Source organism: Rhincodon typus, chromosome 37 (assembly GCF_021869965.1).
Source record: "Rhincodon typus isolate 14 chromosome 37, sRhiTyp1.1, whole genome shotgun sequence".
Taxonomy (NCBI): Eukaryota; Metazoa; Chordata; class Chondrichthyes; order Orectolobiformes; family Rhincodontidae; genus Rhincodon; species Rhincodon typus.
In genome coordinates, this window is record NC_063368.1 from 8,014,254 (window position 1) to 8,079,101 (window position 64,848).

The 64,848-nt window shown below is 39.8% G+C and overlaps 1 protein-coding gene and 1 long non-coding RNA gene across 6 annotated transcripts; one reads left to right on the top strand and one right to left on the bottom strand.

The window, feature by feature from the left end:
• Nucleotides 1-9,115: 9,115 nt before the first annotated feature.
• LOC125487192 lies at nucleotides 9,116-19,261 on the bottom strand. Of its 4 annotated transcripts, none has more exons than XR_007265713.1 (4): nucleotides 19,141-19,261; nucleotides 14,669-14,769; nucleotides 10,773-10,921; nucleotides 9,116-9,344 (listed from the first exon to the last, which is right to left on the bottom strand). It is a non-coding gene; the product is annotated as an uncharacterized LOC125487192 (long non-coding RNA). The 4 variants fall into 4 exon arrangements; XR_007265711.1 differs by having other exon boundaries at nucleotides 18,969-19,255; XR_007265710.1 differs by having other exon boundaries at nucleotides 9,116-9,556; nucleotides 18,969-19,255.
• A 257-nt stretch (nucleotides 19,262-19,518) lies between these two features.
• Nucleotides 19,519-52,279, top strand: LOC109916652 (SUMO-conjugating enzyme UBC9). Of its 2 annotated transcripts, XM_048617732.1 has the most exons (9): nucleotides 19,519-19,737; nucleotides 26,813-26,942; nucleotides 28,400-28,455; nucleotides 34,499-34,584; nucleotides 36,380-36,463; nucleotides 41,733-41,805; nucleotides 43,051-43,160; nucleotides 43,264-43,343; nucleotides 46,377-52,279. In XM_048617732.1, the coding sequence occupies exons 4-9, from the start codon at nucleotides 34,519-34,521 to the stop codon at nucleotides 46,438-46,440; spliced, it is 477 nt and encodes a 158-aa protein (XP_048473689.1). In that variant the 5' UTR covers nucleotides 19,519-19,737; nucleotides 26,813-26,942; nucleotides 28,400-28,455; nucleotides 34,499-34,518; the 3' UTR covers nucleotides 46,441-52,279. The 2 variants fall into 2 exon arrangements, with proteins under 2 accessions (XP_048473689.1, XP_048473688.1); XM_048617731.1 differs by lacking the exon at nucleotides 26,813-26,942.
• The last annotated feature ends 12,569 nt before the right edge of the window (nucleotides 52,280-64,848 follow it).

The window sequence follows — 64,848 nt, forward strand, 5'->3', positions numbered from 1 at the left end:
CAACCCCACCCTTGGGGCTCATGATTCACCACACCATTGCTTCCTGGGACCACAACCCCCTAAATCAAGCACCCCACCTCCACCCATAGTATCACCACTCCAGAACACCAGGCATTGCCAACTTTTTCACCTCTTGCACCCAAGCAATATCTTCTGTACTCTCATACTCCCATAGCTCTGAGCCCTGCTTTTACATATTCCCCCTAATGCTGCAGAATTCAACACATGGAACAACTCACCTCAGATTAAAATGCACATGGCCAGCTGTTGTGTGTTACATTCAATGACTATGAACTGAGTGCCACAACATTCACATGAACTGCTGATCTTATCCTGAATCACAGAATTGCTACAGTGCAGAAGGAGGCAATTTGGCCCTTTGTGCCTGTACTGGCTTGTTAAATGAGCATCATTACCTAGCGCTAATTTCCTGCTGTTTCCACATACATTTTTATACAAATAAACATTCAATGCCTTCTCAAATGCCTCAATTTAACATCCCTCCACCTGCTTTCCAGGCAATGCATTCCACACCCTAACTACTCACTGTATGGAAAAGTCTTTTTCTCACTTCAGCCTTGCTTCTTTTGCAGATCACTTTAAACCTATGCCCTGTTGTTCATGTTCCTTTTATGAATGGGAACAGTTTGGCCACATCCACTCTGTCCAGAACTTTATTAAAGGTAGGGCTTTATTAAAATAGTCTTACCCTAATGAGTATTCATTGAATGCAAAAATATAAGTAGAAACCCACTACATGACATCCAGAGGTCCTGATCTTATCTCTGGAAACCATTGTCAAGAAATCAAAATTTTGCATCTCGTCTAATTCAGTCTTGAAGATACATTAAAATACACACATAACTCGAGTCTTTCTAAATCCCACTGGTCCAATATAATATGAACAAGTATTGTGCATTGACTTCCTCTCAGACTGTAGACTTTGCTTAAGTTCTGGTGTTTCATGTCATATACTAGTCAAAAGTGATAAATGCAACAGTGCAGCAGAAGTAATTAAAAGAAAGAGAAATACTAGTGATGGGGTGAGGAAGGGGTTGGTGATGATAAGTGGCCTTGTGGTGTAGTAATAGTATGCCTCCTCTGAACTACAAGGTGTAGGTGCGATCCAAAGGTGTGTTATAACAGGTTAATTGGGAAATATCTATGAGTGAAAGGGTGGACATAGAGATGTTTCCATTTGTGTGGGTGTCTGAAATATAGGACATAAATATAAAATCATTACAAATAAAATTAATGAAGAACTCATGAAAAATGTATTTATGCAGTGAATGGATGCCTGGGTTAATATCTGGAACTTGATACAATAGAGGGAAGTTAAGGCTGTGTACGTTTTGTAGGGAGAGAGGGATTATACATTCATTTATATAAACTAGGGTGTTCACACACGTCAGATACAATGATCTCTCACAAACGGCAGTCACAGATAGTTCATCAGCCCGATAGTTTCAGAGAGCAGAACTGATCAGAACCACATTGATCCCAAATTCTACACGCACAGTTTCAATTCAAAGTCAAACCAGCCGAAGAGGTAGGCATTCTTTTCTATTTCACCACAACTCAGTGTCACTGACAGGAAGATATCTAAACCCGTGTAAAATGACTCTCCTGCCCAGGTTGAAATGCATTGTGTTGATCTAAACATGATGCCCCCTTTGCTACCAATTAAATATTAGGTGGAATTGAAACAGAGTACTGATTGAATGTGAATCAAATCTAATAAGGTACCCTAAATTCAAATTAAACATGAGCCCAAATCTTCCATACATTTAGTAAAGAAGATGTATTATTAACCCCAATAATGTAATCTGAGATATAAATTGTTCAAAAGTCTCACATTCAGGATATAAAGGTGCTGTAAGATTGTGTAATCAGAGGGACAAATCAGAATGCCAGCTTAGAACATACTCAAACTGAAAACTTGAAAGAACTGGAATACTTGATGAAAATATCTATTGTGCTGTTGCGTAGAGAATTCAGAGATAATGAAGCGTTAGTGTTATATCTCATATTGTCACCTATGGGGGAGAAATCTGAAGGTGATAATGTTTCCATGCACAACTGCTCTAGTCCTCAACTAGTGCAGTTTATAGCTTTGAATGATCTTACCTAGACTGTGGTCAAGCCACACAACTAGAAACTCTGGATAATATAAGATTTATAAGCCTTTGTTTGAGTTTCAGCTTTGCAAAATTCAACCATATTTTATAGAACATATCTTTTGAACTTTCCCTTCTTCAATTAGGACATGAGGCTGCCTTCTCTTGGCATCTGAACTGAAAATGAAAACTTTTCATAAGGAAATCATTTTCTACATTTGCTGCCCCAGTCTTTGGAGCCCAGTCATCAATGGACCATCATAAGACTAAAATGTAGCAGTTCCTAGGTTACATTTAATTACATCATCCAGCTGTAGTTATCACTGCTTGATCTACAACTATCATTGTTACATAGACATTAACAACAGGAATATTTTTTCTTATGACTCCTGAATGTGTCCCCAGTGTGCCATTTTGCTAATCCTAATTAGACTCAATGCTCTGCACACTTCTTGTGCTTGTTCAATGATCATCTCTTTAGTTATTTTTCTTGCTAGGTTTCAACGCACACAGAATAGCGAGGGAAAACCAAGCTCTCAATTTGAGCGATCAGTGACTATGATCAAGCATACTTTCTTATAAGACATGAGAAGAGTGTATTAGAATATATAATTCACAGTTTGGATTGAGAGACACAGAATGGTTTGCATTTGATTGGACTCTGAAATGATAGACCCTGAAAAATGTGGGCAATGGTGAGTCAGTTCGAGAACATATGGCAAGATTAGCAGGAATGAGATTATTGACAGGAGAACAAAATGTCAGATTCTGCAACCAAATGTTGAATTGCGAGATGAGAATCTCGCTAGTGCGTGGCAGGAAGCCTATTTGCATATGTTTGCATGCCATCAGTTCTTAATCCTGCCTCATTGCTATGCATTTTCATATTTTCTCAAGTGGCAGAGAGAAATTACATAGCGACAATTCCAGATATGAAAGTCAGAGCTGATACCTGGCAGCTCCAGCTCGCTGTTTGCTCCTCTAGGCCTTAAAATTGACACCTGCAGGCCACTATCACAAAAACAATCCAAGATCTCATAGGCTGCTCAAGGGTGTGGTGCTGATTTCCTCTCATTGTGAACTGTAAGTATTTGCTAACATGCTCTTATATGACTTGCTTGGGCGATATAGGGATATGGGGTGGCGCTGGGGGGACAACAAATCAGTAATCGTATAACACAATCTCCTATTGTACTTGTACAAAATTGCATTCTTTAGTATAAGATGCTCTGGCAAAGTTCCATGTAAAGGCATTCCATGGTCCTCTTTTCCAGAGTCATTCATGTTTCAATGGAGAAATGTGGTAAATTGTATTCATGAGTGATACAATGCTGACTGCTCACATTATTAAAGACTATCCATTTCTGATATTCTCCACAAAATTCGTTGCAAGCGTGACCAATGGATCCAGTCACAGCAGGGATTATTATATGTTGCTGCAATACAATGAAGGTGCAGAGAGGAACAGCAACCTCCAGCAACTGCTCACCAGCCTCCACATGAATGGGTTGCAACTAAAGGACTCCATAAACTGCACAGGAGGCCTAGAGTTTCTTGTCCTCAATGCCACTTCTTCCAGATGAGTGCACAGGCATAGAGTTGCTGCACACTGAGGATGTCCCAGGACACTCACCGAGCTGTGCCAACTTCTGGAGTGGGATCTGTGCTATCAAGCTGTGGGTGGCCATCTTATCCCGGTGGCCATCAGGGTTATAGTTTGGTAAAACTTTACACAACTGGCTACTTCCAACGATCCACTTGGGACCTGTATGCGATATCACAGCCCTTGACCAATTTCAAGGCTGTTACTGGTCCAAATTGTGCTAGATCACACTGCTTCATCTAATGTCTTTGTGATGAGGTCAATGCTGTAGCTGGGTCATAGGTTTTGCTAACATTGCTGGCTTCACCCAGGTGCAGTGTGTGATATACTGTTCACATATCACATTGAGAGCATCATTTCATAACACAGCTGACTTCCTCAATAGAAAAGGGGTTCATTCCATCAGTGTATGAGTTCATCTGTGATCATTTGTACCACATTTAGAATGCTGTGCTAGGTACCCGGAAAGCTGCCATGATGTCTATATCCTTCAAAACTATTACGTTCCTGCTTTATTTCAAGGACCAGATGCCTTACAAAGATGATTACTGGGACGCAAGGGCTACCCTCTACAATCGTGGCTGATTACTCTGTTATGTAAACCCTTATCTGAAACAGAGCGTGGATACAATGTTATCTATTCTTCAAATAGATGCAGATGATAGGCCTGCTGAAGATATAGTTCTGATGATTGGATTGGTCTTGGGGAAGGCACTCCAGAGTCTCCATCCCCTTCCTGATGTGTGAATGTAGACAGGCCTTGGGGAGTCAGGAAGTGAGTTACTGGCTGCAGAATCCCCATATCCTGACTTGATCTTGTAGACACAGTATTTGTCTTGCTGGTCACATTCAGTTTCTGGCCAAGAGTAACCTCCAGAATGTTGCTATGGCACCTACAGGAATGTTAGTTGCATTGAATTTCAGAGGGACATGGTTATGTTTAGGGCTCTTCTTGGAGGTGAATGTTACTTACCACTTGTGAGCCCAGTCTTGTCCAGGTCTTACTGCATATCGATTTGGAACACTTAAGAAGTTATGAATATTGCTAAACATTGTGCATTCATCAGCAAACATCCTCACTTCTGACTAATGATAGGGAAGATGGTCATTGATAAAGCAGCTCAAAGTAGTTGAGCCTAGAACACTACCCCGAGGAATTTCTGCAGCAATAGGACTAATATGATTGACCCCTAACAGCCATAACCATCTTACTTGTGCAAGGGATGACTCTAACTAGTGGAGCATTTTCTTTTCTCCTTGTTTCCTATTGACTCTAATTGTGCTTAGAATCCTTGATCCCATACTTGGTCAAATGTTGGCCTGATATTAAAAGTTGTCAGTTTCACCACACCTTTTGAGTTCAGCTCTTCTGTCCACATTTGGCTAAAGCCATAATAAGGTTAGGAGCTCAATGGCAGAGCCTAAATTGAGTGTCATCAAGCAGGTTAATCATGAGTCTGTGGGGCTTAATACTTTTCAATGGTAATTGGCTGGATTAGATTTGTCCTGTTTTGTATGGACCAGATTCACATAGGCAATTTTCTACATTGCCTGGAAGATATCAGTGTTGTAGTTTAGGGGCGTGGTTAGATCTGAAACATGTCTTCAGCTCTATTAACAGAATGTTTTTAGAGCTTGTAGCCTTTACAGTATCCATTGACTTCAGCTATTTTTTGATAATGTGGAATGGATCAAAGTGGCAGATTATTAGCATCTGTGACACTGGGAACCTCAGGTCCTGAAATGGATCATTCACTTGGCACTTCTGGCTTAAGATGGCACACAAAACATTAGCTTTGTCCTTGGACTGATGTGCTGGGCTGCTTCATCATTGATGAAGATATTTATGAAGGCTCCTCTTCAAGTTAGTTGTTTCATGTCCGACACCATTTATGACTGGACATGAGATTTGATTTTTTGGCTGCTTAGTTCTATCAAATGCTACTTACGCTGTTTAGCATGCAGGTGTCTAGTGTTATAGTTTCAACAGGTTGGCACTTTATTTTAGGCATGCTTGGTTTTGTTCTGGCATGCCTTCCTACACTCCTCCTTTGATCAAGGTTGATCTTCCAGTTCATTGGTAATTGTAGAGTGGAGAATATACCAGGCCATAATATGATAGTGTGTATGAAAGCAGTATTTTAATACTCTTTTAAGGAAATGGGTATTTATTTGGAGATAATATGAGCTTTGTGCTATTCTCAGTGCTCCTCCATGCATTCTCTCCTACTAGGTGAGACACACAGGCCAACTTGCATTCACATGGCAACTACACTCAATCATTTGCCAGCTTGCATCAACTGCCCACATCAACCATTCATGAAATTGGTCATATTCTGCACATATCGGGTTGGATTGTCATGGAAGAGGTAGTAAGGTTGGGTCAGGAAACTACACAATGAAGCAGACCATCTCCTTTAAACATTTTCACATGCACTACATTTTATAAAGTCATAGTCATAGAGTCATACAGCAGGGAAACAGACCCTTCAGTCCAACTTGTCCAAGCTGACCAATTTCCCAAACTAAACTACTCTCATCTGCCTGCATTTGGCCCATATCCCTCTAAAACTTTCCTATTTGTGCACCTGTCTAAATGTCTTTTTAAATATTGCAACTGTCCCTGCCTCTACCATTTCCTCCGGCAGTTCATTGTATATACGCACCACCCTCTGTGTGAAAAATTTGTCCCTCAGGTCCCATTTAAATCTTTCCCCTCTCACCTTAAACCTATGCCTGTAGTTTTGAATTCCACTACCGCAGGGAAAAGACCCTTGCTATTCACCTTATTCATGCCCTTCATGATTTTATAAACATCTGTAAGGTCTCCTCAGTCTCCTACACTTCAGTGAAATAAGTTCCAGCCTAACCAGCCTCTCATTATAACTCAAATCCTCCAGTCTCAGTTACATCCTTGTAAGTCTTTTTTGCACCTTCTCCAGCTTAATAACAGGGCAACCAGAATTGTACACAGCACTTCAAATGTGGCCTTAGCAATATCTTGTATATTGTATATGACATCCCATCTCCTGTACTCAATGCTCTGATTGATGAAGGCAAGCATGTCAAATGCCTTCTTCACCATTTTACCTGTGATGCCACTTTCAAGGAACTATGTAACTGCACCCGTGTTTCTCTGTTTGACAACACATCCGAAGGCCCTACTATTAACTCTATAAGTCCTGCTCTGATTTGTCTTACCAAAATGCAACACCTTGCATTTATTTGTATTAAATTCCATCTGCCACTCCTTAGCCCACTTGATTTTCATTCCAATGTGGCTGGATGGAGTTGGGCCCACCATCAAGGATATTAACCCAGTTGAAATAATGAATGTCAGGTTATTAAACCTTCATTCTCCTACACACCCCTATGTTGTCTCATTTCTCCCCTCCTCCCTTCCAACTATCCCCAATGTCTCCTCACATATCCCATGCTCCCTCCATAACTTCTCATATTCCCCATTCACCTCATGCCCCCCCATACTCCATTCATACCCCTCTGAACCATACATAGCTCCCTACCTGCTACCACCCATGTCTCCTCATATCTACTGTGCACCTTCATGTCCGCACAAATCGTCCATCCTTGCAACACATTCTCCCTACCTTCTCTCCCAGTATTCAAAAGACTCAGAAACAGTGAGCCACTGGCATGTTTGACAATTATTTGAAATATTTCTGAAATTCATACAGTAAGTGAAGTCTTTGAAAGGATCCTTTGGGAAAAAAGAACACTGGTCACTTTACAAGCTCTTAAAAATACCAACCTTGGAGGTCAACCAAGTAGTCGTACAGAAGTTATCTGGCAAGTATATCAACAGAAGCTGGTTGCACATATGGCCTCATTATGAACAATTGCTGACCTTGAAGAATGGTTCATACACTTAGATCTCATCAACAGATGTTTATACAGCTGGAGAGGGGGTGACATCTCTATTCTCTTGCTGTTTTTTGATGAGGTTTTCACTGCATGTGTGCTTAATTTCACAACATTAAGAGGCTTGAAGTGCATGACAACTTCTGACATTGAGAATACAAATGGCTGAGATTAGTTGACAGTTTTGTGAAAAAGTGAGAGAACTAATGTAGTTCAATAGGAATGATGAATGGCCAATTTTTCGGTGTTGATGATTCAAGACTAGGTTGTCCCTGTGGTTTATTATTCTTCTGGAAGCTCTGAACCATGGTTACTTATGAAGGGGGCCTGACTCAACTACAAATATGGTGGGTGGTAAGTGGTAATTTGATCTTCCTCCTCCGCTCTATTGCTAACAAGGGTTGGACTCTTATCCTGCACTGGCCAAAACAGGATCAGAATCCTGGAATCAGGCCTCTCTGGCCTTTTTAAAGGATTCCAAAGCTCATTCAGTTCAGCAACAGGTTGCTGAGTATTTAGCAGATGCCTTGAAAAATCTCTCGAGACCCCCAGGTTTGAGAACCTCAGAACTAGAACACAAAGGAGGTTTTTATTACCCTCATTTTGAGCATTTTCCTCCAAAGGAATTTCTTCGTTCCATCAAAATGTATTAAATATAAATGAGCTTCTGATGAAACAACTGGTCCCAGGGTTCTCAGTTCCTTAATTGCCTTTCTTGTTTTATTGAAATAAAAATTAAATACATATATTCTGTGGAAATCAGAAACAGCATTGTTGCATCCTACAGACAAAAGAATAATTGGACACATTAGTAATGCCAACTTGATATATACATTCTAGCAGCACACCCTGTCTGGAGGGGTTGGGTAAATTTCAAACAGTCCCTGAGGTACAGCTGCATTTCGCAAATATCAAGAGTTCTAGCTTACATAGACATAGTATTTGCAGGGTTAGGTCAATTTTATGACAGTATTACGCACTGTTCATATGTACTAACAGCCACTGTTCTTTTTGGCCATATTGTTTCTTGAAGAGGTATGCCCTAGAATGGAGAACTTTTTTTCATTCTTTCATGGGATACTGGCATTGCCGATAAAACCAACATTTGTTTATCAGTGGCTGCATGTACATCCCTAGTGTCTTTTTCTTTAAGAAGGATGAAAGAGCAGGTGTGGGAAGACTTTCCTGTTCAGACCAGATTTTAAATTTGATTTTTCTGTCTGCACAGGAATCCCTGTTGTAAACAATATATGCTTTTGAAGCAAAGGGCATATTGTATTGGTGGGGTGGGAAGGGGTGCCATGAATTCCCTTGAGAATATTTTAAGGAAATATTTATGTAGTATTTTACATTTTATGCTGATCACTTTTTGTGACCATTCTGTTACTATTCCAATATCGAAACAGTTGACAACAGCTACCCCGACATGAAGACAGCATAAGAGTATGGCAGAAGTGGTACCAGCAAAATTGATATCAATTGTAAGACAATTGTAAAAATATAAACTGGGAAAATGGAAGATTGAATTGTTTTTATTGACACAGAGCAAACTGAAGCTACACGGTGTTCACTTATTGGTTACATAAGATCATGTAACTTGTGGACAAGTTGGATTTGATTCTTTTGTGAGACAAACTGCCACCAGGTGTGCCAGTTTGGCATGGCAAGTTAGGTTTCTTCTGTTTTTCTTCTTCCTTTTATCACAATCTTATATCTCGAGACCCCCAGGTTTGAGAACCTCAGAACTAGAACACAAAGGAGGTTTTTATTACCCTCATTTTGAGCATTTTCCTCCAAAGGAATTTCTTCGTTCCATCAAAATGTATTAAATATAAATGAGCTTCTGATGAAACAACTGGTCCCAGGGTTCTCAGTTCCTTAATTGCCTTTCTTGTTTTATTGAAATAAAAATTAAATACATATATTCTGTGGAAATCAGAAACAGTATTGTTGCATCCTACAGACAAAAGAATAATTGGACACATTAGCAATGCCAACTTGATATATACATTCTAGCAGCATACCCTGTCTGGAGGGGTTGGGTAAATTTCAAACAGTCCCTGAGGTACAGCTGCATTTTGTTTCTATATCCAAGAAGAACATTCTTTTTCATTTCACTTCTAATTTACTATCAATTTAGGTCAACTTTGTTTGTACGTATTTATTCTAATTTTATAGATTTATGCTTTTATCTTGTTCCATGTGTTTTGTATATGAAATTGTTGATATTCTCCTCCGAATTATTGGTTTTAATTTTTCCCCTTGTCCCTTTGAATTAGGGCTTTTAAGTTAAAATTCTGCATTTTGGTGTATTCTGTAAGCTTTATAGTGTTCCGTGGTCCTTATATACTCAGGATGCTCATTCTCTCTATTTTCTGAATGTTCCTATTCACAATTGCCAAGTTAAGACAACACTGCATTTTGTGGTTTATACAGTCAACCATAGATCAGCATTATCGCTAAGTCACTAGCCCACCTCAGTTTTTCCCAATTAATATAGGGTTAAGTGAAATTTTCCATTAAAATAATTTCTTGGTCTCACACCTTATCTCTCAACTCAGCAAATATATTCTCCTTTTTGATGGATCTTAACATCTATACTCATCGGCTAGGATTAGCTTGGATCTATTTTCCCCCGTTAGAGATTTCTGAGCAATTAATTTATTAAAAGCACTTGCTCTTCATCATCTTTTTTCTACAATATAAAACCCATCACTTCCATAGCTTTCCTCAGTTCCAAGGAAGAACTATATTGAATTCAAACACTAATTGTGCTTCGCTCTCCACAGACGCTGCTAGGCCTGCTGGGTTTCTGCAGCATTTTGTTTTTTTATTTTAGATATCCACCATTCACAGGACTTATGTAGCTTACTTTCCCTCTCATTAGAGATAATAAGGTGTAGAGCTGGATGAACACAGCAGGCCAAGCAGCATCAGAGGAGCAGGAAAGCTGACGTTTCGGGCCTAGACCATTCTTCAGAAAAGGGTCTATTTTCTGAAGAAGGGTCTCGGCCCGAAACTTCAGCTTTCCTGCTCCCCTGATGCTGCTTGGCCTGCTGTGTTCATCCAGCTCTACACCTTGTTATCTCAGATTCTCCAGCATCTGCAGTTCCTACTATCTCTTTCCCTCTGATTTACCTGTTTAAATTCATTAAATGATTAAATTCATTTACCTGTTAGCTGTCTCTGGTATATATGGCTGCATCATTTTTCCTGTTCTTTCTGAATGCTGTAAGGTTTTGCATATTAAATTAACTCCCGTTCTCTCGATTTAGCCAAATCCTTTCACCTTCGGAATTAAAGATTCGGGTTTCAGTGTGCTCTGCAGGAATGACAATTCTGCTTTCTGTGATATATCCTGGAACAATCTCAATCCACTTGTCAACATTATTGATTCCAAAAGCAAGATTATAAGAGTGCTTTTATGAAAACCATTAAGGGGCCAGAATGGGGTACCATATAAATCCTCATGCTGCATGAGTGCTCTTCTGAGTTTGAAACATTATAATGGGTGTTTTAACATGCATTAAAGCTGACCTGGATGTTCCTGATGTTTAGACTAAGTGTCTAAAGTGCAAGAATGTTTCATTCTCAGCACTCATAATTGCCACCTCAAAGAGAATGAAAATGCTCACTCTGAACATTACAAATTGCTAGTTCCAAGATATATTTGGTAAGAAGGATGTCCTAGTATATTTCTACTTACCCAGAGTACCTTCTGCTATAAAACTAGAGAATAGCACTAGTCACTGATTGGGAACAGATGATTTATACTGAACATAGAGAACTGTTTGAACATCAATGCCAAATACCACAGGCAAACAGAATAAAACTAACTACATTTGCATCTCACAATATATAACCTTGGCGAGTTACCTTACTTGATATTTTATTTTTCCAAATTGACAATTCTAACCTTTTACTTTAAATTCAGTCACAATCTTTTTGCCTCCCTAAGTATATGTTCTGTAATGCAATAATTTTTTGAACACTTTGTCCTGTCTCATGTGTTTGACTCCCCTCCCTTCAACTCAATACCAGTAATGCGTCTGTCTCCTGTACCTTTTAGCCTGGCATTCATTTGCTTTCTGATTTTGCCTCTACGAAGTGCTTTGTGACTTTTTCTCCTTTGAAAGTGTTACAATTATAACATACAAGAAAAATGTGCCACTGCAGCAGGACCTTGCAACTGCCTTCCTCCACCGCAGAGAAACAAAGAAACAAAAAAAAGAAGAATGCAGCCAGCCAGGTGAATGGTAGCATATTGGCTTAGGAGCCTGAACACTTCCTATCCTGCCGCCACCATCTCGTAGACAAACTAAAAAAGGAGGTATTTTTAGTAAATATCTCTGACTCCTTGAAATACATTAATTGTTACAATACTTATGGTATCCTGGGACAGTGTGTTTTATATTCTCCCAAATGTAGAGGGAAATTTATTTTCCTCAATTCACTTTTAACCAGCTTAGTGCTCATTTTATTTCTCTGTGTTGTAAATTTACTCATTGCCTCAAACAGATTACACATAACTGCCTTATGTTTAGACAACATACCAGCTTTACGTAGTCTGTCATCTTAGTTAAGGTCCTTCATTAGAGCTATCATTACGACAATGAGCATGATTCTGCACATAATGCCTAATTAGCACTCGTATAACTACTGTAGTGTGTTCTTGTTTTAATATCCTACATATCTTCCAATGACGCCAACTATCCATTAGATTTTTAAAATTGTTTTCAAAGAGCTGATTAAATACCAAAGTTCATGTATTCCCTTAATTAATTCAAAATTGCCTACATGTGTCAGTGGATAGCACATTTGTCTCAGACTTAGAATGTTTTGGTTTCACTCTGGAGACTGGAACACAACATCTAAGCCGTGTCATGACAAGCTGTGGGGGAGGGATTGCTTCCTTTTTTTAAAATCCCCCCTTAGTCAATTGCAACAAATAGTTTTAATTTCTTGTTTATCATGCAGGTATCACACTTCAATTAACGGTAATAATGTACATCAAAATGAAGGCAGCCCCTCCCCCAACCGCAAGCCAAAACCAGCCCAGCTCGTGCCCACCTCCCTAACCTGTCCACCTATCCACTCCTCCCACCTCAAGACCCACCCCCATCTCCTCCCTACTAGCCTCATCCCCCCCTCCTTGACCTGTCCGTCCTCCCTGGACTGACCTATCCCCTCCCTAACTCACCTTTCCTGGTTCCAACTCTGCCTCTTTGACCTGTCTGTCTCCTCTCCACCTATCTTCTCCTTTATCCATCTTCTATCTGCCACCCCCTTTCTCCCTATTTATTTCAGAATCCCCTTCCCCTCCCCCATTTCTGAAGAAGGGTCTAGACCCGAAACATCAGCTTTCCTGCTCCTCTGATGCTGCTTGGCCTGCTGTGTTCATCCAGCTCTACACCTTGTTATCTCAGCTATTACAAGGTTTTCTTGCATGAAAGAAATAGGAATTTTACCTACTCACCTTAAAACATCATAAAAACATGACATCAAATGCACACACACACAAATTGAAGTAATAAGCTTAAAAGGACAGTATTTAGTGTAGATGGAAGGAAAAGGCAATTGCAGTTTAAAGCTTGTCAAACAACTGGATTGTGAGAATGACTTGAATCCTGAGTGTTTAGCTGTTGTGTCGATTCTTCATCAATGGCTAAGTTCGCAGATATCCCTTTTGTTTTCAGTAAGTGGTTATTTTTCAAGTTGCTTTTTCACTGGGCAGTGACTTCAAGGTTGAGAGAGACACAGGGAAAGAGACTTCCAGCATACAATTGTTATCAGTTCATTTCTTCTCTCTCTGCTTTGTTACACAAAATCTATTATCTGGTTCAGACACAGTTCCTTTGTGAATTCAGGTGTCTGGTATCAGTTTCTTCCCCAAGCTGGATAATCTGCAGGCAATGTATCAGGCTAATTTGAAAGAACAATACAAAAATTGGGATGGCATCATGTGTTCTGCATTCACTCTGTTTGTGGGTTCAAAACCTGATTTGGGACTCCCTGTTGGAGTTGTTCACAAGATTGGCCACATTCCCAAGTCTTAACCTATCACTGCTCAATTCTGTAATCCATGGAACAGATTCAGGCATTTTGACAGGTTTGAATTTCAGCGAGTAGTCAGTGATAATCTTAGGTTTACCTCACCTATAGTATCTGAATTTACATCCTTCACACACTCTCATTTAATAATCAATGTGACTGAGTTTTAAGACTCAATTCTGTTCTTTGGATCCACTAGTGGGCAATTCTGTGTTTAATTTGACTCTAATAGGTATGCTCCTGATAGCTTTTACCAGTAGTATTGAGTGTGGGTGTGTTCGTTTGCCTTTTCTCTGTTTTGGGAATGGCTTTTTTCCTAACCTGTTCCTTTTTTCCTGAAATATTTCAACCATCAAATAGTCATTCAGCTATTAATCTACTCCCCTGCAGCTCTTCTTCTAAGTGAGGCTTCACATTCAATTTGCCCTGGCCTGTTTGTGAACTCCATTGCCCTCTTGGATTCTTACTGTGAAGATGCTCGTTAACCAGATTGCAGACTCTAGCCTATCATTTCTTGTCAACTGCCCTGGCCTTTTCTTGTCTTCTTTTATGGCTATTGGCCCAACTTCAGCTTGTTGAACTTCTTCAGGATCTGACTTGATCTTTTATGACACTTCTGGATGAACTTCAGCCCTGCTTAAATTGAATGGCCTAACCTGGCTAACCAAACATTATGGGTTTTACCGAGCATTTCTGAACTGTCTTAGTTCTGGTCTCTTTGCATTTCCTGCTATAATTAGAGTTACCCACCTTTAATCACTCCTTCCTGAGCTTTGCTGCTTCTGAACCTTTTAAATCCGGGCGTTCTGCTGCTCAGCGATGGCTTTCTCCAACTTCTCAAAGCTGTCCTTTTCTGCTTAAGGGGTATGTTTTACTATCAATCAAATTATTCTCCAATAAAATACCTATTGTTGGCCTTAACAAACTTGGGACGTTCCCCACTGTTACCAGACCTGTAACAGATTCACTCTATAGGTAAACATTAACAACCTCTATACTTCTCCCTGTGAACACTTACCAGCACACTGGAATTTAACTTGCTTCCAGGTGGAACATTTTCCCCATTAGCAAGGTCCATGCGTACCCAACGTCTCGGAGAATGTGGTCTTCTCTTTCTGGCTGTTTAAAGGAGTAAGTGGTCACTATTCATTTTTAAACAAACTTCTGACAGCTTTCCTCATTCATGGTCATAACTGGACATGAATCACTTTGAATGCTAGACACTGCAACTTGGGTTTCTAGGCAATTTTCTATCCCCAGGCTTCCTGATATAGAAACACTTGTGCCGTTTCCCAAATGTCTCCCACCTCAACCTACCCTGTTAACGTTTAGGGTCAATTCTGATTTCTTTGTCTGGTTTCCCTTTTCTCTCCAGCTTACATTTATCCCTCTCTGGTCTTGGCAGCTTCCACAACCCACTTTCCTGAGTTAGTAAGACAGTGTGTTAACCCCTAGCTGTCAGCCAGATATGCTGGCTGTCTGGGCCCTGCTCTCCAATGTTCCTCGAAAGAAGTCTGAAATAGAAACGATATGGAGTTTTTGACCTACTCATAGTACCTCACAGAGGTTTTCTTAGATGGCCTGAATTTTAAGTATCCATACTTATTGGGCACAAATGAGCACCTTAAGGCCTGTATATTCTAGTTATGTAGGACAGGTAGGGTATTTCTTGAGGGTACAAAATGTTTGTCTCTATGCCTCTGGCAAGACTGATATGGACTAAAATAGTCTCCTATGCTGCTTCATAGTAAGTGGCATGTTCTACGTAAGACAGAGTGAATGATCTTTTTGAGCTTTTTCTGTCAGCTGCTCTACAATAGCAATGTTCAATAGTGGATTGGCTACTTTAAATACAGTGCTAACCTTTCAAAAGAGGTGTCCAGCTCTTACTCATTAAGTTTAGGAATTAAATCAATAAATGTAAATAATTCAGGCATTAAATGCAAGTCTTGCTCCCTCAGCAGAGCAGTTTTCTATCTCCCTCCTCAGCTAGAGCTGTTTGAATTGGAACGTCCTTTCTTTCTTGGAATTCTCTTCTCTTTCCTTCACGACCTCTCTTTTTCATGTAACTCTTCAGCTGTTGGAATTCTAATTCTAATTCTAATCTTAGCTGCTCTAATTAGTTTCTGTCTCTAAATACTTGCCACACGTTTTACAATTTGGATGAAACTTCATGTCTAGCTACCCCTTTTAATTCTAAGGACAAAGCTTTTAAATTTTTCATATGTTATTCTATCTTGCTCTAATAACAAATGTGGACATTTTAGCTATTTTTAATCCTAGACTCAGTTTCTTCTATTTAAAAAGCTTTTGATGAAACAATTTGTGTATCCACTCCAATTCTTTTGTTTGTACTTGGGTTCTAATGGTGCAATTTGTCCTCATTTTTGTTGCTAACAAGTGAGGACAGGAAATAAAAACACTTCCCATCCTTTTAATGCCCTCTCACAGCAAATACTTATTTCACTTTTAGCATACAGCTTTCACTTCAAATAAAATTAATTAGGTCAAAGGAGGATACAACATATTCTTGATTGAAAGAGGAATTTTATTACCTTCCAGTCCCAAAAAATGCACAACACACACACACACTCTCATAGCCACACTTAAACTTAAAAAGTGGTGTATGTCCAAGAGAGAGGAAGGTAAATGCAGGCACAGTTTAAAGTTATTAGAATCCTTGAATTTGAGAATGATGAGTTCTGAATGTTTAGCTGTTGTGTTGTTTCTTGCATTCTGGGTGAATGTTGCTTTTGTAAAGTGCTTTTTCATCAGACATTGACTTTGAGAAAGATGGGAAGAAAAAGACTTCCAGCTTCTTGCTATCGGTTCATTTTTCTTTTTCTATCTGCTACTCCAAAGATGTTGACTGAAATACAGTTCATTGAGGAGTCAGGTGTCTGGCATAATTACTTTACCAAGCTGGATGATCTGCAGGCCACTTTCCTCCCAACATATAGCTTCCAGAAAGGTGTACATCAACAGAGTACAGATCAAAGTTTCAGTGTCTTTCATGACATGGTTAATTTTGGCTCAAATAGATCCTTGTATATTGACAGTTTCAGGAGTTTTGCTCAATATGGTCAGGTGATCACACCAGCCTTGTTAGCTCTGTATCTGTGCTCTTAGAAAAGTTAAATTTATTTCAATAAAGGTCCCAAGTATTAAAATCAGATGGTGGAAGTTGAATATCAATAGACCATGTTCACCATTATCTTAACTGTATTGTCACAACACCACTGAAGGAGCACCACTGTACTGAAGGTGCTTATCGGGTTAGTTGCTAAATCAAGGTCTCAATGCTATATTTAAGAACAACAGGGCTGTACTCCTGGTGCTGGGAATCTCCCCACTGCTTCACATTATTCTGAACATATGGTAAAAAATATTTTGATTAAATACTTATTCATGCAACATACCTACACCAAAACTATATGCCTCAATCTGGCCATTTTACAATAACAAACACTGGATCAGCACCTTTTACCAACATCGAGGCAAGTTCTGGGTTCTGTTAAACACAAAAAGGGCACTTATTTTCTTCTGCCATTTAGTTACATCATGGTCAAATTTGAATTTTAAATCCATACTAACAATGAAAACGAATTAAAAAAGAATAATATTGACTTTCATAAAAAATTAAGATCCCAAATTGTCATACAAAGTAAACAGGAAAAAACCTTCGACAGTACATAGGTGAAGCACTGAACATGGGGTCTGCCTAACCATATAAATGGAGTTGTAAAACATGGCAAAGAACAATAGGGATTATCTTCATTAGTCCAGGACCGTTATTTATGTCTAAATTAAGATCAATGAAAAGATTATACAGTTATTATTACATTGCTGTTTGTTGGATCTTACTGTATACAAACTGGCTGGCATGTTTACTTACAACAGTAAGTATGCTCCAAAAGTATCTCAATAGCTGTACTACCCTCCGAGGACATTTTGAAGTGGTGAAAGGAGTAATAGCACATCAGTAATTTGCTTTTTCTTGGGACTAACACACAGGGTCATCAACCGTGCCACATTTTCTTGGACTGGTCACATAATTTGGCTTTTTGCCCAGAGGCCCACTTCAGGTCTGGACAGGTGTTTTGTCTCAGATGCCAGGCAGGCCTTTCCTTTGTGCAAGACATGACACGGTTGGAAAGTTTACAGCTTGTGCTCAGGGCAATCACATAAAAGTCTGGGAGGGGCATGGACCTAGTATCAAAATTGGACAAGGTCAGAAATCACACAACACCAGGTTATAGTCCAACAGGTTTATTCAAAAACAAGCTTTCATAGTCTCATTCCTTCTTCAGGTGTCAGTGAGAGAGGTAGTATCAGACACAGAAATTTCTAAGTAAAAGATCAAAGGGTCACACCACCGATGCGGATGTATTAAACTTAACATGCTGCTAAATCTTTAATCAGTTAGAAGGTTTTAATTGATTACTATGTATATGTAAATTCCCAAATTCCTTTCAAGTCACTGTCCTGACAGAATTAAAGGTTTCATCAGTGTAAAGAAGTGACATTTTAGGTCAGACAATGCATGTTAGGTATGAGGCCTTGTTTAGAATCTGTTTATGTTTTGGTTTGGAGCCAGACTGGTCTTATTTCTATACAGATACATTCTATTTTGTTCAAAAAGCACACAAGTTATAGACAGTTAATGTTGCCTTTTATAAATTCCTACTACAACCTGGTGTAGTGTGATTTCTGACCTTGTCCAATTTTGATACTAGCTCCATACCCCTCCCAGACTTTTATGTGATTGCCCCAACACCAGCACCTCCACATCATCAAAATTGGGGCAGACCACACGGCGGCAGATGTCCCCCACCAACCCTCCACATATGCACATCACATGAACACAACCTCATCCACAAGACCACCCCCACCCCCACAGATGCGAACATCTCACCAGCACCCCTCACATTATAAGCCCCACTTCCAAGTGCCTCCACAGTACCACGTCCACCACATCCCATACTCAAGCTTCCACCAGCAACTCCCACAGCTAAACATCCCTTTAGTTTCTGTCAACCACATTTATACAATCACAAAGCACAGAACAGGCCCTTTGGTCTGACCAGCCTATGCTGGCCATAATCCAAAAGTAAACAACAGTTGGTCAACCTGATAACAAGATGGCTGTCCTAAAGAGCCAGCACTGCTCCCCAATGGGCTGAATGGCCTCGTTCTATGCTGCACCCATCTTGGGTGGAGCTTTTACTCAGGCCATAGACAAACAGTCACTAGATGTGGTCAAGAGGAGGCTTTTGATCGCTTTGCCCCCACAGTGGTCCCTCCCCCGCAGCCTTCACCTTCTCGAAACTTCTGCGAGTTTAGCCAATGACGTCATCGCAGCAGCAACCCCATGTGACGCCATGTGGCGGCTTCTCGAACATTCTTCGGCGTTTCCCCCTTAAAACGGCCTTTTCTACCGGGGGGAGGGGGAACGAGGGTCAAAAATAATTAATTTTCACCTGCACTTACGAAAAACACACACCGTGAGAAAAACACGAAAGAAAATACCCGAGGAAACGCTCCGTAACGGTTTTTTTTCAAAACGGGACCGGATCAAACCGGTTCCAACCGGTTGGGGGCTCGATCTTTTAGGTGGCAAAACACGCGCCTGGTTTTATGTGCTTTTTAAATACATGCCCTTCATCAAAACTTGCTTCGTTATTAAAAAGAATGTATTGGAATTGAGGAATGATGATTAAAAACGCCGCGTTTGTCAACTATTTCTGCGTCTGATTTTTTTTTAGAAAAACAACTGGCAGGCGATCGGACCGGGGAAACGGACCGGAAGTGGTTCTTTTTTTGATTTCTCCCCAACCTCCTCCCCTCTGCAGGCATGTAGTCGTCCTGGTCGGGGGCCTGACGGGGTGGACGGGGTCCTGGCGCCGCCATATTGCAGTCAGTTCCCTTGTTGTTCTGTGGATGTGAATGAGTCGCGGGAGAGACGGACGGACTGGGAGAGGGAGAGAGAGGCACACACATCGTTATCGCTTCAGCTCCGTCACCTGAAGCACTTTCCCCTCCCCATCCCCCAACCCTCCCCTCCCCAAATTAACACTGTCGCTGAAGGTAAGAAGTGCTTCGTGACTTTTTTTTAAAGAGCACCCTTTTCTCCCCGTTCTAATAACGGGGTGTGGTTCTTAAGATGTTAATAAGTAGCCTTTCCCTTCTTTTCCCCCTTTCCCTTCCTCTTCCTCTTTTCTACGACACCTTCCTGCACGCTGTTATGTAGAAGCCACAGACTGGGCACATTCACTCTTCCTCCTTATTCCAGCTGTTGTAAATCTGATCTTTTTTTTTTCTATACTTGGGTGTGCATCTTTCCCTGTTTACTGTTGAATTTGTTTAAGCTCCATATCAAACTTCAATTGGAAAATGTTTCTCCTGGGCAAATTTTAAAAGAAACTGATTTTATTTTAAAAGTCAGTGGCGACTTTTATGGAGGGGAGACAGATTTTTAATTTTTGTTATAGAAGTCCACTAAACGTTTGTTTTAATCTGTGTTGTTTTCTGGAGGACGAATGACCATAATTTTGAGGCTTTTTGGGAATGTTTGGAGTGAAGTATCAATTTAAAGTAGATATTGGTGAAGATTTGAATTGTGTGATAAATTAAAATGATTATTCAATGAACAACATTTAAGCTTCTCGGGAAAGTCAAGGACAATCTCGTATTGATCTGTCTTGCTGATACTACTTTTTCAGAAGTTAAAGAAACTTTAATGTTTTTACACACAGGTGATTGGTCTCGATTTTATTTCCCTGTGATGCCTTGCTGTCTGTTGTTCAACTATACTACTGAAATTGCCCAGTTTGTTGTGTCTGTAAAAGCAAAGAGTCCTGTATTGTGCAAAGTGTACATGTGGGAGATGGTGTCTGGCAAAGTAGTGTTCTGCAAATGTAATGTTTATTGGCTTACTGTTATAGGAAACATTTGTAGTTTGAATAGAACTGGTTATTTTTCCAGAGTGAACTTTTTAAATGATCTGTGTAGTATATATTTAGGAAGGAGACAGTTCTAGTGCAGATATTGGTCGTCTTATTTGAGTTAATCTTTTAGTGACTTTGAATGTTTAGATTTTGTAGTAGCAGTCCATTTGACCCAACAGTACTGTAGCTATGTTTATGTTCCACGTAAACATTATCTCAGTGTACTTCATTGCATCCTAATAAATTCAATTTATTTATTTTCTCATATACTTAATTATCTTACCCTTAAATGCATCCATGCTAACAGTTTTTGTAATATTGTCAACTTCCTGTGGTGAAACCTTTTAGACTGTTTCAGCAAGAAACAGAGACCCAAGTTTTATTATTTGGGTGTGGGGAAGAGGCAAGAACATTTTTTTTAATTGAACCCATTTTTGATAGCAACCTCTTTGGAGATGGTATTATGCACTTCTGACACTGAGATTTGAGTCTGATCCCCTCAGCCCAGGTTTAGGGACACTACCACTGCACCACACGAGGACCCTTATGAAGAGCTTACCTGTATTAAATTGCCTGGCTGTGCTATCAGATGTCTGAGGAAAGAACATAGCTTCAGTTTCCTTAGTAGTTAAACCTCCTTTCAACTAGAGGTAAGAACCAACAGGTCTCAAAATTGGTCCTTTACAGTAGAAAGAGAACAGACTCGGTTTCTAAGTGAAACCATATAGGAGCCTGCTGAGAAAACTGAAATCTATAAAGCATGGAAACTGCCTGCCTGCGCTGAAGATCAGGGTTTGTAGGAATTGATTGTACTGGGTAGCCAGATGAAGATGCTTGTGGGAAAGTCAAGATGTCAGGGCTATAATGGCTAAATTGAAAGAAGTATGCAGTTTTGATGGTAATTGAATCTGGCAGTTTCTGGTAGAGGACTAGTTATCAGAATGCTTGAAAGTCAGATCCTGCATGAAAGAGGGCAGCCAAACTCTATTGCTGGAAGTTGAGACTGACTGCATTTGGTGCCACATGCTAGGAAAGCTGCCTTGGTAAGCGGTGCCAGTTATTAACATGTAGTTTATGGTTTCTACAGAATAGGACTTGCATGTTGGTTCGCCTTTGTGTTGACTCTTAGTTTGAATGCTAAAGTAAAAGACTTAAAGTGAAATCTTATGCGTCAGTTTCTTTTGATGCCGTTTGGGAAGTTTACTTGGATTGCAAATATGATTTTTCAGGGTGAAGACTGAACCTGTTCATGTGTGCGTGAGTTTAGACAGCAGTCTGTAGATGAAAAATGATTATTTCTTACCCTTCCTCATCTAGGTTTTGCTAAGTTCAGGACTTGGAGTCAGCTATTGTGGTAAACTTGGTGAATTTTGGAAGGCCAGACTTTGCCTTACTTTCCTCCCTGCTCCTGTGGACTCCACCTTTTTTCAAAACAGTGATTCTCGCACCCTTTCAGACAATGGAGGAAAGGTCATCCAGTCTGACCCTAACTGCTACTTTGTATATATGCAATGGATGTGGGTGCCCTGGCAAAGGTCAGCAATTGTTCATTCATGATGGATCTTGCAGTTTGTGGTGAACTGTTGGAGATCCTGTGATTTTTTTTCAGTCTTGTTAGACAGGGAGTACCAGAATTATGGGCCAGTGGTGAAGATACATTTTCAAGATGATTGTGTTTCTCTGCCTGTGCTAATTTTGTCCTTCAATGTGGCTGTAGCTTTGGAATTTGAAGAAACCATTGGATACTGTGATTGGTTGGTTTGTTGTTCTGCATGGGCATTGGAAACTGCAATGTGTCATGTAGGTAGGATACAGTGCTGTCATGGTAAGTTGGATGGAATGCCAATGGAATGGTGTCCACATTGTGGTGTTGGAGCTGCAATCATTCAAACAAGTGGGGCCAATTACATCACCCTCCTGGCACGTGCTTTTTAGACAGTGGCCAGGTTCTGAATTCCAAGCTTCTGACCTGCTTTTGCAGCCATTGTATTTGTATGGCTGGTCCAATTTGGTCTATTGTCAATGAGGATTCCAAGATGTTGACTGTAATGCAAGTGCGAAGAGTTTGGGAGTACAGAACTTGAGTACTGGTGCAAAACATGTTAAAGCTTTTTGTCTTGCAATCAGCAGGACTCTGTGCAAGAATACCATAGCCATAGGGTAGAAAGAGGTCCTTTGGCCTACCACATCTATGCTGACCAACAGGAAAACCTTTACCTTGGTGTTTCTTGCAATCTGTCCTGATGTGTAAGATGAAAAGCTTTGACAAAATGTGTATTCCTTTTCAGCAATATTTATGATGCTAATAGTGTTGAATATTGGGAGTGAGCTGGGAAGGGGGAGTACATTGCATTTTTGGAGAAGGTTGTCACCAGGCACATGTGTAACACAGATTAGCGAGTGCCAAGACAGATATCTAAGGCTGAGTATTGGCTACAGTCACACTGCAAGTGGACTTCATCTGCGGAGTTGTGAATGGAACTGAACAGTATGCAGTCATCAATGAACATCCCCTGATCTGACCTTTATGATGGAGAGGCAATTGAAGCAGTTGAAGATAGTTGGACCTAGGACATTGACCTGACAACCTTCCTCCAGTGGTGTTTTGCACTGAGAAGGTCAACTTCCACCACTCGGTGATCTCCCTTTGTATGAGGTGAAGAGACTTTCCCCGGACTCTAGTGGACTCTCTCACTCCAGTTTCTTGAGGTCATATTTAATCAAGCTGCTTTGATGTAGTCACTGTTGCTTCCCTTCTGGAATTTAGCTGTTTTAGCTGTGCTTGGACAAAGACTCCAATTAGATTTGGAGCCAAGTGGTCTTGGCAGAATGCAAACGTTTAGCAGATTATTGAGGATGTACAATTTAACACTTTCTCCTACCTCTTGTTTTGCTGACTTATTGGCTGATGCTGATTTGAGTTTTGGGTTTATCTGAACAGTTTTCCACTTTTTTCTCTTTTGTCTGAAATTGTACTGAAGCAGCTTTGCTAGAGGCACAGCTATATTTGTAACACCTGGAGTGCTTTGCCCAGTGGTGCCCCAATTCCTTTTCCATTAGCTTTTTTTAATTCCAAGCAGACAACTGGAGCTCACTGCTTTCTGGTCTGTATAACTCATGCTCAGCAAAAGTGAGATGCTCCTTTTTAAAGTTGGCCATTTGGGTGAGAGACATCCTTCAGCATTATTAAATGCATTCATATATCCCCCCTTTAGGAAGGAGCATGTGATTTCAAACTAATGACTGGACTGAGTTGCTGTGAAATGATCAGGCAGGCTTGTTTGTAATGTTTCTTACATTGACCTATATGTGGTATCCTCAATGGAGTCTGGCTTATAATTGTGAGAGAGGTGGTGTTCTCTTGTTGCTGTGATCCAGAATATACCCATAGGCTTAAGAATCTTTGATTTCAACCTATTTTTCTGATCAACCTGTTCAGAGATATATTGTCTTCTGAAGCAGGTGGGACAGGAACAGGAAGCCCAGGTTCCAGGGGTACAGACACTATCATGACATCGCAAGATCCTGTAGATAATTTCACCCTTTTGAATTGAATGTTAACATGTGCAAGCACTTTTAAAAATGTCCAAGTGCTGCACTTTTGTGTGAGACTAGTGTCAGGCTATCCAACTGTAAGTACCAGCACATCTGTCTTCAGTTAAGTGCATATGCTGCAAGACTGTTATCACGATGATTCTTTTCCCTTTCTTCTGTCGAGTTCCAAGGTTCCAGTCAGATCAACTGATGCCAAAAGTGTGGACTTCAATTATGAGCACCATTGCCGAAAATAATGCTTAAAGCTGATACAAAACAAAACCAATAATTGTGCAATTCCATGAGGCCTAGATTTTCAGGGATTAAAGTTAACAATTGCCCCAGAAGAGTGTCACCATTGCAGAAAGCATTCTTGTACACTAAAGTTCTGTAGCTGAGATTATTTCTGACCCTGTCTGACCAGATCTTGTTTTATCTCTGGACTTGAGTGCAGAAACTTGAGCTTGAAAGCATCCTTAAGATGCCAGGTTGTTCCACCTGTCAAAAGCTTTAGAGTTCAACAGTTTTCAAAATTGACACTTGCAGATATTTTTAAGGAAGCGCAAAGTAATTGTTGAATGGTAAAATGCGAAATCAAAGACTTTATAATGCTGAAAGGAGGAAAAATGTAAGTTGACAAATATGTACGTCAACGTTTTCACTTTAAAGTATGCACCAGGAGGTTCTTGGCTAGCTGCGTTCAGTTGGGGGTGCCATTGTCATCCAGTTAGGGAGTGGAAAATGCTTTATTTTCTGATGCCCTGCTGAAAGTGGATGTGGATCTTGAATGAGGCCAGATTAGGCCCAGTCTCCCACACTGAAATCAAGTACCTAATGCTGCTTTTCTGGGCTGTCATAGCACTGGTACTGTCCCAGCTTCTGCACCAAAGGCCTGGGTTTTCAGGTCCCAACTGCTTCGAAGTGTGTGTGTTATGACGTATCTGAGAATGTTGATTACAGAATGGCTGCTAACTGCTATGTATTGGTACCTCTTTCCTATCTTCTAACGTTGCGTCTGCACGTCCTCTTAATTTGAAGTGGTGGGGGGCCTGCATCATAAAGTGGGAGCTACAAGAATCCTGACTCTTAATTGGGTTTTGTTTATAAAATGTATATTGCAAAATGTTCTATCTTTAATCCTTCTCCCCGCCTGTACTAATAAGTGACCTGTATTGATAATACAGCTGTGTAACTTTTTTTAAGATAACATGGGCAACTTGCAGTTATGTTTCCTCATCCCCGCACCATCCCAAAGTTGGGAATGGAGAGAAATGGTCTTGTTTTCTGTATTATGGAGAACTTTTTGAAAGGTGTCTTTTTGGTCTATGAAAGATGAAAAAGACAAAATGCACTTTAGTGTCTGAAATTTTGATTTTATGGGAGTTATGTAACTGTCTTTTGTTCTGGAGTTCTTCGGAATTTTCTGTTAATGTTTTAACTTGAATTTTAGTACTTGTTGGCATGAAAGTCACTTGATATTCGCACGATTATGCTCCTTCTGCTGTGCCACCATTGTCTGAAGTGCCTTCACCAGTCTGTCCTCTCCTGAAGCCCTTTTTTCAGCTTTCTCTTTGATCTAGTGTTTTTGACCTATGTGGTGTTCATTTTTGATTAATTACACTTACAGTATCTTTCTGGTAAGAGCACTCTTTAACTGCATTTTGTAATTGTATGTCAATTTCTAGACTGTCAGAAGAATTGTTTGCAATAATATTGAGGCTGGGAGTCAGAATTTCAGAAATTTTAGTTACGTTAGGATGCAGTTACAATTTTGCATCAATTCCCGGCTGTAATTACAAGATTTAAAATGTTTCCCTTGTTCTGATAACACACTTTGAATTGAAACCAGGCTTATTTAGCGCTTTTTGGCGAAGATGTGAGCTAATGCACTTTTGTGCTGTTATACTTGTAATTCTGTTTAATTCCTCTTATGTAGCCGGCAGTGTTTTTTTTTTGGTTTTGTACAAAGTGCTTTCTCCAGACAAATACTATAAACAATACTGAAGTTACCTTCTGTTTTAGTGAACACAGTGTAAACACTTCACACACCCACAGATATCCTTCAGTGACATTGTGTCAGATTTGAGTAAGGTAGAAATAATCTGACGTCTGTTAATGCCTTATCTAGAACAAGCATATTGAAAATTAGCAGGCCCTTTTAGGAGGGAAATTGGGAAAGATTTATGCCCAAATTATGGTAGGAGTTTGAATTTTCTTCCTCAAATGCCAATCCATTCTGCATCAATTGGTAATTTAAAATTTGGCCAATCTGTGTTGTAATCCAAAGCTAAGAGTGCGGGGCAGAGGTGGATTATGCAGTTAATTTTATAGGTTGGTCGTGATCTCACGCACAAACTTGAAGTCATAAATAGCCTACAGATATTCTTCCCCTTCGTAGTAACCTTCTGTGATTACTACACAGCTCTGATCTGGATTCTACTCAGTTTATTATTAAATCACTTTATTATATTGATGGTCATCACCATTTTAACTTACTAAATAACATGCTGTAATCTATCAGCATTAAATATTGGTAATGTTACAAATGTAAATTGTAAATTAAAATCATTTGAAAATGGTTGAAAGGGCATTAAACATTAGTAAATGGGTTACTGATCAGCCATGAAGTAAGTGGATGAAAAAACAGCTTTGAGCTGAATGTTCGTTCTTTTCTCTGACAGGTTGCATCCAATTTAGGGGCTTGGAAAACCAAATTCAGACAAATTACCAATTAAACGATTTGTCAATTCAGAGGCATACATATTGATTAAAATGCTTGCTGTGAGGGAATTCCCTGACTGCTCTCTGCCGGTGAGTCTTTTATGCCCACTTGAGGGAATCTTAGTTGAAGTCTCATCTGGAGAGTGGCACCTCTGACAGTGAAGCACTTTCCTCAGCTGCACTGGACTGAAATCTGGGAGAAATAAATTGGCTTAAATGTTCTACTTCAATTTCAATTTCAGAATAGACAAATTCACAAAAAAATCGCACAACTTAGACTAAACTGTTGAACTGAATTCATTCCTGGTTACTCTTAGGTGGGTTATTGAGGCAATTTTGTAACTGAGGAATGATGAGAAGAAACAGTGCTTTTCATGTATGCAAATAAACATGTCTGCTGTTTGATCTGCTGAGTAGCTTTATTTTACAAAGGGCATGCAGCCTCCAATTTTCATATAAAAATTGAAAGCAGAGTCCCATGATGTTTTACTTAGAATTCTAATATGAGGTGCAATAAAAACGGTGCTGTAGGTGTTCAGTACATTTTTTTTTTTGATTTTAAATGTTTTTTTCCCTTCATGAAAATGCTGGCTCATGGAATAATAGTTCATTGGTAAGATGGGCTGTTTGCACAGCTGGATTCAAGCCAACTATTCTTTAACATCTCGTACGTTTTCCAGAAGAGATCACTAAACAACAGCCAGGAAGTAAAATATTTGCTTGCTCTTCTTTCCCTTCCTTCCTCTGTTTGACTTGGGAGCATTGAAATTGTGGTTTGTTTAGCTCAGGTCACTAACCTGCAGACAAGAACTTGAACTGCAGACCTTCTATTCTGGGACATTAACCCATCAAATTATTAGCACGGTAATAGTTAATGGTTGTGTTTTAAAATATGTACTAAGGTTACTTGGAAATAAAGGTAAAATGACTCAAATTGTTTTTAGTTGATGTTTAAGCCAAAAACTAATGGGATAATATATTTTTGGTTTTTGAATTTGTCAGATTTACCAGTATCCTGATGCTTTTGCTTTTCACTGAGATGCTTGAAAATAATTCTTGCATATCTGAACCTTGTTTAAAGCTTGTTAGCTTCCTGCTGACAGGAGAGCTGAAAAAGTGTGCAGTAATCTTGAATAGTAGGTGTCATATGAAAGGAAGGCATGTTGACTAAGAATGTTGCATGAATTTAGTGCTACGTGGGTAACCAGTTGCATTTTATTGATTTGGCAATTATTAGTTTTCAAGCAAAGGACTCCTTTGTAGTTTAACCTATAGATAAGAGTTTCAATGATCTCTACCTTTAAACCAGTTCCTAATAGGTGCTCCTGTAGCCCTCTGTGTAAGAACATTTCTTCAAACCACATTTCTCACTTTTTTTGAATGTAGCATTGCCTGGGCATCAATGGTAACACTGTCAAAGCCAGGGCTGCAGTTTGGGCATGTACTCTATACATTGACCTGTAACAGAAGTTGCATTTAAGATGACAGAATCAAAGTCGGGCCTTCATATTCCTGTTCTTCGTCTTTCTTTTAATTTCTATGCACAGGATTGAGACCGTGTGGTGACAAGAAAATATTGAAAACACCCACATCGAACTGAAAGGTACAGATCTTTTTCTTTGTTTCAATTTGTGAATACTTCAACCATTTAAAGTTGATCAAGTAGCTCTATCCAAAATATTATCCTACTTTTACAGATGCTGATTGACTTGGCACATTTATGCAAATTGTAGTTTTGCTTCCATCTGTACTTGCAATAACCTGTTTTAAAGGCAAACTGCCAAAGCCCACTGGTACACTTATACCATAAGAGATCCTGTACTCTCCTCAGTCTGCATCTGAGACCTACTGGCTTTATGACTAAGTTAAAATGACCAAGTCTAACCCATCTGGTTCATTAATGTCCTTTAGGGAAGGAAATTGCCATCCTTACCTGGTCTGGCCTACATGTGACTCCAGACCCACAACAATGTGGTTGGCTCTGAACTGCTCTCTGGGTAATTAGGGTTAGGCAATAAATGCTGCCTAGCCAGTGACACCCTCACCCAGTTAATGAATGACAGAAAAGTAAGCCATTCAGCTTCTGTTAATTACATTATGGCTTGTTACCTCTGTTTCCTTACATTTGAATACCCCTGATGCTACCCAACAATTCAATCTACATTATCTTAATTTCCAATATTAAGTATTCAAAGGAAGATGAGCCTGTTTTGAGATCCTTCAAGAAAAATAGTGGAATATCTGTACAAATGTTGCTAGTTATACAGCTGCTTTGTGTTGGTGAATATTATAATTTTAATTTGGTAACTGAGTAACCAAAGTGTAGGAAACCTCTTGATGCTAAAGTGTGTTACAACCTGACTCATTCCTCATGCTTTACTGTGGCAGTGGGGTAAGGGAGAATCTGGGAAGTCATAATAGGGCTTGCTCTCTCGCTTCACTCTGTAGCTGGTATTTTCAGTTTCTGCTGCAATGGGAGTCTAATGATTCTTAGGTAGAATTGTAGAGTTTGTCTGTGGGGTGAAATGCCTTGCAGCTCTGGACAGTCATAGTATTATTGTCTACTAAATCACAGACTAGCTCCTTTCTCAAACTACAGATAAGTTTATAGCTTTTGTGGTTTCTGGAGATATACTTCAAGGATAGACAAATTTCTATATTAATTTTAATATTTCCTAGTGGGGCTTTACGCAAAAAAAAACTAAGATGTCCCTGCAGATTAAAACCTTCGCCTTTGGGCACTACAATGAACTTAACAAAACTTGGCCAAATTGCAATGCTGAGAGGTGTTTTATTATTTGTATGTTGAATTCTATCTTTTTGTTTAAAAATGTACTGCTATCTAACCAGTTTCTCTAGAGTTGCTAATATTGTGTGATTATTGATCGTTGTGTGCATGGGCTGTTCAGATTTTAAACATGAATGGTGACTGCTGCTTGCCAATCACCCATCAAGTCACTAAGCTGCTGCAGAAACAGATTTAAAAATTGGATGCTGTCACGCAATTTGTCTAATAGGATGAAAGTGGGCAAGCAAGATGTTGAGTGGTCAAACACAGCAAACAAAAACATCAACTAGCAATGGGTTGGGAAATGTGGTAAGTGAAATTTTCCAGACAAGTATTCATGTGAAATTCATGTGGCTGGAGGAAATTAAATGGGACAGGGTATGAGAAACCTGTAATTCTAAGTTTTCAGTGTAAAGAACGTACTTCAGTTGCTTGAAATCTGTAGTTAATGAAAAACTGTAAAAATACTCAAATCTGGCAGCATCTAATAAGGGGTGGATTTGGTATTTCAGGTTGATGATCTTTCTTCAAAATGGTTGGCAATTGAAATTCTGTGCTTTCTCCACTGCTGTTGGACTTGCTGTGTTATTCCAGCAGTTTTTGTGGGGTTATGGAAATTATAGAACTGTTTTTCTGGGGTTAAGGGATGAGGGAGATACTACAGGGTAGGAAGATGGGAGTCTGCTGGAAGAGACAGGAGCTCTGATCCTCAACAGTTTCCAGAGGAGGCAATTAGGGAAGCAGTCAGAAAGAGGACACCAGGGAAGCTGAGACTCTAGGTGATTAAGTTTAAAGGTTTCAACAATGCCTCACTGAAAAGCCGGAAGTTGGGGTAGTGGAAAAGTTGGTAAATTTAGTTTAGTTTTGAGGAAGAATGTTCACCTTAAGGTGGAAGAGAATAAAGACATCGAGCACCCTCCAGATTTAACACTTTTACAGACTTGCAATGTGGAGATTAGAGGATTAGATGGTTTACTGAAGTTTAATATTGTTACTCTAAAATACAATCTTTGAGATGCTGTCTGTGATCGTGGTATAGGCAGCATTGCTAGCTGCTCAACCCTATCAACCCTGCCATAGTAAGTTCATTCATCATTAATAGAGAAGTTTATACAGTACGTATAAAGTATTGGGAGGACAGCAGAGACAAATTATCATATAGTTAATCCTCTGCATTTGAACTGTTGCACTTAAGATAATTACTTCTTTAAAGGTCATTAATCCTAATTCCAAATAAAATGGCATAATCATAAAACAACATTTCTTGAGCACTGTTTTCAGTTGCTACTAATGCCAACTCCAGGGAGTAAGGGGCGTTTGTCTTCAATTTCAGAAAGTAGACTGGGAATATTTTAATTTCCAAGATGCCACCATTTATCCAAACATCAGTTAAAAATATAGAACGGCTTCTCACAGTTGTTGTCAATTATACTACTATGCATTGACAGTTTGAGCAGATTGTATTGTGAACTCTGTTTAGTGAAGTGTGATTTTTTTTTTCTGTTGTGAATTGTACTGTTGAACCTCACTATTTTAGGGAACTTGCATTGATTGGGCATTTATATTAAAGCAGTCCTCATTATAGGCATGAATTGCTTGTTGCCTGTGGCATACTAAGGACAGGAGTAGAACATTTAAAACATGGTTGATTTTTTTTTTCTTCATATTCAGATGGGGTGTGGGTTTTGCCAGCATTTATTGCCTATCCCTAAGTGCCTAGAGGCCAGTTAAGAGTCAGTCACGTTGCTGTGGGTCTATGGTCACATGTCAGACAGACTATGTAAGGATGACAGATTTCCTTCTCTAATGAACACTTATGAATTGAATGAATTTTGATGAACATCAACAGTGATGTAATCCCTAATAGACTAGCCTTTTTTCAGTTTTTTTTTTGTTGAATTCAAATTTCACCATCTACCCTAGGGGGATTTAAACCCAGTCCCAAAAGCACTAGCCTGGGATTTTTGATTTGGTCTAATGACATTACCAGTACATACCACCACCTGTAATGATCGTCGGTGCTACTTTCCTGCACTATTAGTCATAGAGCTGTGCAGCATGGAAACAGGCCTTGCTGACCAGATATCCTAACTAAATCTAGTCCCATTTGCCAGTGTTTTGCCCATATCCCTTCAAACTCTTCCTATTCATCTACCTATCCAATTGCTTTTTAAATGTTGAAATTGTACCAGCTTCCTCCACTTCTGGCAGCTCAGTCAATACATGCACCATGCTGTATGGAAAAAAGTTGCCCCGAAGGTCCTGTTGAAATCTTTTCCCCCCTCAGCGTAGACCTATGCCTTTAGTTTTGGACTCCTTCACCTACGAGAAAAGACCTTGTCCATTTACCCTATCCATACCCCTCATGATTTTATAAATCTCTATAAAGTCACCCCTCAGCCACTGACCTCCAGGGAAAATAGCCCCAACCTATTCGACCTTTCCCAGTAGCTCAAACACTCCAACCCTGGCAACATCCTTGTAGTTCTTTTCTGAAACCTTTTTCAAGATTCGCAACATCCTTCCTATAGCAGCGTGACCAGAATTGAACACAATATTCCAAAAGTGGCCTAACCAATATCCTGTACAGCTGTAACATGACCTCCCAACTCAATGCACTGACCAGTGAAGACAAGAATTCCAAACACCGCCTTCGCTATCCTATCTACGACTCCACTTTCAAGGAACTATGAATCTGCACTCCAAGGTCTCTGTTCAGCAACACTCCCCAGGACCTTACCATTTGCTATACAAGTCCTGCCCTGATTTGCCTTTCCAAAATGCAGCACTTTGTTTATGTAAATTAAACCTCATCTGCCACTTGTCAGCCCGTTGGTCCACCTGATCAAGATCCTGTTGTACTCTGAGGTAACCTTTGCTGTCCACTACATCTCCAATTTTGGTGTCATCCACAAACTTAGTAACCATACCTCCTATGTTTCCATCCAAGTCATTTATATAAATGACGAAAGGCAGTGGACCCGGCACCAATTGATGTGGCACTGGTCACAGGCCTGCAGTCTGAAAAGCAACCTTCCCACCACCACCCTCTGTCTTCCAACTTTGAGCTAGTTCTGTATTCGAATAGCTAGTTTTCACTATATTCTGTGTGATTTAACCTTGTTAACCTGTCTACCTTGTGGTACATTGTCAAATGTCTTGCTAAAGTCCGTATAGATCACAACCACTGCTCTGCCCTCATCATTCCTCTTTGTTACTACTACAAAAATTTCAATCAAGTTCCCAGACTCAGCCATGTTGACTCTCCCTCGTCAGTCCTTGCCTTTCAAAATACATGTAAATCCTATCCCTCAGGATTCTGTCCAACATCTTGTCCACCACCGATGTCAGGCTCACCAGTCTATAGTTCCCTGGCAGTAGATGGGGACAGTTAAGGCCACCTTCCCAGAAAAAAGCGAAGAGTTCGAAGGCCATTGTGGTGGGGGATGGGTATGCAAAGGGATTGCATATCTATGATGAAGAGAAGACGGTTGATGCCTGTGAACTGGAAATTTTGAAACCAGTGTAAAGTATCAGAAAAATCATGGATGTAAATGCGGTGGGACAAAACAAGGGGAGAAAAAATATCAAGTTGAAGTGGGAAGAAATAAATTCCATGGGACAAACAGTTGATTTGCCTGTCCAGTTATGGATCGTGATTTTAAAGCTTGGTTTGTTTTATTATTTTCTTCCAAGATGTCATGCCTTTCTGAGAATGCATGAGTTGATATTGACTGTGCTGTTGTGACACTAGGCCACTGGATATATTTCTGCTGCAGTTAGCAGGAGTTTTCAGAACTGGTGCTCCCTCCAAGTATCAGATCTAGCTGTGGAGTTCTCCTCCTCTAATCGTTCACTTGAAATAGTAAAAGATAGGCTGAAGGAATACTATCGCCTTTTCATGACTTGTGTCTTATGCTAGGATTTTTTTCAGTCAAGGAAATAGTGCAAGTTACTTTGTTTATGTAATGTAAAATGTGACTTTTAGTCATGCAATGTAACATTTTGATACACTTCTGTGCTTTTTAACTTGATGCTTAGTTGGCCCAACCATTTACCGGTACCGACCTATAACTACTGTCTTTCTGAACAAAGATATGATGCAAGTTTGAGAAAACGATGCCTAATTGTTTTTGGTTTTCTGAAACACCTTCAGGACTGTACTTTAAATTTAGCTACGTCTTATATGGACTGTACTTTGAACAATAAAATATGCAAGTTTATAAGAAATAGGATCAGGAGCATCCCCATATGTTAGGGAGGGAATTTCCAAATCCAAAGATTATCATTTTTGCAATTCTGTGAAGAAATTTCTCGATCCCAGGTAATCAGTCCTTTTATCCTGAGTCCCATGCCATTGTTTTCAATCATGAAAACACAAAACATAGAACAGCACAGAACGCAAACAGGTCTTTTGGCCTACCATGTCTGTTGATCATAGTGCCATTCTAAAATAATCCCATCTGCCTGCATATGGTCTGTATCCCTCTATTTCCTGCTTGTCATGTCTCTCTAAATGCCTCTTAAACTTTGCTATCAAATCTGCTTCTGCTCCCTCCCCTGGTATCATGTTCCAGGCACAAAGCACATCTCCTTTAAAATTTCTCCTTCTTCCCATAAACTTATGCCCCTTAGTATTTGACATTTCTACCCTGGGGTGGGTTGGGAAGACTGACTATCCACCCCTATCCGTGGTTCTCATAATTTTTTATGTTTTTATCAAGTCACCCCTCAGCCTCCAATGTTCTCTTGCAAAGACATTCCAAGTTTGTCAGCCTCCTCTTGTAGCTAACAAACTCCAATTCAGGCAACCTTTTGGTGAACCTCTTTTGCACTATTTTATTTACTAATTCTACAGGAGACAGTTTTACTTCAACTATGTCCGGAATTGCATTGAGTCGGCTTGCGCAAGAAAGAAAAGCCTGGAGAAAGGATCATCCTTTTGTAAGTATTTTTTTCTTGGGAATGTTGGTCACTCCTGGAATGTTTGGATTAGGGATCCAGTTTGATCTATTGGGATCCTGTAGAAGAATTGAGTCTTGCTGTCAAACTTGACTTCTGATTTTGTGCAAGCAGGTGTTTTACTTGAACTGTTAATGTTGACTGCATAGCATAGGGTGTAGTGTGAAGTGAAAACCTGACAATAGTTTAGGACCGAAGGAAGCTATGACAATTCGGCCAATGAAGTCTGTACCGTTTCTTTCAAAAAAAAACAATCAAGTAAATCTTGCTCCTTCCATGTCCCTGCAGGATTTTCTCTTCAATATTTATCCACTTCCCTTCTGAAAGCAACAACTGTAGGGTATACACAATCCATTGCTTCATAAAGGCTTATCTGTTTATAATTTGCAGCACAGTTGAATCAGTAATCTAAAGTTTTGGTGTCTGACAAATGTAAATTTTTGGCAAGTGTAGAGGGTAGGTAATCTGACTGCTTCCTTTCTTGCTCCATTGATTTTCTTTTAATTGGTATGACTTTCTTTGCTATGGTTAATTTTCTTCAGGAAAGCTGCTATGCTACCAGTACAAGATCAAAGTAACATTTCCCTGCTGCTATTTTCAGCTAAAACAGAACAACTTGGGGATAAGCTTCCTTTTGGTTCTGAGGATGAACGTGGCAATAAGTATGGAGTATAGTGATGCCATGAAGGGATTTAAACCAAAAACTTTTTAAATTTAAAGTGTTGTTGGACTGGGTGCCAATATACATCAGCCAACACAGAAGTGATAGCTGTACAGGCCTTAGCGTGGACTGGGGTATATGTAGCAGATATTTAGATGAGCTGGAGTTAATGGAGGACAAGGGACCAGTGAAGGGGGAATTGAATAATTTGACTACGCAATGTAAAACTTGGATCTAGAATCACATTCGAGGAACCTGATGGAATATTTAAAAGAATAGGTTGAATATGCCAGTGTTTGTCTCCTTACAGAACTTTTGAAGCAAATCTTGGTCTGCCTCTGATCAATTAATCTGAATTAGCCAGGTTAGAATTTGAGTTTACAAATTTGGCCTTCCTACAAAGACGACCAGTAGTTAGCACCCATCCACAAATTGTCATAAATCAAAGTTTACTCACTTTATTTTCATATGCATCCTAAACTAGAATCATAGAATCCCTTCAGTGCAGAAAGAGGCCATTTGGCCTATTGAGTTCCGCTGATCCACCATAGAGCATCCCACTATGCCACTCTGACTAGTAGAATATCATAATTCATCGTAGGCAAAGAAGTGAAGAAAAGCTATTTGTCCCTGTAGACCACTTGTTGACAAGTGTTCGTTATTGGCGCTGGCGTTTGTACCTCGGCAGTAGGAAAGAGATGTAATTAAAAACGAAAGCGCCTGCCTGACTGGGTGCAGTGTGTTCTACCCCACTCAGAAACTTGGTCTGTGTGCCTTTCAAGGAGTAGGAATATGAAATCTAATACACTTTGCACCCTGAGATAGCAAGAACTGCAGATGCTGGAGACAGAGACAAGTGTGGAGCTGGAGGAACACAGGCTAGGCAACATCAGAGGAGCAGAAAAGTTGACATTTGAAGGGTTCCAACCCAAAACGTCAACTTTCCTGCTCCTCTAAGGCTGCCTGGCCTGCTGTGTTCCTCCAGCTCCCCACACTTTGCACCCTCACCTTTTGACTTGTATCCTGTCAAAGTCATACAGTTGTCTATATGCTCACTTGGATTAAGGTAAAGTATAAGTCTGTCTGTTCAACTCTTGTTTTCTGTTTTGTTGACAGGGCTTTGTTGCAGTACCAACAAAGAATCCAGATGGTACTTTAAACTTAATGAACTGGGAATGTGCTATTCCGGGTAAAAAGGCAGTAAGTATAATATTCATCAGCACAGCAACAGATTTCAAGATTGCTTTACATTTCACTACTTTACTTCATTTAAATTTTTAAATGAGTTTAAATGTCACTTGGGTAGTAAAGCAGGGACCCAGACAAAAGCCCTGGGGACATGGGCTCTGACCCAATCACAGTAGCTGGTGGAATTTAAATTCCATGAATAAGTCTGGGTTTCAAGCTAGTATGTTTCATGCAACACCATTATAGTTGATTGTCATGAAAACCCAATCAGTTCATTAATGTCCTTTGGGAGTCCTTAGGGTGCTATATTTGCCCAGAATCTCCAGACCAATAGCAGTGAAGTTGACTTGAGTGCCCTGTGGCTGAGCCAGCCACTCAGTTAAGGGCAGTAATGGATGCTGGTCTTGCCAGCAATGCCCTTGTCCCATGAAAACATAAGGAAAAGAAAGTTTCCAATGTGTTTGTTTAAAATATTGGTGCAACTTCTGTCTTGTGGCGTTGCTTGTTAAGTGTTTTATTTTAAAAAGAAACTTGAGCATTCTCTGTTACATGACCATATATGTACCCTACTTGCATTAAGATGTTCTTTCTGGTTGTCCAGATAGGCCCAAAAAGTCTCATGGTGTATTTCAGGACGAACGCATTTTTTAATGTTGTAGTCAAGTTTTCTCATAAAAGTTATCCCGTTCATCTAAGTACTGTTTGTCAGGTCCTCATGCAGACTTGTATTTACCTCCATGTGATATTTAACATCAAAGTAATTTGTCTTTTTTAAATATGAAACGCTGAGATGTTTCTGAAAGATGTGGCAAGATACTGTACTAAACTCAAGCCTAGTGATAATCAAGCTCAGAGTCATTGTTTATTATTTGGTGTGCAGTTAGCCAAGCTCAACCTAACTTCCTTCAATCATTGCACTTATTAGCAATTGAAATTTTATTTCTTAAAATATGCCAAAGACAACTGATTATTATCTTTAATTGAGTAAGGATTACACTTGTAGAATCATGTGGTGATGCAGCATAAAGAAAGCAAGTAATTGGTACCAGGTCTTCGAAGGAGCTATTCAGGAGGTCCCACACTCTCTTTGAAACCCCAGCTCTTGAACTTTGCAAAAAGATGTGGATAAATACTGGAAGCAATGTACTATTGAATCTGGTTCCGTAATTTTTTGGGCATTTCGTTCCAGATAATGACTTGGTTGCATATTTTGTTTCAACACAATTCTCATTTGCCATCTAGTTCTTTTGTTAATTGCTCTAATTCTGTGACGTTCAATCTGAATTATGTTCAGTTAGAATTTTTCTTGTAGCTAACATTCTCTGCAGCTTAACAGGTTAACCCAATAGTGAGAGTGTTGGAAATGCTATCCACGAGTTAGTGAAATGTTAAATTTTTGTCATTATTACTACATCGCTATTTTCATTCTCCCTTCCTAAATAATGCTGTTATGTATCCTCTAAGTACTGCTATTTTCTCCAATATGGCATGCTGTTGTCTTATAATAGCAAGGAGTGAGCACATAAAGATTTCCTCCCATCTAGAACTTCAGTTAGCAGTGGGAACTGAGGACCAAATTCACACTGTGCTAAGCACCCCCTTTGCCAGTGATGATTTCAGTTCTGAGTCTGAAAAAAGCTGTTCAGTTGGAGTCCAGGGATAGTGTTTCTATGGTAACCGTTGTTCAGTGTATGACACTACAGATTTCTTGCTGGCGTTTCATGTAAGGCATTTTTAATTAACAGCAACAACATGGTTTCATACAGATAAAACAAAGTACTGCAGATGTTGGAGATCTGAAATAAAAACAAATTGCCAGCAAAATGCAGCAGGTCTGGCAGCATCTGTGGTGAGAGAAACAGTTAATGGTTTAAGTTTGGAACACGTATTGAAGAGGAATCCTATTGGATTTTACAATAACTGTCTGTCTTCACAAAAGCTGCCAGACCTCCTGAGTTTCTCCACTTTGTGTTATCACAACATTGTTACAGTGCAGAAGGAGGCCATTTGGCTCGCTGTACCGATACCAGTTCTTCAAACAAGCATCATTGGCTCTGGGCAGTGTCCTGCTTTATCCCTATACCCTTGTGTATCATTTTTATCCAAATAGTAATCCAAAGCCCTCTTGAATATTTCATTTGAACCTGCCTCCACTACATTTCCTGGCAGTCCATTCCATGGCTTAATTACTTGCTGTGTGGAAAACACTTTTTTTTTCTCAACAGCACCACCCTTACTTCATTTGTACATCACTTTAAATCTATACCTGTTGTTCTTGTTCCTTTAATAACTCGGAACAGCTTCTCCCTACCTACTCTGTCCAGTCCGCTCATGATATTGAAAACTGCTATCACGTCTCTCTAAGAGTTCAAATGCTGTCTCACTGCGCCAGGAACCCGGGTTCGATTCCACCTTTGGGCGACTGTCTGGAGTTTGCACATTCTCATGTCTGTGGGGTTTCCTCCCAAAAAGATGTGCAGGCTAGGTGGATTGGCCATGCTAAATTGCCCATAGTGTTCAGGGGTGTGTAGATTAGGTGGCTTATGGGGGGGTGGGATGCTCTGAGGATCAGTGTGGACTTGTTGGGGCGAAGAGCCTGTTTCACACTGTAGGGATACTATGAACTACTTTCATCTATTTTCAAACCAGAGTTTCTCTTCTGGAACTATTCTTCTAAATAGCTTTGCACTCTCTCCAATGTGTGCATAAGATTCCTATAATGTGGTTCCCACAACTGTACAGTACTCCAGCTGAGGTCTAACAAGGTCAACGTCACCACTTTGCGCTTGTACTTCTTTATATGCTTTGTTAATAGGAATATAGTATCTTGAGCTTTTTTACCTGCTCTCTCCATCTCTCCTGCCACCTTCAATGACCTGTGCACATAGACATCCAGGTCCTTCTGCCCCTGTACCACTTTAGAATTGTACCCTTTATCTTGTATGGTCTTTCAACGTTCTTCCTGTCCAAATGCGTTGACTGTTGTTTGCCACCTGTCTGGTCACTTCAACTTGTCAATGTCCATTTTGGAGTTCTACGCTCTTCCCCCTCAGTTTACAATTCTTCCCGGTTTATGTTGTCTGCAATTTTTGAAATTGTCCCCTGCATTTCTAAGATCCAGAACATTATATATCAGGAAAAATGAAGGTCCCAACACTGATCCTGGGTAACTTCTCTAGAATCCTTCCTCCAGGTCTAAAAATATCCATTGACCATTATTCTGTTTCCTGTCACTCAGCTACTTTTGTATCCATGTTGCTACAATCCATTTTATACGATATTCTGTAACTTCCATCTCATTGTGATGCTTTACTAAATGCCTTCTGGAAATTCATAGAAACCACTTCAGTGTTGACCTCATTGAGTCTTCTCTTTTTTTTTTAGAAGAACAGCTACAAGTCAGTTAAATACAGTTTCCCCATTAGAAATACGTGCTGACTCTCCCTAATTAACTCACCTGTTTCCATGTGACTGCTAATTCTATCCTGAACAGTTGTTTCTAGAAGCTTTCTCACCACCAGTGGCAAACTGGTCTGTAATTGCTGGGATTATCCTTACTACATTTTTGAGCAAGGCAATAATGTTTGCAGTTCTTCTGGCACCACTCCCAAATCCAGGGATGGCTGAAATTATGACCAGAGCTCCTTAAATTCCTTGCTTTAAAAATCTTGGATGCATATATTCCAGTCTCAGTGCTTTGTCATCTTAAAGTGCCAACAGTCTTTCTATGACTTTCTTATTAATTTTCAACACTTGTATGTGATTTCAGCAGATTGGTTGAGAATAGGCACTGTTAGAGGAGGCTGTTGGTAAGATGGAGGTGCTGTTGGTAAGATGGAGGTATTGTTGGAAACTCGGCTTGTCGGCAAGAGGTTATGCAAACAGTCTAGCTGAGGCAGTCTCGAATGTTGACATTGGAGAGAGCGTAGAATTTGTGCAGGGCCATGGTCAAAGGCTTCAGTCACCCCAAGTTGTTTTGTGTATTTAGTAACTTGGAAGTTCCCCCAAGTGCTGGTGTGTAGCCCCAGTAATGTAAAATAAAAATAATGCTGAGCTTTATTTTAATGAAAATTGTTTATTTTGACAGTGTCTTGTTATTGCTGGTGACATCTGATTTAAATGAAACTTGCGGAAACTGCCCTCCACTCAGTGTTTGCTGTTTTACAGTAGTGCAGGCATTTGAGTGGTGTGTTGTGGCTAGTATTCCAGATTAGACCCACCAGAATTAGGACCATGACTGACCCATTCTTGGCCATTTAATAAGATCATGGGCTGATCTGATTGTGACCTCAGCTCTGACCTTGCTTTGATCTCTACCTTGCTGTAACCTTTGACTCCCTAGTCAATCCAGAATCTATCTAACTCTGCATTAAACATATTCAGTAAACCTGCCCTTTGGGGAAGAGATCTGCAGACTCGTGTTGGGGAAAAAAATTCTCCTTCTCTGTTTTCTTGTTCTGTAGTAATGGTCTCTTGCATAAGGAGTAGTCGTATAATAAAAACAGGTTCTCTGTCTTCCCTGCCAAGGTGGACAAGCTTGCATTTTCCCACATTTTACTGCATGTATCAGATTTTTGCGCATTCATTAAAGCTTTTTGTATTTCTTTGCAGACTCTCTAGTCCTTTTTATAAAAATCCAATGCAAAAGAACTCACCAGGGACAGTTTATTAAGTAAACCTGAGTTTCATGATCACTTTATTATGATGTCTTATTAAAAATATTCAACTGTTTTGTGCCCTTTTTATGAGCAATCCCAGTCTCTCAATGTGGTTGTTTTTTAATTGCCCTGTGAAGTAGTTTAGTAAGTCCTCAACTGCATTAAGGCAGGAAGACTCAACCTTGGGGAGATATCAAGATCACCTCCACTCCCATGAGATATGCAGATTATGTATTGGAATAGTTTTCTTGTACTTAAAAATTAGACAGTATTCTGTGATAATTTAGATTGTACTAGATATCACATTTTGAGTTCTCAATCCTCTGTTTTGCTTTGGGCTTTCACACCCCACATACTCATTAAAAATAGTTTTTGTAATGTATTTATTTTCTTATGATCAGGGGCTCAAGTAGCATTTCAGAACGACTTTCCATACAATTGGATTTTTCAGACAACTTTTGATAATATTGAAAATATTTCTGGTTGAGCTTTTTCTGTACCCACTTTTTTCTTGACTGTGTTATATAACAATTGAACTGGTGTTTGACTCAAGACATTAAAGCAGTCTTGATTAGTAACCTGGTTAGATGTATTCGGTTGACTGAGTCATTTTTCTTTTCTAGACGCCGTGGGAAGGTGGGCAGTATAAGCTTCGGATGCTGTTTAAGGATGACTACCCCTCATCGCCACCAAAGTGTAAGCATGTATAGGCATTTCCGTCTTTGACCAAGAAGGAAGTTGAATAACTGACCACTGAATCTGTCAGTTCTCTGGAGTAAATGAGACACGCTTGGTGGCTCTTCAACTTAATAGTCACTCTGGGGTTTTTGCTTTTTAATGTTTGTCCAATTTAAAATTCATCTGGGGATTTCATTTTTACTTGGGAATTCCTCAATTTTTGGCATTTTGGAACAGGCTAAAATTTATTTGGGGACAAACCTAACTCTGGATATCAGTCACCTTCATTGTATTGTTTGTGTATAAAGTGCAGAACAATTTGCATATTTGGCAAAATGATAGTGGGTGAAAAGTAAAGATTGAGCTAGCATTGGTTAAATCCTGTTCTTGGAAACTGAAGTAATGGCAATTCTGTATGATCAAGTACTACAAATGTAAAGATTTACAAATCATTTTCTTGGTTGGGGGGGGCAGGGGGAAGAAAGCTCTGCAGCAGCCTCTGCTGTCCTTTAGACTTAAAAGCATCGTAGTTAAGTGATTCCATGAATCCTAGCAACTGCTCTTGATGGAAAGCATTGACTGGTTGCAATTAAGCTGTATTTTATGGAAAAACCCTTCATGTGAAGACAGTTTGTCCTAAATGTGGCTACTTTCGGCTGAAATATACTTCGTGTATTGCTTTTTTCTTTGTTGAGGCATTGGTATTTATTCAAGAGATACATTTGCAGCCTAATTTTTCTGGACTGCATAGGTAACTGCTTGTTTTAAGTGGTGGCAGCTGTAACCATAGTCTAGTTTGACAGTTGACCTGGCCTTCTGCACATCTGCTTATTATGGCATGTCATTATGTTGAATGGATATATGTGCATGCTCATGATCCATACTGTTTAACGCAAAGTAAATATTTCATGTGCTGAAGATTCTTTGCTTCAGGTGGTACCTGCTCATGTCTGTTTTAAACCCTAAATGTAAAAAAACTATTGTTCCATGTGCAATAGATCAGGCCTCTGTCAGTAAGGTTATTACCCCCTCCAAAGAGGAATTGGAATGGGCAAAGGCAGCAGGAGTAGCTTTGTGTAAAACAAACGAAACCTGAAAACCTTGCAACAGTTGTGTATTTTTGGTTATGAGTAACCAGAGCGGGAGGAGTATGGTGCGAATACAAATTTGCTCATTCTGACGGTCCCTGGGCAATCTTGTGCATATCCTTACTAATTCTACCTACACGATTGAAGGTAAAGTTTTTTTTTAACCAATCAACAGGTAAATTTGAGCCTCCAATATTCCACCCGAATGTGTATCCCTCTGGTACTGTGTGTCTATCCATTCTAGAGGAAGATAAGGATTGGAGACCTGCTATTACTATTAAGCAGGTCAGAAATAATTTTCATTTTTTTCCAATATATTTTGTGGAGTCTGCTCCGCAGTACTTGTTTTGTTTTCCACCACTGACCCATCCTCTATTTTTTAAAATAGATATTACTAGGAATTCAAGAACTTCTAAACGAACCAAACATTCAAGACCCAGCACAAGCAGAAGCATACACAATCTACTGGTACGTAGGATTTGTTAACAAATGCATGGCTTTAGTAAGCCCAGCGCTGCAGTTATACTTCCCATATAGTGACCATTTGGCTTAATTCTATTAGAGGAAAAGTTAATTGAATCACTGTGACACTATTTAATTTTTCTTCTTTTTTCCCCCTGATGTTGATCTCATTGAGCAATCCATTTCATAGTTAACAACAATTGTCTGATATTTCTGGAGCCATTAGTCCTGCTATCCTTTTGTATTATGATTGGATGGTGTAATGTTGGGAAATTATAGCAAAAGCTTAATTCCCTGGTTCTGATGCTGGGATTATCTACAGACTGAACACAATCATACTGCCTGCACTTTGCTGGTGCTTTACCTTTATTCAGTGATGTACTTCATTCAGCTTACGAAATAATATATGGCTAATTATCCATTAATGATGTTTAGTCCTTTGCAAGTATCTGTCTTAGATGGAAGCTTGCTAACTAAATTCAGATAAACATAATATAATCACAAGCTGAATCTGAACTGTTAGGTTCAGAACTAGAAGATTTGGAGGCTTAAATCATAGCCTATGATTTCTGCCTGGAAATGCAAATTGCAGAATGTTTCTTGAATTTGCATGCCAAGACAATATTTTGATTTAATGTCATTTATACAGAGCAATGAAAAAGGTAAATATAAGAATCTGACAGCTGACATAAAATCTTCTGTATGTATATACTACTTGATCTCTATTAATCATCTAGGCTTGGGTATGCTGGCTATACTCCCAAGTGGGTAAGTCAGCAGAGCTAAATGAGATGAATCTAAGGATACCAAGGGAAATAAGAAAGATTGTGGACGTATGAGCCACAATCTTCAAATCATTCACCCATTTAGGAGTGGGGCCAGAGGACAGGTGAATCCCAAATGCAAAGGGTGTATGGGTAACCTCCAAATCTTTGGCTAGTCAATTAACTTCAGATGTGAGAGCTTTCAGAATGATATTCTGGGACAAAATTTAACTTTCATCTGGACAGATTTTAATGGATATCACCATTGATTTATTAACAGCAGATCACGTTTAACCTTTTTGTTGAGGTACTGGAGTTGATCAGGGTGGTGTTGATAGTGTTGATAATTGCAACAATTTGTATCAAAGGAGCAATGGGTGCTGATTGGTGAGTTCACTCAAGGCACAATGCTGCCATGATGAAAGCAGCAAGGTTCCCCAACTTCCGTGGTAATTGAACAAGTACAAGGCTTGAACATATTTGGTTGATTAGTTTATCTAATAGCACACTTAATTGTTTAGTGGAAATAGAATGCATCAGTTATCCTGCAAGATAATTGTTTTTCTGATCAGATCATTATTCAGTGTGTATTACCCATACTGTCAAATGGACCAGAAGCTGCCACTTTCAGACCAGTGAAATCCCAGGTTTGCCTTCTATGACCCCAGAAAGGCAGTGTATCAAAACTTTGAACAGTTTTATGAAACTGTTTTGTGTGTTTGCTGTGAGTGAGGAGTTTTCCACTAACTATGCTGCTGTCAGTCTAAAGGTGTTTTGCTTTTCACATGCTTGAGTACTGTTTATGAATTAGTGCTAGTGCAATGTTAGGTAAGTAAACCTTGTATCCCAACAATTGGCTGATTTGAATCAAGCAGCATGTTCCTTTGGTTATTTGGAATAAGTGTAGCATAAACAATACTTGACCAACGGTGCTTGCAAAACCCAAAATAATGCTGACTGTTAGATGGGGCAGTATTTTTTGATCCTGAGCTAATACCTACATTAAGATTAATCAACCTTATAACTTGCCTGATTACTAGAAGGCTCTCTAGAAGCAAGAAGCACACATTGTGAGCTAATCTCACAAACCGAATAGATTCGATCATTGAACATTCTTTTGAAGATTAAGGCCCCCTTGGTTGCTTTCTCAACAGCAATGACTTGGGCAGTCATCCAACACTCCTTTCTCCTTTGAGTATAAATTGTTGTAATCCTTTGAAATTTCTTGTTTGGCCTGATGAGCACATGTCTAAAAGCTTCAGCATGTCACCTTTTCTTTTAGGAAAAGAAAAGCAAGAAAGTAATAATGAACCTGATTCTGACTCAACTGGAGTATTGTATAGTTCTGGACCACATCTTTTAGGAAGGATGTTTAAGGTTCTTAGGATGTGCTGGCAGTTGTTTTAGGCAAACCTTGCAAATGATTCTAGGGATGGGGACTTCAATGGATAGTTTGGAGAAGTTGAGATTTCTCTCTTTTTGGAGAAGGGAAGTTGAGGGGTGACTTGAGAAGTACTCTTAATATGAGGGATCTGGATAGGCTAGATAGGGAGAAATGGTTCTCATTGTTGGAAAGGTCAAATATAGAAGCATACCAATTTAAAGTAAATGGCAAAAGAAACGTGACAAAACAAAGCATTTGCATCATCTGGTCAGAATCTGAATATACAGCTAGAGTGTGGAGGCAGAGTTAATCAGTTTACAAAAGGGCTAGTCAACTCTGCAAGTACAGCTTAAAATTGCATTGGGGCCAAATGTCTGCCTGCTATGCCATAACCATGCTGTGATTCTACATGAGATATTTAAAAATTAATGTGGGCAGCAGATCACCTGGTATGTGAATTAAATTGTTTCAAAGCTTGCTTCTGCTGTTGCTCCTCTTTATTAAATGAATGAGTACAGGTGATAGGGACACGTTTGTTTTGAGATCCAGGCTGAAGTTGGATATAGACTTGCAATGAGGATTCCCCTCTCCAACGTTGGACTTGAATAAGCTAAATTCAGCTTCAGCAGTTTCTGCGTACACTTCTCAAGAATTGAGGCGTGGACCACCTGGAAACAAACTGATGTTTATGGGTCCAGAAATAATGTAGGAACCGTTTACTGGTATCTTCTCAATGGTGCACAGTGCATAGATTTTTAAGTGGTTTGTTGCCTAATTGGGGATTTAAATAATCCACTCTCCTTTACTTTTATATAAGAAAAATATTCCAAGATCTTTGTTCTCTCCCAAATCTGTAACGACTCATTTTTCGTGTTTTTTTTCCATTCACAGCCAGAACAGAGTAGAGTATGAAAAACGAGTGCGAGCACAGGCCAAGAAATTCGCTCCAACATAAAACCCAGCAACTAAAGGATGTGGATTTCTGACTGTCGGCTGAGAAAGAAGGCACGCTTTTCACATTTAGCAAGTTCCTGTTACAAGCAATTGGCAGTCTTTGGGGAAAATAAATTGCATCGTTACTCGGACAGTTCTAGTTCACAAAAAATGGCAAATCATCTCGGCACAAAACTCGTGTTTCTGTGGCGGCTGTAGTAAATTTCTTTTATTTTAAAAAAAAAAGGCCCTAGTGTTCAATGGTTCAATTGACCCTTCTTCAGTGTAGCCAGAATTTGGGGCTCCAGTTTAGTGCTGGCTAACATGCAAAATGTGGTTGGATTTTTCTTTCTTCCCAGTTTATGTCCATGAATGGTTTTTCAGACCTAACCTTAATCATCCTGGCATATTTGGCAAATGTTTGGACCATTCTTCGGGAGGAAGATTTTACACGAAGAAAGTGAGAACAGTTACAGATCCATTTGCATACCATGATCTGCATTTTGCTCTAAATGCCAAGGCTTTCTTAAATCCACATTGGCCCTTCGAAAGAGACTTGGAAGACCTGTAATAAATGATGTATTTTAAAAAGAAACAGTTAATAAAATGTTCTTTCTATCCACCTGTTCTGCCCCACCCCTAGTACTTGCAAACATGTGTGATGTTCCCTATATAGGTTGCTGTCATAGTTGAAAGAACTTGCAGCTCTTCCTGAGCAGTTTCTGATACACGGGAGCTGAGTGGATGTTCTCAGCCTGCAGCGCAGCGCAATTGCTTTTAACTTTTTAAATTGGTAACTCCATTTCAAATGCGGTGGCATGGCGCGTGTGACTTGTCTGATTGCAGCTGTCTGCACGTGTATTCTCTTGTCTCCTGCTCTCACTTTTTGTTTTGCTGTGGACTTCCTCCCTTTGCTCTAGTTCTGGGTAAAGTGACACTCACTCACCTTATTTTCTCTCTGGAAAGTTAAGTAAACTGTTACAAATGTTTCCAAAGTCTGGGAATGGTTTTTATTTAAAGAAGTGGTGCGAAGGTATCTTGTAACATCTTTGTGCAGGGTTGCCGGGCTTGCAGAAATGATATTTGAATTAGCGTGAAGTTGGTTTGCATAAAAAGCAAAGTGCATGTTTAAGATTGGACTGTAGATGCTTGTTCATCACTTGCAAGTACAGATTGCTAATGAATATTTTCCAGTATTTTGCAATTGATATTTTTGATAAAGCAATTGCTCAAAAGTACTAAATTTTGTGCTGCTGGGAATAGTACAGCTTTTTCTTTTTAAAAAAAAAAAAGTCTCTAATTGGGTACAGTTATTTGCTTGACTCCTTAAACTTGTTTTGGAATGAATCAGGTTGGGGGTTTTGCTTGCAACTAGGTCAGATCCTCTTTCAATCAATTCTGAAGGCTAGTTGACGTCTTATTTTGGTTAAGATATACACTGTTGACATGTTGCCTTGAGGAGGCCAGTAGATTTTTTTTCAGTGAGGAAGGTTGCTACTAATTGTGGGAAGAGCTAGTAGAATACACCACAAAGTAGATTCTTTTGTGGTCCTCTTACTTTTAAGGAGATGGTTAAAACTGAACCTGTTGCTGGATTAGTGTTCAGTTAATGGAATCCATTGTTGAACTGTATTGGTTTTCTAAGTAGTTAAACTTGTACTGCTTGTCTTTTCAGGCTTGAGACTCAAACCTGCTGGACAGTTAAATTATAATTATGCAAATGCCTGTAATTTACTGGATTCAATCAGGGCAGACAGTAGTACAGTAATAAACAGGCCATCTTTGTTACTGAGACTTCAGAAATCCAATTTGATTTGCTTGTTGGGATGTGCAACTTAAGTTGTCAGTGTAATCACACATTTTAGAATTGCAACCTTTACATTGGTGGCGTGGCATGGCATATAATAGATCTGGCAGTATGACTCCTGTCAGTGTACATGAAGGATGCTTTGAAATAGTAAAAATCTGAATTTCAGTGCTTTCGACCACTTGGCAGGTTTAGTGTAGCTGTTTCACTCTGAAAAGATTGTTCCACAATACCAAGTGTCCACCTTGCTGATCAACTTGGTGTTTTTAACTGTACGTTTTGGTGATGCCATGCATTTAAAGTGCAGGAGACCTGAACTATAAAGATAGTGAATTCCAATGCACTTGAAATGGTTCCTGATTTTCACCTAGCTTTGTGCTGTCTGACTTCTGAATTTCTGTAGTTGGCAGAACTCTCCTGTAGCATTTAGGTCATTCCTCTGTGCTTGGATCAGTCTCTATGATCCATAGTAGGTTAGCTTTCCTTGGTTTGCTTTTAAATTTCAGGCTTCCTGAACTGCTTTGCTTATTCACATTTTTTCGGTCACGTTTATTTGAAAAATCATTCTCTGCATGTTTTGTGTTGCTGGCAGGGCTAGCATTTATTTCTTGCCTGTGTATGGTTGAGCCCTGGATCCCTGAAAAATAATCTCTGGTTTTGGAAGGAATTTGACTACTGTGCAAGGCAACATCAGCCTTTTTTCTGTTGGCTGAAATCTTAGCAATAACACTACCAGTTCTACATCTGGCACTTCATGTTGAATATCACTTGGTTTAAGTTACTGCTAATAATAGATATTCCATAGCTTCTCAATACTTTTACTAAATATCAAAAAGAGAATGTGGTGATAAACCATATTGATCCCTGTCTCCTGTCTGTTCTCATCCCCTGTCTTTTTTTGTTTTCTTACCCTGCCACCCCCCTCTGTTAGCCTGTGCTTTCCCCTCCCCCTCCACCATTGCAATGTGACATTACTACTGTATTTTTCGCCTGATCCTGTGTTCTGTCTAGATGGTTTTGGCTGCTGTTGTCATGTGTGCTGTCATGCTAAGGGATCTAGTTTTTCTTTCAGTGCCTTGTGTTTCTATACGAAAAATGTTGAGGCTGTCTCTGCACAGCATGGGTGAATTGGCTTCATCTTGTTAAAATAACCCTGTTGTACTGCTCACTGTCCCTCCTCCAAGTCCACCCCCCCAGCCCTTCCCCCTCCTCAACTGTCTGTCTCTGTCTGTCTCTCTTCCCGCTGCCCTCTCCCAACTACACTGGTTTTAATTCCCCCATGTGTGGTAAAAGTAGAATGAACTGAACCATAGGATACAATCTAAATCCCATTTTTAGCTATGATAGTTGCTTTTAAATCATATGCTTCTAAATCATATTCCATAGCTCCTCTTATGTCCTTTATGTACATTCCATGATGGCATTGTTGCTGATTTTGTTAATACTACCATTTTGGTCATGTGAAAGAAATGGGACTACATAAATGGTGATAAAACTCAATCTGTCTTGTATCGCATCTTGTCAATTCTTAATTATTGCTTCTCACATTTATTATTAAACATAAGATTTAGACCACAATTGCAGCAGTATGGCTGAATCCTATGGTATCCTTGATTTGGTGGGAAGCAGGAGAAATGTCATGTTCTCTTGCATGAAGCATGATTTGCCCATGCCTACTTGGCATTTCACACTTAAATTCTGTCAGTCACCAGTGTTAAAATCTTTGTCTAAATGATTGTCTTTGTTGTAAGTGTACAGTGTTAAACATCTAGTAGCATATGTAAACTGTAATTTTCAAGAAGGTTCTGCTGCCTCCACAGATTTCAACTAGCAACGACCCTTTCTGCAGTCCAGTTTTGAACAGTGGTTGTCTCAGGAACCTGTGGAATCATGAGTTCAGGATGTGCTCTCCAAGTTTATTCCTGACCAGATAATTATTTGGAACAGTGCATTCTCACTCTTCAATGTACATGTGACTTTGTAGTAAAAGTTGAAGATGCTGATTCCAGGGAAGAGAATTTTTAAAAAAAATTAATAGTAACATTTTCTCAATTGGAAAGTGACTTATCTATCTAATAACGTAGTCTAAGATTACAGCCATTCTTCAGAGAATTTTTGAGCAATGAGGGCTGATAACCAATTCTCTCCACCACCTGCTCTCCCCTCTTGTTATGTGAAATATAATTAATCCAATCTCAATTGTGTATCCATTCCAATTGACCCAGAACAGGTAACTTGCTAAAAGAATAGTAACGAAAACACCCTTGGAACACTGGGTACGTCCATTTCTTTGTTTATATTTTTTGATGGATAAAATGACAAAAATAAAATTTAAAAAAAAAAGTAAACCAGTGTTCCAGGGTGACACTGTAAACTTGTACAATACTTTTATATCTTTTTTTCATAGTCCATTGGGTTTTGAAAATGGAATTGGCATGTCTTTAGAAAAACATGCTGATTTTAATGTCAGCCCCACCCCACCTGCCAACCTGTTCCTGTCCCTCATCCCCCTTTCTCCCTCTCCTGGAAAAGAGACAAAAAAGAAACAAAAAAAAAAAATTGATGGTTGTAATGGTTGCTATTGCATGGCCTTGTGTGGTTGGGACTATGTAGTGTTTTTGTGTCTTGTGTGTCACCTTGCTCACCATGTTGTTAAAGTTGGATGGCATTGACTGTGGTCATTATGATCAAGTCATTCTGAACCCCCATGGTTACAATCTTGTTGCTGCTCAAGTCTCAATGATCTTGGGTCAAGCCAGCTTTTGATTTGGAAACAGTAAAAGTGCCCTTACATTCACAAACCTCCGTACTTCTGTTTTTCAGTTGCTCGGATTGGAAGTTGTGCTGTCGTAGAACTGTGGTGTTTTTGAGTTATCTCATACTTTTCAAAATAGTCTGTGTTGCACCGAGCACAAACCTTTTGGAAAATTTTTTTAAAAGCTGGGTCAAATATGAAGGGTGTTCTCAACATGTACGAAATGTCTTTTGGATACAGTATCTGAACTTTGTAATTGCTTTTAGATTTTGATCAAAATGTAGGTAAGGCAAGCTTTCTTTCTCTTCCTCTGCAGTTTGTTGTTCATTCAGAACTGCATGGCTTGTTTGTCTCTAACATCTGTACTGTCACCAAATATGTAGTGATTTCTTAACACAACACTGCAAGCCAGTTTACTACTTACCAATTTGTATTTACCATTGTAATACAATTTCTCAGTTGCAAGTGTTGCTGATACTTTTATAGTTTGCTCGTTAACTTTTGTTTTCCAATTGGACAAAAAACTGATGGAGCATGCTTGGCAGTGTCTGTTTGAACATTTGATGTTCTGAAGTTTAAAGCTTTTCTTGGGTTTTTAAAAATAACCATACTGAATGAAGTGCAGTTGGAGGACTTTGTGCCAGGACCCAATGTTAACCATTTGTTGACCAGCTGGCCCATCACATTTCCTCAGTTGGCCCACCCCCACCAAAGTTGTATGGGCTTAAAGATTACAACTTTGCTTTCGTATGTAATAGTATTTTGGAGTCTGGAGAAATGGCGGAAGCTAATTGCATCAATACACAAACCTCATGTAAACTCTTGATAACTTCAAAGTGGGGGGACACAACCCACTGTTCATTGGTCCAAGGTTAGGTTGTGTTTCTCCAGGCCATTGTTCATTTTGAAGCCCGTTTTCTGTGAAATGTATGTCATTCTGTAACCTTAATACAATATGGTGGAATGTGAGACATAATTGACATGGAATCTGCTGCCTTCCCAAGCACAAGTTTCCAAAGGCCATGTTTGCTCTCCTTATCTCTTGCTTGCCCGAAAAGTGAAATTGTATAATTGAAAAAGCAGCTCGGACAGCAAGAAAAATACGCTTGTTTAAAATAAATTTATAATGAATGAAAAGTTTAAACGTGAAGAAATCATTCCATTGTTGAGGCTCAAACTGCCTCTGAGCACCATGTACCATTGCAGTTCATGCACCATTTCAATCACTGATACCTCTGTTTGTATGCTGTTTGTTAATGTATTTGTGTTTAGAAAAAGAAATTAAAAAGCGAAAAGTAAGTAGTGGTTTCCTTGTCTTTTATAAAAGTGCTTATTAAATCAACACTTACATATTCACCACCAATCTACAACACTTTATAGAAAAAGGCTGTGCTAACTATAGTGATATCTTTATTAAACAATTTATGGTCTGGACTATATGGAACGGAAATGGTGGTGTGGGGCACTGACATGATTTGACTATAATAAAACTTGAGCAACAGCACTTCCCTATACCCTGTAATTATTAAAATGCATTTTGCCTTAATGCTAGGTTTTGTTTCCCTTAAAATAAGTGCTTTGTCAAATAATTGTTTGGCTACTGAAGATGGAGGTGAGCGATTCTCTTTTCCAATTATTAGAAATTTTATTTTAAATAAACGTTATGGAAGTTTTGACTGGCTTTCTTTGTAAGTAAGGAGCATTAACACAATTGAAATCTTCAGACTGAGAGAAATTGAACAAGTGGCAGGATCAATTTTACCATTGATCTTTAACAATAAATACTATTACAGTATCTCACTCATTTTGTGCTTCATCTATATACTTTGCACCCAGGGTGAATTATGAGGACAGATTACCACTCCGGTTTGTGTATTTCCTTGAGTTTGGAAGATTAAAGGGTTGTCCAATTGAAATGTTTAAAATGATGGAAGAACTTAATCAGCCGAAAAAGATGCTTCCCCTAATTGGGGAATCTAGAACTACAGAGGCTCCATTTTAAAATTGGAGCCGGGCCATTCAGAAATGAACTCCTAAGTATTACCTCACAAGGTAGTGGAAATCAGCATTTCTTTCCCCACGAGGCCATTGATACTGAGGTGTGTTCAATTTTACTTGAAAAAGCTTTTTTTTTAATGTAAATAGTGACTGCCATGAGCTCAGTTACTTACTAACCAGTTTTTGTTTGCAGTATAGAAATATGCAGTACTGAATGGCATCTTGAACAATATATTGATACATAATTAATTACTTGAGTTGAGGGGATAAATACTGAAATTATAATCCTCTTCCCTTGTAAGACATTAGATCTATCACCTGAAAATGCAAGTGCAACTTGCATGTTGCAATCAAAAGAAGCAACTGTGATAATGTTGTTTCCTTGATACTGTTTTAGATGTCTGAAGCTACATTCTAGTCCTGTAGTGAGATTTTCACCTACAGACTTTTCAATCATTCTCACTTGTTAGAAGCCTTGAAATTCTTAGTTCTCAGACTTAGAAAAATGCTTTGGCTAAAACTTATTTGGTGACTTATGTAATGTAAACTTGGCATTCCATCTGTAATACGTTTGAAATGAAGGTTTCTGCCTGAGTCATTGTTCACTTAGTCAAGTTGGAGGTTAAGATCAAGGAGGACAAGTGGAACTTTTCCATACAAATAAAGCAGCAGTATTTTTTGGGGGATGAAAAGAATTCTGTTCAAAATAAGCTATTTGACAGCTTCCAATTCTCATCTTATGTAAGCCCCCAACTGCCATAAACAAAATTCTTCCTGCTTGTACATCAACTCTTTCCTCCGCTCCCATGCCTTTTTAAAATTTAGTTTCCTGGACCTGGTTAAACACCTTTTGTGGCCTTGCTCCTTTTTTTAATACTCCCTCCATCTTTTTAAGCTCCCATGCCCTTCCTGTTTCTCCAATTCTTAGTGTATCCCCCGATTTTTCTTTGCCAGTTTGGTTGAACTTTTACGTACCTAGGGTCAAAGATGTGGATATCCTCATTCTTTTCCTTTAACTCTTTGTTTTAAATACCCTTACTGAAATACTCCCCAATCCTTTCTTTGGCTGATGCTCTTTTTCCTCTATCTCCAAGTGCCTTGATACTTTAAGGACTACATAACTTTTGCTGAGTTGAGCATCATGTTGAAAGAGCATCCTTCAACACTTCCCATTTGAACAGATTATTTGAAATTGAGGCGAAGGGGGAGAAATGAAGAATAGCTGAGCCATGGATCTATCGGCCTTCAGGTGAGGGGAAACTTGACTAAAATATGTGCAGATGAGTTTTTGTTTTGAGGTTCAAATGATTGTGGCCTACCTGTCATTGTACACAAGCAATCCATGCTACTTAAGAATATAAGGGGAAATAAAAGGTTGTTCAGTTCCGTGATTTAGTTAGTTCCCTGCAGATCTTGGTTTGTTTCCGTGGTGGTTCTGTGTTCTAAGTAGAGACTTTGTTTGAGGTAAACTCAGTCCCAGTTCTGAAATATGATGCACATCCTAAGCTTTTTGAGGGGAATTTCCTTGTTCCTCTAGCATGGTAGTAAAGTGCTTCCTGATCTCACTGGTCTGGCTTTCATTTTAAGTAAATGTCCTCTTCGTTCTGGATGTGCTGTACTTGAAGAATTGGTTTTGTTCTACTTGCTGTGAAATCCTTTAACGTAACCTGAGAATTTGGATCACCCCTTAATCTTCAATACTCCAAAGGCATGCATGCCTAGTCTGTGCAAGCTGTCCTAAGTGAGCCCTAATACTGTTTTGATCTCGCTGCAAGATGAAAATGTCCTTCCTTTGGTTGAGATGGAATAGCTGTGGATGGTGCCCTCTGCTATAACTTATACTGTCTTGTAGATTTTTATAATTTAATGAGTCCTAAATGGAGCTTCATTTACTAATTCATTGCTGCAGTTCATTCATTTGTGCAGCAGCCTCTGGCTGGAATGTTCTAGGCTGCAATTTTGTGATATGCACGGAGTTATTCATTTTTCAGAAATGGTTAAGTTGAAAGCCACAGCACGTCTGAGTGAAGAGGTCTATCGCTGTGTGTATAATTTGCTCTACCTTGTTTTAACTGAGACTGAAAGACAACCCACTGAAGACCTGCAATTTGTACTTTGCTATATTTAATGTGAATATGATGGCCGCTAATACATCCACAAGGGGATTGGGAGGAATGGCTTTACCCAGAAATTGGTTAGAATGTGTGAGGCTTGCAACAGAAGGAAGTAGATCTTCTGGGAGGGTATATGAAATGAGGTTTAGGAAGAGAATCTCAAATTTTCAAAATATATGAACTTGGGAAATTGAATGTCTAACTTACACAACCCAAAGATCTAAGTTAGGGTAATAAAAAGCGTTGAATCTGACTGATGTGGTTATATGCAAGTGTGACACTTGATATACAATATACAATCCATTTTCTTGTAGCTTTGTGGCAAAATGAAGCCACAGGAAGGCATTTTGTAAATTTAATGTTTTCTTTGCTTCAACAGACTTTTTAAAACAAAAATCATTAACACAATGAGACCAAGAATCTATTAGTGGTGGTGATTCTCTCAATGTGCAAAGGTCTGCTCATTTTTTTGGTAATGGTAAATCCTAGGTCCTGATCAAACAACAGCGTGACTGAATTGGCACTGAAGGTTTGTAGTTTTGCAGTGCACATGGCCTCACTGACAAGTGAGCAGGTTAGTATGCCATTTGTAGTAGTGTAAATGATATTCTGCCTGGGCAAGGAAAAGTGTACCTGCAATAAGGGGGGAAGTAGACTTGCAGAGAAATAGGAAAGCAGTTTTTAAAAGACCTAATTGGGCACCCTGAAAGCAGAGGTCGAAGTAAATTTGGTGATTCGAGGTGACAGGAAATCCAAATCCCAAAGATATCTGGGGTATGCTGTGCTGTGTAAAAATGGGAGGAAGGAAGAGCATATGTCAACTGCCCAGGCTAACCATTGTTATGCTGGGGGGTGATGGGAAGTATACAGGAAGGGAATTGTCCTGTCAATGAGGCTAAATGCCAAACAATGCTGGAGATGCTCAGGTCTGGTAGTACATGTGGAGAGAAAAAGTTATGGTGTCAAGTCTAATATGATTTCAGAATTAGTGGAGGTTTCTTCATTCTTTATTTGTTTCAGATTTCCAATGTATGCAGTGCTTTTCCCTTTCTGCAAAAATATTTAGCTTTGACTAAAAGAGGCATTCATTTGAGCTGTATTGTAGTGAGAAGCCTGCACAGCCTCTGAAAAAGAAAAGACTCCTGGAAATGTGGGGTGGTCTTGAAATAGAAGATATCCTTGGTAAGAGGGAGGAATGAAACAAGCCGCTGGACTGTTGATATTGTATTGTAGAGGGAAATAAGATGCACATTTAATTTTTAGGCACAAGTGCAGCCTTTTTGGTTCATAGTTTAAAAACAGTGGTTTAAACAGTTGGAAAGGTTCTTGTGGTGCACCGGTAGTGACCCTACCCCGGACCTGAAGGCCCGAGTTGAAGAGATTCTAGAGGTGTGTCATGACCCTTCTGGCTTGCTTAAAATAGATAAACCACGATTGGGCTAGGGGAGGGGGTGCAAGATATCCTAATCACTGACTCAGGCTGTGACTTAGTCACTAACAGTCCCCATTAACAACTATTCACCCTCCCAGCCTGATTGTTAGCAACTCCTCTGTCTGTCCAACTGTCTTTCTCTTTGGGCTCTATCCTATTGTTTACTCCCTACCCCACCCACCTCCCTATTTTCTGCATATAAACTGACGTTTTCCCAGCCACCATCAGTTCTGAGGAACGGTCACCGGACCCGAAACAGTAACACTGTTTTCTCCTCCACAGATGCTGCCAGACCTGCTGAGCTTTTCCAGCAACTTTGTTACTGACTCGGGCTCATTGGCTAAGTCACCCTTCAATCTGGATGGTCCATGTCCAAAGCAGCCAATCTGGAGTGGAGGCCATCCTCATTGATAGCATTCATTGTAAACAAATTAATTGGCTGAATAGGAAGCTCCAAATTCCCAGTCCCTTCTCTATCATGCCTCTGAATGACTTGTGTTCACTGTGGGAATTGTCAGATACAACTGTCTTCGTACCTGGCTGAGGGATACTTAAGGTGCCTAGTGCTTCTGTTAAGTTTGCCTGCACAAGAGCTTTTTCTACCTCTTTTCCCTTGATGGTGAGGCCCTTCTCCATCTTAATGGCCCCTCCCTGTGGTGGTTGTGGCCTTTGCTGAACTATGCAATAGCTCAGAGAGGACCTGGGTATTGCTACCTTTACAGGGTTCAAACTCCCCTTCCTCTGTTCACTCATTCACTGAGGATGTTGAGATAAGAACCTAGGAGCGAGTTGAACACGCACATGTATTTTGTTGTGCTCACACATTCCCTTGTGCTCTGTAAAGCTCCAAGTAAATATTGAGGTCAGCTGTGGGGAAAACTGATTTATAATATTTATCAGGAAATGGGATACAAGGTGGCAATTCTGTATGGCCAGTGTTGGATGCTCCCAATCTATTAATAGTCAGGTTAATCAGTGATTGGCAAGAAATGCTATATTGCTAAGTAAGTAATTGAAACACTGGCATGGTAGCCTGTTTGGAGGACAAAGTAGCATCTCCATTCTGCTCAACATCAGTTGAAAATAAGTTCTGTTAGATGAATCCTGGAGTTCAAAGATTCAAGAATGTGTCGAAGACCACACATGAGGCAGGTTTGGAAGAAAAACTGGTTGTCAAAGGTGCCCTCTGCTTTGAAGTACGGGATCAAAAACAAAGTTGCTGGAAAAACTCAACAGGTCTGGCAGCATCTGTGAAGGGGAAAATAGGGTTAAAGTTTCGGGTCCGGTGACCCGGTGAACCAGTTCTGAGGAAGGGTCACCGGACCCGAAACGTTAACCCTGTTTTTCCCTTCACAGATGCTGCCAGACCTGCTGAGCTTTTTCAGCAACTTTGTTTTTGTTCCTGATTTACAGCATCCACAGTTCTTTCAGTTTTTATTTTGAAGTATGGGATATTGGGCATATGTCACACGCCTGTTGCTACTTAGCAAGAGATTGGAAGAAAATGGGCTGTAATTTGCTGATCTCAATGGGACTCTACTATTTGCTGTGGTTGGTTGGCTTGCTGAGCTGGTTCATTAGTTCATAGACATTTCATTACCCTGATAGGTAACATCATCAGTGTAGCCTCCAATGAAGTGCTGTTTTCCCGCCTGGAGGCCACCAAGAAGGCCATCAATAAACACTTAGAATTAAACCCTATATACACACCACTGCGAAGAAAAACTGGAAATGAGGTACTCTACTCCAATGGACCCCCAGAGTTTAAATACCAGATGGGAAAACACAACAGCGCTTCATCGGAGGCTGCACTGATGATGTTACCCAGCAGGGTAATGAAACGTCTGAGAACTAACGAACCAGCTCGGCAAGCGAACCAACTAGAGGATCTACAATCCGAGCTACAAATCTACTCAAGAACCTTAGACTCTACAATTTGGACATGCTGTCAGGGCCCTCTCATCCATCTTCCCTTTGTTGTTTTTTTTTGAAAAACCTAAGCTCATACCAGGCACTGAGATGAGGAAAATCCAGACTGTAAGATCGCCAGTTTCAGACCTACACTTAAAACTTCTGCCTAGACCAGCTTGGAGTGCATGTGTCATCTGAAGCAAGTGGAAGATTGGTGTTAATTAAATATAGCTCCTTATTGACCAGGACTTGAGGCCTAGCCTGTCTGTATCTAGCTCTGCTTAAACAAAAAAGTGAAAAGGGTTTCATTTAGTTAACTCTGCTGCTTGGGAAAACTTTTAATGGTAACTTTATTGCTTGTTGTAAATCAATTTATTTTTTGATATTTTTCTCATGGATTTTAAAATTTTGTTAAATTCATTTTTGTAGATGCTGCAGGGTTCTTTTCTAGAGATTAATTGCACTCACTAAGTCTGATTTGTCTTTGTAAGGTTGGGAGTAGGTGTTAATTTTGTTCCCTTATAAATCTGAAGTCCTAGAAATGCTCAGAACACCTGGTAACATATGTCCAGAGGAAAACTGGACAGAGAGCCTTCTACGAAAACTAGTGAAGATCTTGGACCTGAAGCATTGACTCAGTTTCTCCTTCTGCGGACTCTGCCTGCCTGCTGAGTGTTTGCAACATTCTCCTAGAATTCAAGCATCTGCAGCACTTTTTGTGCTCCTATTGTACAATGTTGGTATCTGTATTGTTTAGTTTCAATATAAAATAAAGTATTTATCACAATGCGAGTCGTAACTTTCTATCTGCAAATCTTATTTGTTAAGAGGAAATAGTACATTATTGCAGGTGAATTGATTGATTGGTATTAATTTACTTGATGTTTTATCATTTTTAAACTTGGAAGTGGAATTGGGAGATAGTAAGAATTGCTGATGCTGGAGTCAGATCAGTGTGGAGCCGAAGGAACACAGGCCAGGCAGCATCAGAGGAGCAGGAAAGCTCAGAATTTGTACTCTAGGATATCTGGTCAGCATGGGTGAGTTGGACCAAAGGGCCTGTTTCCATGCTGTACATCTGACTGTGATATGCCACTTTTAGTTATAGAATCAGAGTTATACAGCACGGAAACAGACTCTTCAGTCTAACTTGTCCATGCCGGCCAGGTATCCTTAACTGATCTAGTCCCATTTGCCCCATATCCCTCTTATACCCTTCCTATTCATATATCCATCCAGATGGCTTTTAAATATTGTAATTGTACCTGTTGCCTCCATTCCCTGTGGCAGCTCATTCCATACACGCACCACCTTTTGTGAAAAAGTTGCCCTTTTAAATCTTTCCCTCTCGCCTGAAACCTATGCCTGTAGTTTTGGACACCCCTACCCTGGGGGAAAAAGGACCTTGTCTATTCACCCTATCCATGCTCCTTATAGACTTCCATAAGGTCACTCCTCAGTTGCCTGTGCCCTAGGGAAAATAGCCCCAGCCTATTCAGCTTTTCCCGAGAACTCAAGCCCTCCAACCTTGGCAATGTCCTTGTAAATCTGAACCCTTTCAAATTTAACAACAGCTTCCCTACAGCAGGGTGGCCAGAATTGAATGCATTATTCCACAAGTGGCCTCACAAATATCCTGCACAGCCACAACATGACATTCCAACTCCTACTCAATGCACTGACCAATGAAGGCAAGCGTTCAAGATATTCTGGTTTGTACGTAAGATATTTTTAAAAATCATTCAGGGGATCCGGGTGTTACTGGTTGGGCCAGTATTTATTGTCGAATCCTAATTACTAATGGTAAGATGCTACTACTGCAGACCATTTAGTCTAGGCATCCTTTAGATATTAGGGGGCGAGTTCTAGGAATTGGACCCAGTGACACTGAACGAACGATGATATATTTCCAAGTCAGGATAGTGAATGACTTCAATGGGAGCTTGCAAGTGTTGGTAGTCATGTGTATCTACCATCCTGTCCTTATCCTTTTAGATTAGTAATGGTCATGAGTTTGAGACAGCTTTCTAGGGAGTCTTGAAGTTCTGCAGTGCATCTCATTACATACTACTGCTTGAGTTGATACTGGAGGAAGTGAATGTTTGTTTGTGGATGTGGTGCCAATCAAGTGGCTGCTTTGAAGTAGCTGGACACAATCCAAGACTCTGCTGTTGGAGCTGCACACATCCGGGCAAGTGGGGAGTATTCCATAACTACTCATTTGTATCTTATTGATCCAGGACAGGCTTTGGGGAGTTAGGAGGTGAGTTACTTGCTGCAGGATTTCTAGCATCTGACCTGCAGCTGTAACTAGTGTTTACATGGCTGGCCAGTTCAATTTCTGGTCAGTGATTTTCTATATTTCAAAAATATACCTTATTCATAATAAGTCTTTATACAGGACTTAAATTAGTAAGGAGTGGGATCCAGGGAGATAGTGAGGAAAGAGATCAGTCTGAGACCTGTGCAGTTGGGAAAAGAAGCAAGTCAAACCGGGCAAACAGGAATAAAGCAGATAATGAGGTAGGACTGAAATAAATGCAACTTAGTTTAATGCAAGAGGCTTACACAAGTAAGGCAGATGAACTCGGCATGGTTGGGAACATGGGATTGGGATATCACAGCAATTACAGAGACCCGGCTTAGGGATGGATAGGACTGACAGCTTAGTGTTCCAGGGTAAAGATGCTATAGAAAGGGTTATGGTAGTGGGTGCATGCAAGAGAGGGGGAGTGGTGTTTTTGATTTAGGGATAACAATATGGCTGTACTGAGGGAGGATATTCCTCGGAATACATCCAGGGAAGTTACTTGGGTGGAATGGAGAAATAGGAAAGGGATGATCACCTTTATTAGAGTTGTATTATAGACCCTCTTCAATAGTCATCTGGAAATTGAGATGCAAATTTGTAAGGAGACCTCTGTTATCTGTAAGAATAAAAGGGTGGTAATGGTAGTGGATTTTAACTTTCCAAATATAGGCTGGGACTGCCATTGTGTTAAGGGCATGGATGAAGAGGAATTTGTGTGTACAAGAAAACTTTCTGATTCAGTATGTGGATGTACCTATTGGAGAAGGGGCGAACCTTGACCTACTCTTGAGAAATAATGTAGGGTGGGGACCAGTGACCATTATTCTAATTAAAATGATGATAAATGATAGACTTGATGTAAAAGTTAAAGTTCTAAGTTGGAGGAAGGCTGATTTTGATGGTCTTATGACTCTAACTATAACTTTCAAAAGTTGATTGGGGACAGATATTTGCAGGCAAAGGTCAGCTGCAAAATTGGAAGCCTTCAAAAATGAGTGTCCAGAGACAATGTTCCTTTTAGGGTGAAAGGCAAGGCTGGTAGGTGTGGGGAATGCTGGATGACTAGAGAAATTGAGGTTTTGATCAATAAAAAGAGGGAAGCCTATATCAAGTGTAGACAGCAGAGATTAAGTGAATCCCTAGAAGAATATAAGGACAGTAGGAGTAGACAATAGGAGGGAAATCAGGAGGACAGAAAGGGTTAAGGAGAATCCAAAGGGATTCTACAAATGCATTAAGGATAAAAGGATAACTAGGGAGTGAATAGGGCCCCTTAAAGATCAGTAAGTCCACCTATGTATGAAACCACAGGAGATGGGAGAGATTCTAAATGAGTATTTTGCAACAGTGTTTACTGTGGAGAGGGATATGGAAGATGGAGAAAGTGCATGAAATATTGAGATCTTGAGGTGGTGCTGGGCACCTTAAAATGCATAAAGGTGGATAAATCCCCAGGACCTGACCACGTGTACCCTAGAACTCTGGGAAGCAAGTGAAGTGATTGCTGGGCCCCCTGCAGAGATATTTGTATCATTGATAGCCACAGGTGAGGTGCTGGAAGCCTGGATGTTGCCTGATATGGTGCCATTATTTAAGAAAGGTGGTAAAGAAAAGCCAGGAAACTACAGATTGGTGAACCTGACATCAGTGGTGGGCAGGTTGTTGGAAGAAATCCTGAGGGACAGGATTTACATGTGTTTGGACAGACAAGGACTGATTAGGGATAGTCAACATGGCTTTGTGTGTGAGGAAATTGCCTCTCTAACTTGAGATTTTTGATGAAGTAATGAATACAATTGAGGCAGAGCACTGCACATTACCTTTATGGACTTTAGTGAAGTATTAGACAGGGTTCCTCATGGTAGACTGGTTAGCAAGGTTAGATCACAAAGAATAGAGGGAGAACTGGCTCGAAGGTAGAAGACAGAAGGTGGTGGTGGAGGGATGTTTTTTTTTCAAACCGGAGGCCTGTGACCAGTGGTGTGCCACAAGGATTGATACTGGCTCCACTCATTTGTCATTTACATAAATGATTAGGATGTGAACATAGGAGGTATGGTTAGTAAATTTGCAGATGAAGTGTAGTGGACAGCGAAGAAGATTATCTCAGTACAGCGGAATCTTAATCAGATGGGCCAATGGGCCAAGAGGTGGCTGACGGAGTTTAATTTAAATAAATGTCAGGTGCTGCATTTGGAAAGCATATCAGGGCAGGACTTGTACAGTTAATGGTAAGGTCTGGGGAGTTGCTGAACAAAGAGACCTTGGAGTGCAGGTTCATAGTTCCTTGAAAATGGAGTCGTAGATAGGATAGTGAAGAAGGCATTTGGTATGCTTGTCTTTATTGGTCAGTGCATTGAGTATAGGAGTTGGGAGGTCATGTATAGGACATTGGTCAGGCCACTTTTGGAATGCTGTGCACAATTCTGATCATCCTGCTGTAGTAAGGATGTTGTGAAATTTTGAAAGGGTTCAGAAAAGATTTATAAGGATGTTGCCAGGGTTGGAGGGTTTCAGTTGTAGGGAGCAGCTGACTAGTCTGGGGTTAGTTTCAATGGAGCATTGGAGGCTGAGGGTGACCATGAGGGGCATGGATAGAGTAAATAGACAAAGTCTTTTCCCCAGGGTAGTGGAGTCCAAAACTGGGCATAGGTTTGAGGTGAGAGCGGAAAGATTTGAAAAGGCCCTAAGAGGAAACTTTTTCAGGCAGAGGGTGGTGCGTGTATGGAATGAGTTGCTGGAGGAAATGGTGGAGACTGGTACAATTACAACATTTAAAAGGTATCTGGATGGGTATATAAATAGGAAGGGTTCAGAGGGATATGGGCTAAATGCTGTCAACGGGACTAGATTAATTTAGGATATCTGGTTGGTGTGGATGAGATGGACTGAAGGGTTTGTTTCTGTGCTGTATATCTATGACTCATAGTCACCAAAGCAGTTCAGCTCTGTACAGTCTTTTGCATTTGGAAAGCAAAAACATTGGAGTTTGACTTTCCTGACAGTTCCAAAAAACCCAAAAGGATTTCTTACTAATGCAAGAAACTACTTGTATTTGAGTTTCAGGTCAGTAGTGACCCTCAATGTTTCAGGGATGGCAATACCCTTGAAGGTGAAGGGGTAGTTGTTAGATTTTCCCTTCCTTTATTCATTCACAGGATGAGGGTGTTGCTGACCAGGCAGCATTTATTGGCCCATCCCTAATTGCCCAGAGGGCAGTTCAGAGTCAACCACATTGCTGTGGGCCTGGAGTCACATGTAGGCCAGACCAGGTAAGGATGGCAGTTTCCTTTCCTAAAGTATATTAGTGAACCAGATGGGTTTTTCTGATAAAAGACAATGGGTTCATGGTCATCATTAGATTCTGAATTCCAGATTTTTTTTTGAATTCATATTCCACCATCTGCTGTGGGGGGATTTAAACCTAGGTCCCCAGAACATTATCTGGGTCTCTGGATTAATAGTCCACTGATAGTACCACTAGGCCATCGCCTCCCCCAGTTGGAGATGGTTACTGCTCGGTTGTTTTATGGTTCAACTATTACCTGCATCTTGTTATAACGAAACCTGATAGTATCCAGGTCTTAAATTTGAATGTGGTCTTGTTCAGGACAGTCATAGTCATACACCATAGAATCAGACCTTTTGGTCCAACTCGCCCATGCTGACCAGGCTTCACAAACTAAATTTGTCCTATTAGCCTGTGTTTGGCCCACAACCTTCTAAACCTTTCCTATCCATGTACCTACCCAAAAGTGTTGTAATTGTACCTGTATCTACTACTTTGATAGATTATTACACATAGGAACTGCCCTCTGTGGAAAAAGTTGCCCTCCAGGTCCCTTTTTAAATCTTTCTCTTCTTACCTTAATTATGCCCTCTAGTTTTGGATTCCCCTACTGTAGGCAAAAGACCTTTGCTATTCACCTTGTGTATGCTCCTCCTTGTATCTCAAACACTCCAGACCTGGTAGCTTTCCTATAAGTCTCTGCTGTACACCCTCCAATTTTAAAAATAAACCTCCTAAAGCCGGGTGACCAGAACAGTACCTTGTACGGTGGTGTTAACGGAGGGGTTTGGATGTTGCTATCTGATGATTACA

Excerpts from the sequence above, each read along its gene's own strand:
- LOC109916652 (XM_048617732.1), top strand. The coding sequence starts at position 34,519 with ATGTCCGGAATTGCATTGAGTCGGCTTGCGCAAGAAAGAAAAGCCTGG. Across the intron at positions 36,464-41,732 it reads CTATTCCGGGTAAAAAGGCA|ACGCCGTGGGAAGGTGGGCA; the intron begins GTAAGTATAATA and ends TTTCTTTTCTAG. Across the intron at positions 43,161-43,263 it reads CTGCTATTACTATTAAGCAG|ATATTACTAGGAATTCAAGA; the intron begins GTCAGAAATAAT and ends TTTTTAAAATAG.